The sequence below is a fragment of the Camellia sinensis genome, chromosome 13 (genome assembly GCF_055761805.1).
Source record: "Camellia sinensis isolate YWXY chromosome 13, ASM5576180v1, whole genome shotgun sequence".
Classification (NCBI taxonomy): Eukaryota; Viridiplantae; Streptophyta; class Magnoliopsida; order Ericales; family Theaceae; genus Camellia; species Camellia sinensis.
Genome location: NC_138973.1, coordinates 70440408 through 70512496, shown reverse-complemented (window position 1 = coordinate 70512496; position 72089 = coordinate 70440408). Strand labels below are relative to the sequence as shown.

Sequence of the window (72089 nt, the reverse complement as noted above, 5' to 3'; positions counted from 1 at the left end):
GAGTGGGATTCTAGTTTAGAGTTAACTTTACGCGCCAATTGTTGACCACTGCATGTGGGCTACCCCGACCTTCATTTTGCCTCTTCTTTTTGGGTCTGGACTCCTCTCGTCGAGATCTTCCTCCTAATATGCTCAAAAGTGAATTTCGAGCAACTTAATTTCTGACAGTTTCGGAAAAACAAAGTATTCGAGCCTCTGTTTTACCTTCTTGTTCACCCTGAGCTCTGATACCACTTGTTAGGATTAGGCACACTCAGAAATCAATCACACACACAGAAAAGGAGACATAAAAGATTTACATGGTTTGACAATAGCCTATGTCCACAAAGAGATATTTCTCACTATAGAATTATCCCGGAGGGAGATTACAACTCACACCTCATAACCTTCTATAGAATTCACTCTCTTACACACAGATTATACACTTTGTGTTTGTTGCTCACACACTCTCTGTGTTGTCTTTTTCTTCTCTTCCTCTCAGCATCTATATATACATGGGGAGAGGGAAACAAAGTCAAGTAAAAGGAGTTATTGGGTCTGCCACCTGCCCTCTTCCCTCCTACTTCTTGATTTGGAGCCAGCCTTCATTATTCCTCTATGTGGGCTAGAGCTAACACCACCAATGACAAACCCCACCATCTTAGGATAGATGCCCGAACTTTCCAAACAACACGACATTCAATTAGGGGATGGTTTGACGTTTCAGGCTTATCATTACCACATAACCAGAATTTGAAGCTACAGAGACTCTAATCCTTAGGAGCCATTATGAGGTTTTAACTTTTCAAAGCCAAGCTGGCCATCCAAAACATTGAACTTTAAAGAGGAAAACACTTGACCACCATTCAATTCAGCTAGGGAATAGAGAGAGTGAACATAAAATTTTCTTGAGGGTTCTACCATCCAGCGCATCAAGTCCTTTTTTTTTATTATCGGTTGAGAAGTTGGATACAAGGCTATAAAAGACACCATCTTTTTCTTTTTTATGCGAGGTCAAAGACACCATTTTTTGGGGGGTCTTAAGTTAACAACACAATAACAGTTTAATTGAAAATGGCTCAGAAGAAGATGTTAGATTCAACTAATGTGTACTTGTCTTTGTAAAGTAATTAGCTATATATAATTTGTATAGCATTATTCAACTACTAATCTTGAGATTGACTATAGGATGGAGATAATGTTATCCCTACAGTGGATGTGTATATGTGTAAATAAATGTATAAATAAAATAAAGGGCAAATTACAAACACTGCCCTCGAGGTTTGATAAAAATACAGATTTCCCCCTGAGGTTTGAGAAATTACAAATTGCCCCCCGAGGGTCAAATTTTCATGACAAATTAGGAGAAATTATGGGGGAATCTGTATGAAAATAAAAACCTCAGGGGCAATTTGTTATGGAAATATAAACCTCAGGGGGTGGGATGTAATTTCTCAAACCTCAAGGGAGAATCTGTATTTTCACCAAACCTCGAGGGGGGTGTTTATAATTTGCCCTAAAATAAACAACAAAATAAAAAAATAATTAATTCAAAAAATAATTATATAAATTAAATTTCGAATCAATTGTTTACAAAAATTTCAAGTCGAGGCTTGTGTTGGACACAATCTCCTTAAAGTAGATTTCGCCCTCGCTCCGGTGCTTCGAGATTTATTGGCGTCTTACTTTCTAGGATGCAACAACTAACACTTGATTTGCAATACTACAAAATCAAGTCTGGCAAACCAAAACTTTGCTATGACTTTCTCTTTTTCTTCCTAAAAATAAATGCAGAACGGATGCAGAAACACGAGAACAAAAAGAGGAAGAAGAAATAAGAAATGCTCTCCAAAAATTCGATTGGAATGACATGTTAGAATGCAGGCTATTTATAGGAAACCTAGTGGCTTTCCAAAATAGGTACCAACAGGAAAAACCTGTCCAAAACAAGAACAGATTTGTTTGGGTGGAATTTGTACCTATTCGAGTGGACTTTATGAACCTGTTCGGATGTGTTTGGCGAAGAAAAAAAACTAGACCAATTTGTTTTGAATTTTGAACCCAAAATTAAAAATAAATAAATAAATTACAAATATTTTTGGCTCAAAACTATAAGTATTGGGCTAGACAAGCTCAACATAACCTCACACCTGCGCCCAGCCCAGCCCGATCGACTGACCGGATGGATGGAAGGCGGCGGCGTACGCATGTGGTTTTTGTTTTGGGTTCAATGGGTCTAGCCCACTTTACCCACAATCTCACCATTCCATAAACTTAGGTACCCCTTAGGGGTCATCCCAAGTATCCTAAGATAGAATATATATATATATAAATCCATATAAATCCTTAAGTTTTTCCAATGTAGGACAAGCACATTTCACAAATGTGCATGAAACCTACCTAAAGCCATATCCGCGAACCCAAAAATGTGCGTTGAATTATCATTCATCCAAAAATGGTTTTGAGCAACCAAATACACGATGTTATTCCCTACGCAACATTAAACATGAATCCAATGAGAAGCGTTAAAAATAACGCTTGGGTCCCACCTTAATTAATGCTCAAAGTTAGCAAAAAATAATGTTTTTCAAAGCCATTTTTCAACAATCCCCCACATGAATGGAATTCACGATAACGAACATGCAACAAGATGCAGACAAAGAAAGAGTACATTAAGAAGATACACCACATTGAGATAGGTAGCTTTTGGCTTTGGACCTCCTCTAGTGAAAGCCTATCGAACTTACTAGCTAATCAGTGGACGTGATGCCTTGAACTGTTCAACTATTTGTATAAGCCAAGACAATAGACTACACATAGTGTATCCACAGACACAGTTTGGTTCTTATGATAGTGTTCATTTTGGCCTTGAACAACACTTGGTAATTCATGAGTGCTCTAGAGAATTTAGCCTTCTCAATTCTCAAAGAACTGGCCCAGTTCACACTCATGTAAGTGACTTCTTATTTAAGAGTATCCTGTTATACCTTACTTGAATGTCCAAGCTATAAGAATCATTAAAAGCAAAGCTTGTCTTACTAACGCTGCAGGTATCACACTTCTTATCATAAAAATGAATAGGAGAAAACCTCCTTAGTGATACGTGAAGTCATCCATAATTCGATTGTCCCTTTGAACCTAGATCTTGGGATCTCCAGTCAACTAGGTTGGATTTCCATTATGGCGACTTTTAAGTAATTGGCTTTAATTGTATTCCCCTCGATAAATGATACACTTGCTCTCTCAATAGCCCTTTAGTCAATGGATCCACAATATTCTCTCTTGACTTTACATATTCTATGGAAATTACTCCATATGAGAGCAAATGCCTAACGGTATTATGTCTTCGACGAATGTGTCAAGACTTATCATTATACATACGATTATGTGCCCGTTCTATTGCTGCTTCACTATCACAGTGAATGCATATAGCTAGCACAGGTTTAGGCCACAGGAATGTCTTCTAAGAAATTACGAAGCTATTCTGCTTCTTCTCTTCTTTTATCTAATGTAATAAACTCATATTCCATTGTCGACCTTGCTATGCATGTCTACTTGGAGGATTTCCAAGAGAATGCAGCACCTCCCAGGGTAAAGACAGATCCACTAGTGGATTTTGAGTCTTTCATATCCAATATCCAATTTGCATCGATGTACCCCTCGAGTACTGCTGGATATTTGGTATACTGTGAGTCATAATTCTAGGTATGTCTTAGATACCTAAGTACCCTAATTATCGTTTTCCAATGATCGGATCTTGGATAACTAGTGTACCTACTCAATTTGTTTACAGCATAGGCTATATATGGCCTAGTGCAATTCATTAAGTACATCAAGCTTCTGATTATCTGAGAGTACTCTAATTGTGATATGCTTGCACCTGTATTTTTTGACAAATGAAGACTATTGTCAACAGATGTTTTAGTAGGATAGTCGTCATGCTTTCTAAACTTCTCTAGAATCTTCTCAACATAGTGAGACTGAGATAAAACATATCCTTCAGATGTTCTAGTAATTTTTATTTCTAAAATTACATTTGCTACTCCCAAATCTTTCATGTTAAACTTTTTGTTCAACATTTTCTTTGTGGATTTAATCATGTCATTATTGCTTCCAATAATGAGCATGTCATCCACATAAAGACAAACTATGACATAGCCTTTGTCTGTACTTCTATCATAGACGCATTTGTCACATTCGTTTATCTTAAAACCATCCGAAAGCATAGTGTGATCAAACTTTTCATAGCATTGTTTTGGAGCTTGTTTTAATCCATAAAGAGATTTGATAAGTTTACAAACCTTTTTCTCTTGGCCGGGAACTTGAAACCGTTCTGGTTGTTCCATATAGATTTCCTCATCCAACTCGCCATTCAAAAAGGCTATTTTAACATCCATTTGATGTATCTCCAGATTATACAATGCTACAATTGCAATTAGCATGCAAATAGATGTTATTCTTCTCACTGGTGAATAGGTGTCAAAAATAATCGAGGCCTTCCTTCTGTCTATATCCCTTAACAACAAGCCTAGCCTTGTATTTATCAATTGAACCATCTGCTTTTATCTGTCTCTTGAATATCCTTACATCCAAGAGGTTTACACCCTGGTAGAAGATCCACCAGTTCCCAAGTATGATTTTGCAGTATTGATTCAATTTCACTATTCACGGCCTCTTTCCATAATGGAGCTTCAGAACTTGGCATTGCTTCCTTAAAGTTTTGAGGCTCATTTTCTAACAAGTATGTCAGAAAATCTGGACCAAATGATTTAGAGATCCTAGCCCTTTTGCTACGTCTAGGTTCATCTGTTTCATTATCATTTTGGTCTTCACTGCCACCTATAGCAGCATCAAAAGTTCTTTTATTTAAACTTGTCTCTTCAATTTCATTGCAAGGAAAAATGTGCTCAAAAAATGATGCATTCCCTGACTAAATAATAGTGTTTACATCCATATTAGGATTTTCAAATCTATGAACTAAAAATTTATATGCACTACTATTATTTGCATAACCAATGAACACACAATCAATGGTTTTTGGTCTTATCTTAGTCATTTTGAGAGTAGGGACTACTATCTTGGCCAAACACTCCCATACTTTGAGGTAATTGTAGGTATGTCGTCCACCTTTCCATACTTCATAAGGTGTTTGATTAATTTTCTTGTGGGGTACCCTGTTAAGGACAAAGTTAGCAGACAAAATCGCCTTCCCCCGCAAGTTCTAAGGTAACCCTGAACTAATCAACATGCCATTCATCATCTCTTTATGAGTTCGATTCTTTATCTCAGCAACTCCATTTGACTGAGGAGAATAAGGTGCAGTGGTTTGGTGAATAATACCATGTTCAGAACAAAATTCCTCAAATGGTGCATCATACTCACCACCTCTGTCACTCTTCACTATCTTAATAGTTTTGCCAAGTTGATTTTCAACCTCAAGTTTATATTGCTTAAAAGCTTCTAAGGCTTCATCTTTACTTCTTAATAAGTAAACATAGCAATATCGAGTTCAATCGTCAATTAAAGTAATAAAATACTTTTTACCTCCTCTAGTTTGAACAAATTTTAAATCACAAATACTTGTATGAATTAAACTTAGAAGTTCAGTATTTCTTTCTACTTTATTAAATGATGTCTTAGTGAGTTTTACCTTGACACAAATCTCAAACTTATGATTAGGATCAAACTCTAAGTTTGGCAAGCATTCTAAAGAAATAAATCTATGCAAAGAATTAAAATTAACATGTCCTAATCTACCATGCCATAAAAAAGAAAACTCAGCAATATAAACAAAAGATGTGTTCTTATTATTAATAGCCAAATTTGGTACAACAGTTAATACATTGAGCTTAAAAAGCCCATCACTCAAGTAACCTCACCCCACATACATTCCACTCTTGGATAGTACAACCATATCAAATTCAAAGACTAATCTAAACGCATTCTTGATTAACAATGACCCAAAAATCAAATTCTTGCAAATCTCCGACACATGGAGTACATTGTTAAGAGTGAGTTCTTTTCCGGAGGTCATTTTCAGCACGATCATTCCTTGTCCTTCCACAGTTGAAGTGAAGGAGTTTCCCATAAAAAAAACTGTTCTCCACTTTCCACTACTTTGTAGGTTGTGAACATCTTCTTATCTGCACAAATATGGCGGGTTGCTCTAGTATCCACCCACCACTCCTTGGGATTGCCCACCAAATTTGCCTCAGAGACTACTGCAGCAAGATTGATGTCCGCCACTCCATTGGAAAGATAAAAATCCTCGGTTATGTTGGCTTGTGCTAGCTTTTTGCTTGAACTCTCTCCATCACTACGAACATGACAATCCTTAGGATGATGTCCATCTTTGCCGCACACAAAACACTTGCCATTGAACCTCTTGTTAAACCCGTTGTTGATCCCTTTATTGATCTTTACTAGTGGATCTTTGTTTTGGACCATTGCCATCATGCTTCCGTTTTTTGTTGTTAAACCTTGACCCTTATCCATGTTCCACAACATTTACTTTAGCCTGCATGACATCGTTTCTTGACTTCTTGTCGGAACCACAGTTGTCCTCCTCAATTCTGAGCTGCACTATTAGTTCCTCTAATTTCATCTCCATGCGCTTATGCTTCAGATAATTCTTGAATTCTTTCCAGGATGGTGGCAATTTTTCAATGATTGCTGCTACTTGGAAAGATTCATTGAGAACCATCCATTTCGCATAGATGTCATGGAGAATTAATTGGAGATCTTGAACCTGGCTAATAACCATCTTGGAATCTATCATTTTAAAATCCAGAAAGCTGCCGACAACAAATTTCTTTATACTGGCATCCTCTGTCTTATATTTATGATCTAGAGATTCTCATAGTTCTTTTGCAGTGCTTTTGACACTATACACATTGTACAGTGTATTGTCCAATTTATTAAAGATACAATTCCGACACAGAAAATCACCATGTTTCTATGCATAAACTGCGACAATCACTTGCCGGTCAGTTTCTCCCTCGTTTAGCGTTGGAGCTTTTTCATGAGTAAAGCGAGCCAAATTCAATGTTGTAAGATAAAACATCATTTTTTGTTTCCATCTTTTAAAATCATTTCCATTGAATTTTTCTAGCTTGTCCTCATGATCCGAAGTCATCACTGGCACAACGGGTGTGGGGGTTAAAGTAATAACAGTCTCAGTACTGTTAGTAGTCATATTCCTAACGAAATAAAAATGCACCAATCACAAATTTATACAAAATATAATTTACACATAAAATATACAAAATAATATTCTGTAACAAAATTCCAATGATAAACAGTATATGACTACTATGTTATCAAAGAAATTATTAAACAGTATATTACTACTATTTAAGAAATTAAACAGTATATGACTATTATTTAATTTCTCGAAACAAAATATTCGTCTGTTTACCACACAAATTTAAAAAAAAAAAGAAAAAAAAAAGAAAAGGAAATCTACTTTAAGATTATTATCCCCACAGTGGATGTGTGTATTTTTAAATAAATGTATAAATAAAATAAATGACAAAGTAAAAAAAATAATTAATTCAGAAAATAATTATATAAATTAAATTTCGAATCAATTGCTTACAGAAATTCTAAGTTGAGGCTTGTTGTACACAATCTCCTTAAAGTAGATTTCGCCCTCACTCCAATACTTCGAGATTTATTGCCGTCTACTTCCCAAGATGCAACGACTAACACTTGATTTGCAGCACTATAAAATCAAGTCTGGCGAACCAAAACTTTGTTGTGACTCTCTCTTTTTCTTCCTAAAAATAAATGTAGAACAAATGCAGAAACATGAGGACGAAAAGAAGAAGAAGAAAGAAGAAATGCTCTCCAAAAATTCGATTGGAATGAAATGTTGGAATGCAGGCTATTTATAGGAAACCTGGTGGCTTTCCAAAATAGGTACCAATAGGAAAAACGTGTTTGAAATAGGAACAAATCTATTTAGAACAGAAACAGATCTGTTCGGATGGAATTTGCACCTATTCGAGTGGACTTTATGAACCTGTTTGGATGTGTTTGGGTGAAGAAAAAAAATTGAACCAATTTATTTTGAATTTTGAAACCAAAATTAAAAATAAATAAATAAATTACAAATGTTTTTGGCCCAAAAAGATGAGTATTGGGTCAGACAAACCCAACCCAACCTTACACCTTGCACTATGCACTCACGCCCAACCCAGCCTACCCGACCGATTGACCAGACAGACGGCAACAACAGTACGCGCGTGTGGTTTTTGTTTTGGGTCCAATGGGTCTAGCTTACTTTACCCATAACCTTACCCTTCCACAAACTTGGGTATCCCTTGGGACCCATCTCAAGTATCCTAAGCTAGAATATATATACCCATATAAATCCTTAAGCTTTTCCAATGATGGGCAAGTACATTTCACAAATGTGTAGGAAATCCACATAAAGCCATATCCACGAACCTGAAAAGGCGTATTGAATTCTCATTCATCCGAAAATGATTTTGAGCAACCAAATACACGATGTTATTTACTACGCGGCATTAAACATGAACCCAATGAGAAGCGTTAAAAATAACGCTTGGGTCCCACCTTAATTATTGCTCAAAGTTAGCAAAAAATAAGGTTTTTCAAAGCCATTTTCCAACAGATAAAACTTGACACAAAATTCAACAGCCAAACAGGAGGGATGATACCTCCCCTTCTCCACCAGAGAGATAGTCCCAAGATTGTCTTTCTTGGCAGAGTGTTTTTTTGTGATCATTCATTTTCCTAGTGCATTAGTTTAGATGATTTTTATTAGAGGCATACAACTGCACTGTGGTTGCAGCCCTTAGATGAGTTGCTTGGGCTTTAGTGGTTGTAGCTACAGCTGTGTTTTCTACTGGTGCTTCAACTATGATTGTTGTGTTTTCATGACACTTGGACACACTTGGATACATAGACTTGATACTCTTATCAGTTTTGTTAATATAATTTTTTTTTTTGTAGCACTAATTAACAATTGCAGACACAAATGTAGGAGATCTTCACACAGGTTCTAGGGCTTGAGTGACCTGGTCATGTTTGAACATATGGATTAGATCCTTCTCTGACAAATGTCTTTGGAGGTGGATCTAGGCAATCATAAGAGCAGGCTCATCTCATCCAAACGCAAGTCCAAGGGCAACTTAACCAACATAAAGTACAAATGGAGATGCAAGTGAAGGAAATGATGATGTTATGTTCAGTTAGATGCAAGGCACAATCCAAGCTCAACAAGCATGAATAGAGTAGTTGGAGTCTCAAGGCCATGGGTGGGCCTGTTGTACTAGCTGCTACACATGTGCATTCACAACAACAATCCCATGCATACACTGCATCGTTTAATTGCCATCGTTCATCTGAGGACATAAGTAAATAGTTAATTATGAAATTTTTAATATGACATTTTATTTATATTATTTGTTCTTGTCAAATGTAGGTTCAAATATCAAAGAAAGGAAATAAGAAGAAAAAGCAGATAGGACAAACTCAAAGTTAGAGGGACTCTTTATTGTTGTAAGTTTGCTTATCTGTCTACTTGGCTATTTATGTACTAATATAGATACTAATATCTTTTGTATACTTGGGAGTTTGAATTTTAGTTTAAAAGTCAGAAAGTCACTAAAAATATCAAAGAGTTAACTATACAAAAAAAGCCAAATATTTTTCTTTTCTCTATACTTTGTGTAAGTTTTTCTCATAAAAGGCCAAAAAGTAATCCAAAACATACTAGTTTTTAGATAAATTACAAATGCAACCCTTGAGATTTGTCTAAAATACGGATTATCCCTATAGTTTGAAAAATTACAAATATCTCCCTAGTTAGAATGTTTTATTTAAAAAAATTAATAGAAAAATAAAATTATTAACTACTCTCCTATACAACAATAAAATTAACAATAAAATCATCTAAATTGTTAATTGAAATATGCTTCCGACATCATTAAATTTTTTTAATTGATTTGATGATTTATTAATAAAAAAAGGCATTTGTTATGCGATTATAACTTGAAGGGGCATGATATAATTTCTAAAACTATGGAGAAAAATCATATTTTAAATAAATCTCAAGGGATGTAATTGTAATTTACCCTAATTCTTTTGGGAAATTCTATTTCCACATACCAAATTATTTCTGTGTGCATCTTTTTTCAATTCACACATGTAGTAATTTGATTTTTATTTGTTTATCTCAGTCCACACACTTCACATCCCAAATATACTCTTACTTTCTCCGTCCACATCCTCTTCTTCCATCCTTTCCCCTTCCAAAAACCTTAACCCTAACTACACTAGCTACCGGCAACGACGGTAGCGATGACATCAACCACCGCCTCTTCCCAGCCTCTCAGCCACTCTCACACAGCCCCTCACGCTACCATCACCTCCATCGCGATCTTCTCCCCTAAAAATCCCAACTCTCTCTCTCTCTCTCACACACACAAGGTTCAGGTGTGATTAAGCTCATTGATTATTCGATTTTGTCTCATAGATACACACACACATATATATATATATATATATATATATATATAGATTTGGATTTGGATACTGTGTCTTAGGGGCTGAGAGTTAGAGTGAAGAAGACAAACAATAACCATGTCGCTTAGGCCTAGTGCGAGAACCAAGGTTCGCCGAAGATGTGTATAGAGAAATTGATCTTGAAGCGCAAAAGACTGGTATTACAACGGACTCTTTTATTTTTACTATTTCTGAGGTTAATTTATTTGGCCTTGACATAGAAGTTGTCTTCTTTCTTATGACTGCTACAAGTTTTTCTTTGTAGGCTATTCTGGATAATTGCATTATGCACTATTTATAACTTGATGATCTCTTTCATCTTGCAAAGAACACGATTCAACCACAGATTATAGATTTTGGAGAATTAATATTTAGGAAGGAAATGGATTTGAAAATTGGATTTTGATTGTCTCTTTTTCTTACCCTTTCTTGTTTTGCTAAAAATGGGATTCAATCATGAAAAATGAAAGAAGAAAGAAAAAAAAAAAAAAGGATTGACAGTTACATGTTGAAAATGTATCTTCTAGTAAATCTGACTAATAAATTATGGATGCATACAAGCATGATTCAATTTCATTTTTCTGGTGACCTTTTTCTTTTTTTTTTCTTTTTTTTCTTTTGGGTGATTGAATCCATTTTGATTTGTATTTTTGAAATTTTAATAAAACTTTTAACAATTTTGTTAATATTTTTAGATCTATTTAACAAAAAAAGATATTTCAAACTCTGTATTTGAGATGATGGTGGGTGAGATGTGTATGGAGAAATTGTGAGATATGTGGGTGAGATGGTAATTTTGTTAAAGGATAAAATTGTGATTTTGAAAAAATTCTTTAAGTGTGTGAAGTAAGAAAACTTGGTGTGTGTAAATAGAATTTCCCAATTCTTTTACCTCATAAAAACTAAAAGTTACTAAAATACGAGAATCCATTTATAATTTACCTTAATGTAAACCTAATCTTTTTCGAGATACAATCAAACGCACATGTCAAACTATCCAAAATGTTGAAAGTCTCTTGAAGCAATGAAGTACAGAGTTTTAGTAATAACAATCTTATAGATTATTACTAATAAATATAAAATATAAAAAAATTATAATTTTTTTATATATTTTTATATATTTTAAATATTTTAAATATAGGATAAAATATATTTATAGTTCTTAAAATATGTATTTCTTTTCATTTTAAACTTCTAAATTTAAATTTTGTCAATTTCGTTCTTAAATTTTTTAATTTAAGTCAATTTGGTCCAATTCTAAACAGACCGTCTAAATAGTTAATGAAATAATAATAAAATACACACATGATCCTTAAAATATGTATTTTGTGTCATTTTAGTTTCTAAATTTTTTATTTTGTCAATTTAGTCTTGAAACATTGATGGAGAAAGTAAAACATAACCTTACAATATTAAAGGACAAAATTGACAAAATTAATATTTTAGAGATCAAAATGATACAAAAAATATATGTTAAGGACCATGGTTGAAATTCATATTTTTTCCATCAACGATGTAAACAACTGTTTGAAATTGGACCAATTTAATTCAAATTGGCAATTTTGAGAACAAAATGAAAAAGGTAAAACTTAAGGCATCGTTTGGGAACATGCTATTTAGTATTTTTTTTTACTTTTTACGAAAACATATATAAAAAAATAAAGAAAGTGGTGTGACAATATATAATGATTTTTATGACTTTTTAATTAAAATTGAAGGTTACTAAATGGGGCCTTAGTATAAGCAAACTCTAAACAATTCCTAAATTTAAAAAAACTATTACTGAAAAATTTTATAATATTAATTCTTAATATTTATAATATTTTTTTTAATTCTTTTTAGGGTAGTGTCAGTGTAATTCAAAAAAAAAAAAAAAAAAAAAAAGTTAAACATGGAAAGTGGGAAACGAAGAGAGAGACATGAAAAGAAATACCAACCTTGTATTTGGTTAAAGAATTTGAAAAAGAATTTTAAAAAAAAAGAGAAAAAATATATGAAAATCAGTAAAATGTAAATATATTTTATTTATATTTTATCTATTTTAAAAAAAAATTAAAAAAAAATTTCTAACCAAATACAGCAGAAAAAAAAAAGAAAAGAAAAAAAAAAAGGTAGTCAGACGTTAACTGTGTAACCTCTGTTAAGATGAAATGTTTTGAGTGTGGTGGACCTCTGCTACGTGGCTGGTCTTTATAATTGGGACAACCCATCAACAGCACCAACAGCACTATCGTTGACTACAGCGAAACCAAACCCACCTAGGTATATTTCCTTATTAAAGAGTATTAATGGAATTTACTATCGAGTTTGGTTAGGAAGTCCAAATAATTTATTAATTTTTGGGTAAATTAAAAATTTATGTTTTAAGATTTGATTAAAATATGATCACTTTTTTTGGTTATGGAAATTACATTCTAACCTTTGAAGTTTCTAATTTCATATCAAATCATTTATTTTATTAATAAATCATCAAGTCAATTAACAGTTTTTAATAATGTTAGAAATGTGTTTCAATTAATAATTTAGGTAATTTTATTATTGTATAGAAGAGCAGTTATGAATTTTATTTTTTTTAATTGATTTTGTTAAATAAAAAATTCTAACAAAGGGATATTTGTAATTTTTCAAATCACAGTGGATAATATGTATTTTAAGCAAATCTCAGAGGGTGTATTTGTAATTTACCCTTAAATTTGCTATCAAACTTCTCATATAGGTATGGAACCTACACATATGTAGGTTTGTGTGAATCCTCCAAGAGGTTTGATAAAAAAATTGATAAATTATTTGAGATCCATAACATTTTCTTTTACTATTTAGTCATGAATTATTTCAATTGATGAGCATGGTAAATTTAAACTTGAACGACGTGAACATGGTAAATTTAGTTAGGCAGAAAGGAAATTGTTTAAAATAGATCATAGAATTGTTTTTAGTGTTCAATAATACATGAAAAGTAAATTAAAGGATAAAATATAATTGTACTCTCTAAAATATTCGTTCATTATCATTTTAGTCCTTTAATTTAATTTTATTTTTTATTTTTTATTTTTTTTGGGTCCTCAAAATTGTCAATTTAAATTAAATTAGTCCAATTTCAAACAGTTGTTTACATCGTTAATGGAAAAATTATAATTTCAACCATGTTCCTTAACATATATATATTTCTTATCATTTTGATCTCTAAAATATTAATTTTATCAATTTTGCCATTTAATATTTTATGGTTATGTTTTATTTTCCCCATCAATGTTTCAGGACCAAACTGATAAAATATAAGATTTAGGGACAAAAGTGATACAAAATACATATTTAAGGACCATATATATATTTTATTATCATTCCGTTAACTATTTAGACAATCTATTTAGAATTGAACCAAATTGACTCAAATTAAGAATTTTAAGAACGAAATTAACAAAATTTAAATTTAAAAGTTCAAAATGACAAGAAATACATATTTTAAGAAATATAAATATATTTTATCCTATATTTAAAATATATAATAAATTATAAATATTTTGATATTTTATATTTATTAATAATAATCCATAAGATTTTATATTTATATTAAGGTAAATATAGATTCTCGTATTTTAGTAACTTATAGTTTTGAGGGATTTACGTGTAGATTCTACCAAATGGACATAATAGGTCCTATAATAATTAATGATATTTTTTATCATACATTGTTAAAAAAATGTCACTAATTAATTTTCAGCAACAATTTAAAAAAATTTTCACAAAAAAATGTCACTAATTATAAGTTTTAGCGATAGTTTAAAAAAAGTCACTAATTGTAAAATCATGACAAAAAAAGTCACTAATTGTCAATTTTTAGAGACATATGTAAAAAAAAGCATCACAAAATTATTTTTAGCGACGATTCTACTAGGACTTTTTTTTAATGAGAATTAAATCTAACTATTAGAACTTATTGATAGTTTACCCTATAATTTTTGGCTAAAATGTAAGAAAATTAGGATAAATTACAATTACACCCCTAGAGATTTGTTTAAAATATAATTTTCTCCCGCAATTCTAGAAATTATATCACGTCTTTTGAAGTTTATAATCGCATAACAAATGACTCTTTTTATTAATAAATCATTTAAACTAAAAAAATTAGATTCTTTTTTTAAATTAAATCATTTTTTTTCAAATATTCAAGTCATATCTCATTCTCATGTTTTCTCAAATCATTAACAAATCATCTTATGTATACATTACTGACTCTAAAAAATGAACTTGTATATATATTTTTCTTTCAAGTAAAGTGAAGAACCTCCCTAGACATATTGCATATTAAATAGAGGTAATTACATCACAAATATGGCAAGGGAAAAACACAAATTTATGATTTTTTTTGTAATTTTAATTATTAATGTTTTCCAAGTTTTTAACTGGTTTGTAATTATTTTTTCTGAACCCACTTGTTTAATATTTCGCTTATTAAATAGAACCTAAACTTTATATTTTTAAAATCTGCTTTCATATTTTGATTAATAATCACCTTGTTTGTTTCCACTTTTTAAAAAATACTTTTTAGAAAATTTTACTTTCTTATTTTTCGTATTTTTTGTTTTTACTGAATTTGTTTAATATTTTAAGCAATTTTTTATTTTTATTTTTTAGACACACCTAATTAACATAAATACACCTAAAAAGTAAAAAAATTATAAAAAAAAACTTTTAAAAATTCACTAAATATCAAAAATATAAAAAAATACAAGAATTCAGTACGTTTTTTTGTATTTTTATATTTTTATTAATTTTTTAAAATATTTTTCATAAATTTTTTACTTTTTAGATACATCTAAGTAAGGTGCATCTAAAAAAATATTTAAAAAATGTTTAAAATTTAAAAAATATTTACTAAAAACAAAAAAATACAAAAATTAAAAAAAATCAATTTTCAAAAAATTTAATCCAAAAAATTCAAACTAGAATGTTCATCAAACCCAAGACAGCATTTCACCCACGACACTATTGCCCTATTCCACGTCTCACTCATTCGACATACGAAAAACATAGGACTGCCACTGCAAAAACATACACATCACCACCACTGCAAAAACATATATATAACCACCATTGCAAACTTGCCAGTTTTTTAATCAATTTCACATATTGCGATCAATACTAGTGCTCATGAATGCCATATTCTTCCTCTCCTATGATCTCTATCTCTTTTCATTTTCACACAACACATTATCCATTTAGTCTTTCAACCCCTGTTCTTCCTCCCAATCCCTTGTCCCTCTCAACGGTGTGTACTAAATTCCTTCCTCCCACATCCCTCGTCCCTCTCCTCCTCCTCCTTCTCCTTCCCACTTGCATTTCCTCTTCTCTTTTTCAGTGGCACTTCCTCCAGCTGAAATGTCTGAGCCATTATTTACAGAGGGTGAGCCGGAGTCTCTCTTCACTACATCGACGATGGTAGCCTTTAAATCAGCCACTTCTTAGTCAAAAATCAAGGTAAATCCTGAATTTTAATGGTGTTTTGTTTTCCCTTCAACCTCGCTATATGACATATTTGAATTGAATAGTTGAAGGGAATTCTCCGAAGAGAAAATGGATTACGGGAGTGGGTGACTTCAACTAATGATTGGTCCGTGCAGATATTTGCCTTTATCTATCTGCCACATTGGAATTAAGGGCTTGTTTGGTGTATGATTTTTTACTATTTTGTCTAAGCATGAAATACTCTATGTGGGCGCTTTCTATGCATATGTACTACAATTTCATTTCCATCTGCTTATGATGATCTATGCTGAAAATATGTCTGCTGCGGTTACAATGAAAGTAGATTTCAGGCCATGTTTGAAGTAGCTTATCTGCATCTATTTTGCAATTAGATTTACTTCCTATTATTTGTTATGTTTTCTTTCTGCACCATTTGAAATAAGGATTTTGAGCATATTTGTCTGGACACGGAAAAATTAGGGGAATGTCAGTGACAAAGTTGCACACTGCAAGATTAAACTTCATAGCTTCAAAAGTATATTGCTTGTAAAGTTATATAGCATGAAACATCTGTAGAACAACTTCCAAATAAATAGTGCAACTAATAGTTCTATGCCATCATGAACCAAAGAAAACACCATTAAAATTCAAGATTTACCTTGATTTTTGACCGAGAAGTAGCCGATCTGAATCCTATTGTCGTCGGTGGAGTGAAGAGAGACTCCGGCTCACCCTCTGTTAACAATGGCTCAAACATTTCAGCTGCGGAAAGGATGAGAGGAAGGAAGTGCAAGTGGGAAGGAGAAGGTGGAGGAGGAGGAAGAGGAGGAAAGGGACGAGGGATGTGGGAGGAAGGAATTTAGTGCACACAGTTGAGAGGGACGAGGGATTGGGAGGAAGAACAGAGGTTGACAGAATGAATGGGTAATGAGTTTGTGTGCAAATGAAAAGAGATAGAGATAATAAGGGAGGAAGAATGTGGCATTCATGAGAGCATGGGTATTTTGAAAAATATGAGAAACCTGTATCGATTACTTACTGGTATATGATTTCTTATATGATACTTTCGCATACATACACGAAACATGTACTCAAGTTTTTTCTACTTAATTTTTGACGTATTCAGACTTACCTAGTATATATCCAAACAGTACCATACTTCAGTTAAAATAATATTTTCTTCTACTATAGACATAAAACTCTTTCACTAGATTTCTTTTTTTATTTTTATTTTTATTTTTATAATTAGTATGATTTTAAAATTAAACTATAGTTTGTAAGTTATTTAATACATTGACATTTAATTTTGATTTATATATTTACTTTTGATATTAAATGTTAATTGTAGGTCGAACCTTAACAAATTAAACCATTTAATTATTTTTTTGCATTATTCCAAATTAAAAATAAATATTTTTTTACAAGCGTATGATCAGGCCGTATCCATACCTTTTTTTCTTTTAATTTTACCGTATTGACATATTTGTATCGTACCGGTACTAGTGTTCGTACCCGTGTCTGTGCTTCATAGATGAGCACTAGTATTGATCGCAATATGTGAAATTGATTCAAAAAATGGGAAGTTTGCAGTGGTGATGAATATGTTTTTTTAGTCGCGGTCCTATGTTTTTAGTATGTCTAATGAGAGATGTGGAATAAGCAATGGTGTGGTGAGTGAAATACTATCGTGGGTTTGAAGAGCAGTATTATTAATCAAAATATGAAAACTGATTCTAAAAATGGAAAGTTTGGGTTGTATTTAATAAGGGAAATATCAAATAAGTAAAAAAAATACAAATTAGTGAAAAACTTTTTAGACATTAATAATTAAAATTATAAAATTTTTATTTTTCCCCCTGCCATCATTGTGATGTAATTACTCTTATTTAATAGGGCAAATTCCAGAAATAGTCCCTATACTTTACCCCGTGTGTCATTTTGGTCCCTGACAATTCCAATTGCACGATTTAGCCCCTCAATTTAACAAAGTGTGTCAATTTTCACTACAAGAATTAACACTTTTGCCGACTAAAAATTTAGTCGTCAAAAGTTCATTTTTAGTCGGCAAAAGTCATCCGCGACTAATTTTTTTGGTCGCCACTTTGGTCGCCAATTGAGGGTCGCGGAAAGTAATTAGCGACTAAAAAGTTTTTTAGTCGCGAAAAAGTCATATTTGCCGACTAAATTTTTGGTCGCTAAATATATAATTACTGCGACTAATTCATTTAGTAGCTAAAACATTTTAGTCGCGAAAAGTCATATTTGCCGACTAAATTTTTGGTCGCTAAATATATAATTACTGCGACTAATCCATTTAGTAGCTAAAACATTTTAGTCGCGAAAAGTCATATTTGCCGACTAAATTTTTGGTCGCTAAATATATAATTACTCCGACTAATCCATTTAGTAGCTAAAACATTTTAGTCGCGAAAAGTCATATTTGCCGACTAAATTTTTGGTCGCTAAATATATAATTACTGCGACTAATCCATTTAGTAGCTAAAACATTTTAGTCGCGAAAAGTCATATTTTCCCGACCAAATATGTTAGTTGCCAATTCGCACATTTAACGACTAAATAGTTTGGTCGGCAACTAAGGCCCGTTTCCACAACCAAAAAATTTGGTTGCCAATTGTCACATTCCACGACTAACAAGTTTGGTCGGCAAATGGCACATTCCACAACCAAAAAAATTTGGTCGGCAATTGTCACATTCCACCACCAAATATGTTAGTCGCGAAAAAAAATGTTTGCGCAACTAAAACTTTAGTCGGCAATTGACCTATTAACGACAATTTCCGTTTTAGTCGCCAAAATTAATAATTTTAACGACTAATTATTTTGTCGGCAAAAGTATTAGTTATCTTTCCCAACTAATCAATTGATCGCCAAAACAAAAAAAACAAGATCAACATTTGGTCGCCAACATCCAACAAAATAAACATGTAATTCATAATAATTCATCCAATTCATTCAATATAATATGTAATTTGCAAGCTTCATTCAAATCAACTGAATCATGAACAATTGACAAAATATAAATCATCCAAGCCTAAACTTGTTTAATGAAAGTCATCAACTATTATAAACTTTCATCCACAAGTAATTTCAAAGATACATATTCCTCCAATTAAAAATCCACTTGTAATCTATATAATTATCCAAGTCACATCCATCTAGCATAACAATTTAAAACATAACAATTAGTTGTTGTTATGTTTTAAATTGTTATCCATGCTCAGCTATCAAAAAATATACACACTAGTAGTCTATCTAAATATTTTTCATACACATTCATCCAAAAAAAATAACTACTACTCCTCCCAAATATTTTCCATACACATCTATTCAAAAATATATATTCCTTCCAAAAATGCTTATAGTGCCCATTAGTCCTGTACAATTTAGCTTCGTGCACGAGATCATCCATCTGTACCAAAGAAAATGAAAAATAATGTCAGGTAACTTTTGGTTAAAAATATTTGCACATAACTTTATTGTAAAATTGGACAAAAAATATTTTTTCTACATGGAAAGTAAAGGAAACATTAACAAATTAAATGACAATCAATACCATTTTGTAAATTAAACATCATTCATATGTATATATCAATTATAACTATTGTTCCACAATATGCCAATATTGACCTATGCTTCAACAATGGAAACTAAGTTAAATGAAAGACTATATATACCTAAAAATTAATTGAGGCAAGGCCCGGACACCCAATAAAAAGTCTTTGCTAACACAAAGATACGTTATCATGTAGCTTTCACATTAACTTCTTGTTTTGGCATGATTCACATTGAAAATTACAAAGCATTAAATTGGGGGCCATATTAGAATTATTATTCTATGGAGAGATAAAGAGAAAAGAGATAGTACAAAACCTCCGAAGCCAGTCCAATCCTAATGAACAGAAAAATCCAGAAAATACACCAAATCCGCCTAAAAAGAGGGTCATTGTCCCAGTCCACACTTGGCCCAAGCCTGATATATGGATGGACCAAGACGGTTTATATAACTCAATCACACCACACAAATGGTGCTCATGACAAACAAAATAAAGCGACAATGCACTAAAGACACTTTCAATTAATAATCATGACAAAACTAGTAGAAATTTCAAAACTAAATGTTATAGGATTCTCTAAAGTTTCACAATTTAGATAACTAAACAACTAAGATCCTACTTGACCAAGCACTGAGATTTAGCTTATGATGAGTTTTCACATTTCACGGCATGAACATGCAAGCTACAACCCAATAAAGAGCTGTCTTTGTTTGAATGAATATTGATATCTTGATGATGATGATGATGATGATGATTTTGACACTGATGAAACTCTTAAAGGGCAATATCTTGCTTTGAAATTTTACAATGGCATGTTAGCTAATTTACGAAGATGATTCTGCATGCACTTAACTTCAATGAAATTAGAATTCATGCACTTAACTTCAATGAAATTAGAAGTCACTGAGGGAGCAAAGACTTCGTGTAGTTATCTAGGTCAAGTTTAGTCTTTATTGATACTTGGGACCGGTGGATAGGGTATGGACTTGATTTAACATAATTTGTTCAGAGTGGTTGTCTTTAGGTTCGCAAATTCACAACCTCAAAATTAATAAACAGTGTTTTAATCACAAAGTCAGCGATCTATGGATAGAACAAAAACATCTTGTCTGCAATTTAGCTTAATTTGTTTTAAGTAGTTAGTTGTCCCATATTCGAAATCACAACAACAAAATTAATAAGCCTAATCAGTGATTTATCTGTAAGTAGAAAATTTTATATGTAAATCTACCATGGAAAATGGCACTACTGATTATAAGAAGTTGAATTCCCACTAATATAACACTCCTAGAGGCTTCACAACTCAGTTTCTTCCCCATCCACGTAAATTGAAAGGCAATATACTAAATCACAAAAGGCATCCAGTGATTCTAAATCTCATCTTGAACCACCATACTAGATGCTCCGCTTTGACACACAGATAGAGTCTCTGCAGGAATCCAGGATAGCTCTGGTGACTCATTTTGATAGTATCCTCCCAAACCCTTCTCTCTATATGAGAGATACAGATTTCTAATGCTTTGTTGAAAAGCCGAATATCAGCAAATTGTGTTCCCAACGTGGAGGGAAAAACATTGACATTCCATATTTGATACAACCTTAAGCATAAAGGTATTCTGCATGAGTATCCATTCGAAAGAGTAACCCGTAAACCAAATTGGAAATACATAATTTAATGTGAATATGAGGTGAAAATAGATTTGCTTCTCAATTCTCATCCTTCAACCTACAGATGATGTACAGCCATTCTGTACACAAGGCAAATTAAATATATTAAATTATGGCTATTTCTCTCCTCTTATCTGAGTCCAAAATTGTTGTAGTAAAACTTCACACATTTTTACTGCATGCATGTTGCCTACAAAGTGATATACCTAAAGAGACTGATAACAAAGCAATTATCACCTTAATGACTTCAGTATAAGTTTCTTGATAGAAATGGGAGTACACTGAAAACATAAGAAAAAGAGTCCTTACCAAGTACATTCCCATGGAGTGATCCATAACGGACAAAGCGCAAACCACCGGCATTAGTTGAGACATTTCCACCAATTTGACAGCTTCCCTTTGCACCCAAGTCTAGTGGCATAATAAATCTGAATGGCAGAATAATTACTTACATATCTAAAAATTAAATTGTCAAATTACTCTGCAATATGATAAAAACTGAAAGCAGCAGTCACTGAAATATGAAAAGTCTAGACTGACCAAGAAACTTATGTGTGATGCAAAACATCAAAAACCAGAGCAGGCAATATCTCATACAATGAAACATACATTCAACCATATCATTTCTCAATTCTCATCTTCACACATACACATGTTTTACAAGTGTAAAAGGAGACAAATGAAAACAAAGAAAAACAACTAGAAGCCACAAGTCATCAACACCCCTTTTAAATCTCTAGTAATAAATCCTTAAGTTAAATGGGGATCTGTAAATGTGGGGATCCTATGTTTGGAGGCAATGTGCATGAACAATGGGGACATCACTGATGGTGCCTTGTATTAAGGAGACAAAAGAGCAAGCTTGTGTGCATATGGGTACGCATGTCTATGTATTTTCCTAATCTCTTCACATATACACAATCTTTTTCATAGTCAATCAAGCAAAATGATAGCTAACCACATCACAGCCTTCCAGTAATAAGTTCATCTGGGTTAATAGCGGATGTATTAAGCTATTACACTCTCTACTTGAGTTCAAACCTTACTAATCACATGTTGAAGGAAAAATATAGCAGTATGAGAGTTTCAGAACTGACTGGACCACCACAACACGCTGGTTAAGGAAAAGCTTGCCTGGTTCAGGCAGGTCAAACCAGCTTCCATCCCACAAGCACATCAACTGTACAACCAGCTTGGCTTAGGCCTGCTGACACTACATTACCAGTTCAACTCGATGAAGAGCATTCTATTGTGTATCCTATGCACGATAAATTAATATCATAAACTTTCATGTGTGTATACTAGTGTCAACTTGGTAGGCACCCTAAAATTTTGAAACTCTAAATGCAAGCACATATGCACTGCAACTTAAAATAATAATAACAAAGACAATAATCATGAAATTTTATGCATGACATAAATTTTCCATTTGTGTGTATGTATGTGTGATTATGTGTGACTGCTTGTGCAGATCACATGCCCCAAACTGTTCAACTTAAATGGCAAGCATTCACCAGAAAACCTTCATGTTTCTAACGTCCTCCTTATCTTCTTCTGTAAGCTGTTTGCATAAATGAGTTTGACTATAACTTTAAAAATACCACCTAAGATTGAAAATTTGAAATTAGAAAAAAAAAGCATATCATTGATGATCACATTAAGCATCAAAACATTGCATCAAAAAATACAATGACAAAATAAATGGGATTAGAGCCTCCTTTCTTTAAAAGGAACAAGGGAGATGGCGACACACAGCCACGCAGGATTTAAAAGTTTCATAATAGTTGTAATTTATTAAAATGTAATCCTGTTATTTTCATAGAATTCTAGATCTTATATGCCAGTCAAATAAGAAAAGAAAATCTGAGAAAGAATCATATAAATCCTTGGGATATATCCAAATGAGGGGTATTGCCCAAAATCAAACCAGTTTAAGAAATCAACACGAAATTATTTAGTATAAATCATATAAAACCCTATAGCAAGAGTTGATAGTTGGGGAAATAGAGGAAGGGAGAGAGAGAGAGAGAGAAGAGAGCGAGATAGAGAGGGGAACCGACACAGAGGGGGAGAGAGAGAACCTGTGATCTGCGGCGGTGGCGGTGGTGATTTGCGGCTGCGGCGGTGCCGATGTGCAATGTACGGTGAGCGACGGTGGTAAGGGACTGTGCTGAGATGAGGTGGGGTGAGGTTTGGTGGTGATGTGTGAGAGAAGAGGACTTTTGTGTTTGTTTAAACAGAGAATGTAGAAGAGGGCGCGAAATGAAAAAGTAATTTCCCCCTCAAATTTTAGACCTGTGGCGACTAAGGTGGTGTTTGGGAAGAATTTTACCTAGGTTTTTTCTCATTTTTTCCATTAAAAGACAAAAATGTTGCAAAATCAAAAAAAACACATCCAAACAAAATATCACATCCAACCCCATAATCATTTCACTTTTTTTCTCACAAATATCACATCCAATCACAAAAAAATCCAACTATCTTCCCAAACACAAAAAAAAAAAAAAAATGACATTTTAATATCTTACATCTAAAAAAACCTACATAAAAACTCACTTACCAAACATCATCTAAATTGGTTATTTGTTGGCAAATAACCCATATATAACGACTAAAACTTTTTGTACCTAGAACTTAAATAAGAGTGACATTTTAAAATATTTTAGTATTAAGTGAATTTGTTTTATTTTAGTATTCAGTGAATTTTTTAAATATTTTTTTTACAAATATTATACTTTTAAAGTGTATTTATGTTTGGTATATCGAAAAATTTTAAAAAACATTAGAATGAATTATACTTTTAAAATATTCGCCGCTCATCGCTCGCCTCCGTGTGTGTGAGAGAGAGAGAGAAAGAGTGTGTTGTTTCGAAACTTAGGACTCTGTAAACCTGAAAGGAAATGAAAAAATGGGGGGAAAGGCAGAGGGAAAAAACAAAAGGGGGAAATTAAGTTTGGGCGGGCGAGTTAGTGAAAAAAAAAAGAGAAATTTTGTTTCATTTTTATTTTAATGAATTTTTTTTTTATTTGGTAGAAGTAGGGGTAATATTTTAATGAAAAACATTTTTCGTTAAAATAAAATTAATTTTTTATGGTCAATGAAAAATATGATTTTTGTAGCCCATTTTTTTTGTGAAGGTGGTGGAGGAGAGAGAGCGACAGTAGTGGTGAAGGTGGTGGATAAGAGGTGATGGTGATGGTGGTGGTGGTGGTAGCGAAGGAGATTGGTGATGAAGTTGTGGTAGTGGTAGAGGAGATGGAGTGGCGGTGGTAAAGGAGAGGTAATAGTAGTAGTAGTGGTGGTAGTGGTAGTGAAGTGGTAACGATACTGGCAGTAATGGTAGTCGTAGAGATGGAGTGGCAACAATGGTAATAATGCTGGTAGTGGAATGACATTTGCAGTAGTAGTGAATGTGGTAGAGGAGATGGGTGGTGAGAGAGAGATGAGTGAAAGATAGATAGAGAAGAGAGATAAAGAGAGAGACAGAGACAGAGTAATGAGCGAGAGAGAGAGAGAGACAAAGTGGTCACTAAAAGTGTATTTTCTTCTAGTGAAGAGCTCAGTAAATAGAGAAGAGGGGAAGGAGAGAGTGAGCAAGGTGAACACAATGAGGGAGACAGACAGACACATTGAGAGAAAGAGAGAGAGAAGAGTGAGAGACAAACAGACAGGCATAGAGAGAGAAAAAGAGAGAGAAGAGGGATGAGTGAGAGAGAGATAGAGAAAGAGAGAGAGAGAGACAGAAAGAGAAAGAGATAGAGACAGAGACAGAGAAAAACAAGAGATGAGTAACAGATAGACAAAGAGAGAGAAAGAGAGCGAAAAGAGATGATCGAGAGAAAGACATAGAAAAAGAGAGAGATAGAGAGAGAAGAAAGATGAGCGAGAAATTGTTAAAATAATTTTTTTTTATAGTTAATGATTTTATTTTATTTTTAGTAATTAAAGTTGAAAATTTATTTGTTTCATTTTTATTTTAATGAATAAAAAATTATTCTTATTTTTTTACTTTGGTAGAAGTAGAGGTAATATTTTAATGAAAAATATTTTCCATAAATTTTATAAATTAGTTTTTGTTTATTTTTAGAAAAACATAAATTACAAACGCATTTGGTTTGAACAAAATGTTAAAAAAAAATTAAAATATAAACTAAAAAACATGTTTGTCTAGGCCTAAAATATTTATATTTTTTATTATTATTTATGACGATGGGATCATACACATTATAATTGAAAATAAATATTTGAAAAGAGATGAGAGAGATAGAGAAGAGAGATGAGTGAAAGAGAGAGAGAGAAAAGAATGAGCGAGAGACAGAGAGAGAGAATGAGAGAAAGAGAGACCCATTTCATTTTTTGACTTTTTCCTCTTTCAACAACAATGGGCTCAGAGAAAGAGATGAGTGTGATTGAAAGAAAAGAGAGATGAGTGAGAGACAGAGAGAAAGAAAAAAAACGAGAGATAGACACATACGCAGAGAGAGAGAGAGAGACAACAAAAAGAAATGAACAAGAGATAGAGAAAGAGACATAGAGAGAGAAGAGTGATGAGTGAAAGAGAGATAGACAGAGAGAGAGAGAGAGAGACAGAGAGAGAAAGACATAGAGACACAGACAGAGAGAAACAATAGATGAGTGAGAGATAGACAAAGAGAGAAAGAAAGAGAATGAAAAGAGATGATCGAGAGAAAGACATAGAAAAAAAGAGAGATAGAGAGAAATCCAGATGAGTAGGAAAGACATAGAGAGAGATAGAGAGAAGAGAGATGAATGAGAGAGAAATAGAGAAAGAAAAAAGATGAGAGAGATAGAGAGAAGAGAGATGAGCGAGAGACAAAGAGAAAAAGAGACAAAGACAGAGACAAAGACAAACAGACAGAGAAGAGTGACGAGTGAGGGAGAGAAAGCGAAAGAGACAAAGAGAGAAAGAGATAGAGAGTGAGAGTCAGAAAAAGAGACAGAGAGAGAAGAGATGAACGAGATAGACAGAGAGAGAGATAGAGAGAAGAGAGATGAGCTAGAGAGACATAGAGAGAAGAGAGATGAATGAGAGAGACAGAGAGCTCGGTAAATAGAAAAGATGGGAGAGAGAGAGTGGGCAAGATGAACACAATGGGGGAGAGAGACAGACAGACACACAGAGAGAAATAAAGAGAGAAGGGTGATGAGTGAGAGAGAGACAGACAGACACACAAAGAGAAAGAGAGAGAGAAGAGTAATGAGTGAGAGAGAGAAAGAGATATATATATATATATATAGAGAGAGAGAGGGGGAGAGAAAAAGAGATAGAGAGACAGACAGACAGACAGACAGACAGATGAGTGGGTGAGTGAGAGAGAGAGAGAGAGAAAAGTGAGAGACAGACATAGAGAGAGAAAGTGAGAAAGAAGAGTGATGAGTGAGAGAGAGATAGAGAGAGAAAGAGATAGAGACATAGACAGAAAGAAATAAGAAATGAGTTAGAGATAGACAAAGAGAGAGAGAAAGAGAACGAAAAGAGATAATCGAGAGAAAGACATAGAAAAAGAGAGAGATAGAAAGAGAAGAAAGATGAGCATAAGAGACAGAGAGAGAGAGAAGATAGACGAGTGAGAGAGATAGAGAAAGAAAAAAGATGAGAGAGATAAAGAGAAGAGACAAAGAGCGAGAGACAAAGAGAAAAAGAGACAGAGACAAAGACAGACAGACAGAGAAGAATGATGAGTGAGAGAGAGAAAAAGAAGAGAGAGAGAAAAAGAGAGAGACAAAGAGAAAAAGAGATAGAGAGTGAGAGACAAAAAAAGAGATAGAGAAAGAGGAGAGAGAGAGAGAAATAGACAAAGAGGGAAAGAGACAGAAAAAGAGACAGAGAGAGATGAGAGATGAATGAGAGAAATAGAGAGATGAACGAGAGAGACAGAGAGAGAGATAGAGAGAAGAGATATGAGCGAGAGAGACAGAGAGAGAGATAGAGAGAAAAGAGATGAACGAGAGAGACAAAGAGAGAAGAGAGATGAGACAGAGATGCGAGAGAGCTCAAGAATAAAGATGAACAAGATAGATAGAGATAAGAGAGATGAACGAAAGAGACAGAGAGAGAAGAGAGATAGAGAGAGAGAGAAAGAGACAAAGACAGAGGCAGAGACAGAGTAGGAAAGAGAAAGAGACAGAGAGAAACAAGAGATGAATAAGAGATAAACAAAGAGAGAGAAAGAGAGCGAAAAGAGATGATCGAGAGAAATACATAGAAAAAGAAAGAGGTAAAGAGAGAAGAAAGATGAGTAGGAAAGACAGAGAGTGAGATAGAAAAAAGATAGATGAATAAGAGAGATAGAGAAAGAAAAAAGATGAGAGAGATAGAGCGAAGAGAGATGAGCGATAGACAAAGAGAAAAAGAGACAAAGACAGAAAGATAGAGAAGAGTGATGAGTGAGAGAGAGAAAAAGAAGAGAGACAAAGAGAGAGAGATAAAGACAAAGAGAGAAAGAGATAAAGAGTGAGAGTCAGAAAAAGAGACAGAGAGAGAAGAGAGATGAACGAGATAGACAGAGAGAGATAGAGATAAGAGAGATGAGCGAGAGAGACATAGAGAGAAGAGAGATGAACGAGAGAGACAGAGAGAGAGAGATAGAAATAAGAGAGAGATGAACAATAGAGACAGAGAGAAAAGAGAGATGAGAGAGAGTGAGAGAAGAGAGATAAGCAAGAGAGATAGAGACAACAGAGATGAACGAAAGAGACAGAGAGAGATAGAGAAATGAGAAAAGAGATAAATGAGTGAGAGACACAGAGAGAGAGACAGACAGATAGACAGATAGGCAAACAGACAGAGAGAGAAAAGTGATGAGTAAGAGAGAGAAAGAGAATAGAGAGAGGAAGATAAAAAAAATAGGTGAAAAGAGACAGACAAAGAGAGAGAGAGAGAAAAAGAGTGAAAAAGATAAACGAGAGAGATACAGGGAGAGATGAGCGAGAGAGATAAAGAGAAGAGAGACAAAGAGAAACGAGAGATGAGAAAGATAGAGAAAAGAGAGATGAACGAGAGACACAGAGAGAGAGATAGAGAAGAGTGATGAGTGAGAGAGAAAAAAAGAAGAGAGACAGACAGACAGAGAAGAGTGATGAATGAGAGAGAGAAAGAGAAGAGAGACAGAGATAGAGACACAGAGAGAAAAAGAGAGACAGATAGATAGAAAGAGAGAGAAAGAGTGATGAGTGAAAGTAAATTTTTTATTTTTCTTTCAGCGACTAAAATATTTTAGTTGCCAAAACTATATATACCGCGACCAAACTAATTTTTAGTCGCTGAAATTAAGGTTTTGCCGACCAAACTTTTGGTCGCGAAAGATAAAAAATAATTTTTTATTTTTCTTTCAGCGACGAAAATATTTTAGTTGCGAAAACTATATATACCGCGACCAAAATAATTTTTAGTCGCTAAAATTAAAGTTTTGCCCACCAAACTTTTGGTCGCGAAAGATAAAAAATAATTTTTTACTTTTCTTTCAGCGACTAAAATATTTTCGTTGCCAAAACTATATATACCGCGACCAAACTAATTTTTCGTCGCTGAAATTAAGGTTTTGCCGACCAAACTTTTGGTCGCGAAAGATAAAAAATAATTTTTTATTTTTCTTTCAGCGACGAAAATATTTTAGTTGCGAAAACTATATATACCGCGACCAAAATAATTTTTAGTCGCTAAAATTAAAGTTTTGCCGACCAAACTTTTGGTCGCGAAAGATGAAAAATAATTTTTTATTTTTCTTTCAGCGACTAAAATATTTTAGTTGCCAAAACTATATATACCGCGACAAAACTAATTTTTAGTCGCTGAAATTAAGGTTTTGCCGACCAAACTTTTGGTCGCGAAAGATAAAAAATAATTTTTTATTTTTCTTTCAGCGACTAAAATATTTTAATTGCCAAAACTATATATACCGCGACCAAACTAATTTTTAGTCGCTGAAATTAAGGTTTTGCCGACCAAACTTTTGGTCGCGAAAGATAAAAAATAATTTTTTATTTTTCTTTCAGCGACTAAAATATTTTAGTTGCCAAAACTATATATACCGCGACCAAACTAATTTTTAGTCGCTGAAATTAAGGTTTTGCCGACCAAACTTTTGGTCGCGAAAGATAAAAAATAAATTTTTATTTTTCTTTCAGCGACTAAATTATTTTAGTTGCCAAAACTATATATACCGCGACCAAACTAATTTTTAGTCGCTGAAATTAAGGTTTTGCCGACCAAACTTTTGGTCGCAAAAGATAAAAAATAAATTTTTATTTTTCTTTCAGCGACTAAATTATTTTAGTTGCCAAAACTATATATACAGCAACAAAAATATTTTTTTAGTCGCCAATTGTAGCAAATTTAGCGACTAATTTTTTTTTAGTCGCCAATTGTGAGATTTTTAGCGACTAATTTTTTTTTTTAGTCGCCAAAAATTAATATACCCCGACTAAAAAAATTTAGTAGCTAAATATTGTACTTTTACCGACTAACATAATTTTTGGTCGCCAATTGCACAACTTTTGGCAACCAAAATATTTTTAGTCGGCAAAAGTGGTCGCCAATTGTGTATTTTCTTGTAGTGTTTGTCCAATAATTGATGCTCGTTTGAAATTTTGGGCGGAAAGCCAGCACCTGCCTCTCACGTGCTCCCTCTAGCAATTACTAAGGGGCACACTCGTCTTTTCACCTCAAACCCTAGTTGCATCCCGCCAAAACCATATATGTCATCTCTATCTCCATTATATACACATATAGACTCCAAAATTGATGGTAGACGAAGGACGGAAGAAGAGGATGGATCATGTACTATGCCGACGCATAATGGAAGCTCAGTTGAAGACTTCGTGGACAGAGAGCAACCCTGGACGAAGGTTTTTAGGCTGTCCTCAATATGGTGTAAGTGTAGATAGAAAAAAAATTGGGATGTCCTTTTTGTTATACTGTTTGTAAAGGAAACTGAGGTGTTTAAGAAAAAATATTGCAGAGCAGACATGCATGTGGATTCTTTCTATGGGTAGATCCTCCATTATGTCCTCGCGCTCGAGAGATCATACCTGGGTTGCTGAGAAGAACCACCATGCTTGAAGAGCAATTGAAGATGCATAGAGTAAGACAAAGGAAGTTGATTACTTTGATGGCATTGTTATGGCTCATTTTTTGGTGTTGAAACATGATTGAAGATGGTTCTGCAGCTGCTTCTCTTTCAAGCACTAAGAATGATGGAAATTGAAGCTTCTGGACTAGGAATGAAGTGGGTTTTTTTTTTTTTTTTTTAATTTTGTACATTTTTTTGTTTTGAAGCTTCTAGACTGGGAATGGAGTAGGAATGAAGGGTTTTTTTTTTTTTCTTCTTCTTCTTCTTCCTGTAATTGATGCTTATGGACTACTGGGAATGGATTTTAGGGTTTGATTTTGTTATGTCCAGACATGTTTTGAATGACACTATATCAATGTGGAATGAAGCTGTAGTAATGTTTTTTAACCAACATTTGTTTATCAACTTTTGAGTCAATGTTGAATTTTGAAATGAATGTTTAATGAACTGTTTTTGTTTATCATTTTTTTCAATCACACTATATCATGGGGCATTGGTTTGTTCACCTTTGCTGCATTGGTTTGTTTCACTTTTAGCAAACATGATGCAACCTATAACAAGACATAGAAATAAACATTGTAGACATGGTTGATACAAACAAAAAAAACATGGTCCAAACATGGTCTAAACATGTTCCAATACAAAAAACAAATACTTCAAATAACACAAAGAGGCCAATCAGTTGCCAAATCCAACAAAACATTACTTCAATTAACAAATACTTCAAACATGGTCCAAAATGGCAAATCCAACAAAACATTACCATGTTCTAACAAAACATAAAAAGCCCAAATACAACAAAACATAATGCATAAGATTCCACAAAAAAAAAAACTGTTGTCTATTATTAGGTAACTACTCCTTCAACATTTAATTGCTTCTATGTTTTGATAGTGAAGACAAGGTCACAAACTTTTGCCCCTTTGACACATATGTTGTTGAACTCCCATATGGACTTGCAGATGTGTTTGGCTCAATGAATGTGCTTGTTCTAATGAAACCTGGTGGAGGTCCCCTAATGTTCACCCCTTCCAATGCTACTCTGAAGTTGAAGCTTGGTTGACTACCACTTGCTTTAGGCCTTACTAAAATGCTTACCCTACTGCCTTGTTGACCAGTGGCTTTAGTGGTTGCTTGGTCTCTTGGTTGACTATTGGGTTAAGTAGGTGGCTGACTGCTTCTCTGGGTGCTTGACTGGTTGTTTGTCACTTGCAAATTGTCAGTAATTAATTGTATGAAGGACATATAATAAATGAATTGAATTTACGAAGAAGTAACAAATTGTGTAGGGTAACCTTCGGTGCAATAGATTGGCCTTTGCATTCTCTTTTGTTCTACCCAAGCTTACCACACAAGTTGCATATAGTTGTTGTGTTTCCTCTATGCATCTTATAAGGATTCTTTTTCTCAACTTTCTTGGCCTACCAGGTTGCTTCTTCACTTTTGGAGACAATAATCCAGGCAACACAGACTTTGGCCACATTTCAAAACCATTTATTGGGTATATCATTGGCTCATAGCTAGCCAAGTATGTCTCCTTCTTATACCAATGAGTCATATAATCTTCAGGTTGCTCATGTTTGTCATATATGGCTGAAATGGCATGACAACATGGTATGCCAGTTAGATCCCATTTTCGGCATGAACAGGTTAATCACCCAAATCAACTACAAATTGTTGGCCATTGAAGCAATTGATTTGGTACCTCAGACCTACTGCCTACATAGCAATACAATTGCTTGCATCTTCTTTCCTTTTCTTCAATGCTTGTTGTATGTTAGGACAAATAGATCCTGGGTAAGCCCTCATTACTTCCCTTCTCACTTGCAACCTCTTCATCAAGATACACCTTATGTCCTCTAGCAAAGGGATTATGGTTTTTCCTTTAGCTTCTAGGATCAAGCAATTAAAGCTTTCACACATGTTGTTGTCTAACATATCAAACTTAACTGTAGGTGTGAAATGAGATCTAGACCAGGTGCTTTGGGGTTTTTCAACTAACCAATTGAATGCATCTTCATCAGTTTCCTTCAACTCTTCCATATGAGCCTGAAATGCTTGTACATAAGAAGCCTTTGCAGCTTTGTACACAATGTCCTTCAGGTGCACCCCCTTGAAGCTATCTCTAAAATTGGTGTAAAGATGTCTGATGCAGAACCTATGCTCTGCCGTGGGTGCAACCTCTACAAGTGCTAGACACGATCCCTGCATTTGTAGGGAGGGAAAAAAAAGTTACACACATTAAATGAACTAAACAGTAAAAATAGATGCATGAAACTTCCAATAAGCATTTACCTTTTGCTTATCTGACATGAAGGTCACTTCTTGCTTGTTGAACCACCCAAGAGTGTCACACAATATTTCAAAAAACCATTTCCATGAACTCTTTGTTTCTCCTTCAACAACTGCAAATGCCAATGGATAGTTGTTGTTATTCCCATCCAAACCAACAGCTTGCAACAGTTGTGTGGCCCCTTCAAATGACAGGCATCAACCCCAATGAATGGCCTACATCCTGCCAGAAAACCTTGCTTACAACCTCCAAAGCATACAAAAATCCTTTGAAACCTAGGCTTGGCTTCATCTATTTCATGTTCTTCATTTTCTACATCTTCATCATCATCCTCTTTGACTCTGATAGTTGCCCTTGGATTAGTTCTTTTTATCTCTTCACAATAATCCCATAACTTAGCATAATGTTCCATGAGGCTTCCCTCTATCAATTCTTGTGCTTTTCTCTTTGTCCTATACACTTGGCTCCTAGATATCCCAACCTTGTGCTCCTTTTCCACAGCTTGCTTGAATGATTGCACTGGAATAGATGGATTGGACTTCAATGTCTCCAATACTTCTTAGATAGCCATGTTAGAATTCACTTGTCTGTTATAAAAAAATTATGCCACAATTGTGAGTGGGGACATATGTCTTTATCTAGAATAACGGTTGTCCTTGCGTCTTGGATACATAAAGCATTCACTCACATAGTGGCTTACAGGTGGCCCTAACCCTCATGTTATCATTTTTGACTAACTTAATAGCCTTTCCAGTCTTAATACCATGCTCCTTAACAGCAACTTTCAATATTTTGGCAGTGCCAAAAACCATGCGAACCTTGAACTTTGGGTCTACCATATCTGTGTTTGGATTAAACTCTGGGTATCTAGCCCTATTGCTTCTAGACTCTTCATCAGAAGATTCATTAATGCTCTTGAAGTCATCAAATGTAGCATCAGGCTCTAGGCAGTCAATATGAGGTACCTTAACTCTTTCATCAGTATGCTTCTGCCTCCCTAACCCACTCCATTCAACATTCCTATCAGCATTATCATCAAGGAGTATGTCATCCTCATTGAAATCATAGTCACTATCCTCAAAGTCCTCTAGATCTGTAGAATAGTTAAATGAATCATGACTTTGCCTTTCATCCTCATCCTCACCATCCACATTACTTGTGCCACTTCCAATTTCCTTAATGACAACCGATGCATGGTGAAAATGATTAAACTCTTCAAGCTCAAGCAACTGATCATCAGGGATGTGCTCTAAATACACATCAATTATCGTACTTACATGCACCTATTTCACCATATTCATTACATCATTATCATTCCTAAGTGGCCTTAATCCATAATTTAAGTCCCAACCAAGCACTCGATAATGGTATGAAATAAATTCAGTATAACCTAACTTCTGAGCCATGTCCCCTATCTCTGTCAACCTCATTTTGTCAACATCATAGTTGTCCCAAAATGATAATTTCCTCCCTACGTGAGCCCTATTTACTAAAGACTTAAAAACCCCACCATGATGCATTTTGATAGTGAAATAATCTCCATTTGGATCTGAAAAAGAAGATAACATATTTATTGTATGAACAATACAGGACAAGGGGGACCACAACACATTATCTATACATCAATTATAGATATTTATTTGTTTTTTTTTCTTTTGTCAATGTGCAGTTGTGTAGATGTGTCGACATGCGTGAATATATAAACATATATTCACCTCGTCACTTTCAAACAAAGCAAAGCAAAGCACAAGTAGATACTTTGACCCACCCAATGCTTCAACTTGCAAACAGATAAAATAAAGCAAAATACAAAACCAAAAAAAAAAAAAAAAAAAAAGAGGTAAAGAGTACTTTTTTGCTTACCATAATCTGGTATTTCATCACCAATCCTCACAATCTCCATGTTTGTCTTTTGACCTCGTCAATCGTTTTCTTCTCTATCCAAGCCAATTTCAGCAGATTTACAATCAAACAATTTTTTTGTAACTCAAAACCCTAGAAACGATTCGATTGTGTAGAGACAGAGAGAATGGACTTGTTGATTTGGAGAAGATGCAAGTATAGAGACGATGGAGGTAACTAGGGTTTGAGGTGAAAAGACGAGTATGCCCTTCAGTAATTACTAAAGGGAGCACGTGAGAGGCAGGTGCTGGCTTTCCGTCCAAAATTTCAAACGGGCGTCAATTATTGGACGAAATTGACACACTTGATTAAATTGAGGGGCTAAATCGCGCAATTGGAAATGTCAGAGACCAAAATGACACACGGGGTAAAGTACAGAGACTATTTTGTAATTTGCCCTATTTAATATGCAATATGTCTGGGGAGATTCTTCACTTTATTTGAAAAAAAAATATATATACAAATTCATTTTTTAGAGTTAATAATGTATAAATAAGATGATTTGGGAAAACATGAGAACAAGATATGACTTAAATATTTAAAAAAAGATTTAATTTTGAAAAATAATCTAATTTTTTGGTTTAAATAACATTACTTTTTGAAAATTATCAAAATCTAACTTGATAACAACATCAGTGAGGACCATTTTAATTTAAACGAAAAAAAAAGTACGAAAAAAAAGGGATAACCTAGCCCTACTACAATCAAATGCTTATTGATATACAAAATTTTCCATCAGAGATCATAGTGGGGAGAGAAAATATGGCATTGATGAGTAGTATTTGATAAAAAAAGAAAAAAAAAAGATCTAGAGACATTTAATTTATCGAAAAATTATTAGGTATTTTTGGAGTATTACGTATTGATACTTATTCACCAATCATTATTCACTATACCCACTCATGTTCCTCAATCACTTAATACAAAATCATAATATTCCACTTTATCCACTAATCATAATATCATGGAATATCACGTAACTATGTTTCACGAGTACCCAATAATAATTTTTCACCTAAAATCCACCCCTAATGATATATCTAATAAGTATTAAATTTTGATTTGTCAAATATTTTATCATATGAAATTTAACCTTAATATCACATCATTAGGAATAATTTAAGAGTAGTAAATTAAAGAGATGTAATATTGTCGTTGATCAAAAAGATGAGAAATTGATTTAAAAAATTGGAAAGTGATGTATATGCATCTAGTATGTCTAATAAGAGAGACGTGGAAGAGGCAATAGTGTGGTGGTTGCAAAGTGGAGTCAGCATCTGTTGCAGTGATTTTTTTTTTTTCTTCTTTTTTTTAGAGTAATTATAAAATGATAAGTTAGACTTTGAGAGATCAGAAGGTGAAATGATTATTGCATCTTCATTTCACCTTCAATTCTGGTAAAATTAAATCTTAATTATTCAAAAAATCAATCTATAAAATCCTCACTTGCAATAGTGTGGTGGGTTTGATGAGCAATATTATTAATCAAAATATAAAAATTGATTCAAAAAATGAGAAGTTTTGGATTTTTAAGTATGCAATAATTCTGGAGAGCATTCCCACTTTATCTGAAAAATTATCAAAATCCAATTTGGCTGCCATCTAACTGGCTCAAAATATTTACAACAAATTTATTAATTAAAAATAAAATTTCTCATGGCACATGTAAAAAGAAATTAAAAACAATACATGTGTAATGCATATTTTATAGAAAATTTACTTATAAATCCCATTTTGAGAAATGGTGATTCATTTAGTCTTAAGAATTTTTTTTATACACCAATTAGTCCTATTGATTTTGGAAAAGTAGATTTAATATATTATTTAAAATTTGAATTTACGGTTATACCCTTATTTCTATTATATATATATATATATATATTGTGCTAAAAAGGTAAGGTATACAATATATGAGAATCAAATTTGAGATGAATTTTTATGTGAGAATCTTTTTATTATTTGGAAAATATTTCAAGAGGAGTACAAAAATGACTTAAAATGTGATATTCTTTAGACATACCAAAAGGATGTGGAATTTTTTAAACATTTCAAAAGGAGTACAAAAATTTCGTAGTAAGTTTTGAACAAATGTATAATTTCAAACTATAACACTCCAATGTAACACTCAAAAAAAAAATATTTAGTGTATTTTTCTCAAACATAACACTCTAATATAACACTTCAAAAAGACTCGTTAGTGTAACACTCTAATGTAACATACAAAAAAAATCTCTTAGTGTACTTTTCCAAACGCAACATTCCAATATAACACTTAAAAAAAATTTCTTAGTGTTACACTTAACATACAAAAAAAAAATTCTTAGTGTATTTTTTCCAAACGTAACACTACAATATAACACTCTAAAAAATTTTCTTAGTGTAACACTCTAATGTAACACACAAAAAAAAATTTCTTAGTGTATTTTTCCCAAATGTAACACTCCAAAAACAAATTCTTAGTTTAACACTTTAATATAACACACAAAAAAAATTCTTAGTGTACTTTTTTCAAATGTAACACTCTAAAAAAAAGATGTAAGGTTCTTCAAATCATTCCAAAATGAATATAAAAATTCCTTAGTAAGCTTTGGGCAAACGTATTATTTCAAACTGTCAGTGTTACGTTTGGAAAAAGTACACTAAGGAGTTTTTAGTGTTTTTGTGTGTTACATTGGAGCATGTTACATTGGAGTGTTATATTTGAGATTAAATTGATTGGAGTGTTACGTTGATTGGAATATGTTACATTGGAGTGTTACATATGGAAAAAATACCCTAAATTTTTTTTTTTTAGTATTATGTTGTTATGTTTGGAAAAAATACATCAAGAAGTTTTTTAGTGTGTTACATTGGATTATTATGTTTTTGTTTGTAATGTGGGATTGTTCCGAAATGAGAGAAAATCCAAAATTTTTATAGTGTAGATTGTTCAAATATATAATTTTACATTTAGAGAAACCTACTTTTATTTCTAAAAAATTAAAATCAAATATGTAAGTGACTATCATTTTGTGTAATTTCCACTTTAATAGGACATTTCGGTTCATAAGAAAAAAAAAAGAAAAGAGACTAAACAGTTCATAAGATCACATTTTGAGATTTATTGGTATTTCACCCTTATGCCACATTCAAAAATTCAAGTGAAAATGAACCACTAATATAGGGCAATCAATTATTGTAATCAACATGTAGAACAATCAATTATTATAATCAATTCATTCAAATTTACACAAACATGAAATCCTACCTCTTGTGCCGCAAATAAGGAAAAAAAAAAGGGGAAAGATGGGGAAGAGAGAATAGGAAAAAAGATGAGGAATGATAATAACAATGAATTATGAAGAGAGAGAGAGAGGAGCGAAATGGGAAATGAAACGGTACCAGACTGTTTAGGGTTTTTAATATGAAATAAAGAAAATAGAATATGTTATTGACTTTTGTTTTGTATAGAAATATATTTTTCATGCTTTGAATTTTACATATTTTATAGTAAAGTTGAGAGGGTAAATTGTTTTATTCTCCAACAGCAATTAATGCTATGTAGTGACAATCAATTGGAGCTTTCCAACACATAAATTAATTTTGGGCAAATTATGACATTACTTTATTCTTTATGTCATTTTAATTTTTGTACTTTTAATTAGGTTAATTTTGACTTTCAAATTATAGTTTGTCTTAATTTGATCAAATTGATTACAATTCTCAGTATTTTTTTTAATGAAAAATGCGCATATAAATGTCACATGCTATATTTTTAAAGATAAAATTATAAACTTACTTTACTCAGTTAGTTAACCTCAATTAATTTAGTGATATTGTTTCTTAAAAAACACTAACAATATTATTACTTAGACCAAATTGAAACAAAATCTAAAATTAATGGTCAAAATTGAGCTAATTGAAAGTGTAGTGACCAAAATGACACAAATAATAAAATACAGAGATCACTGGTATAATTTATCCATTAATCTTTGCAGTGATGATTAATTGGAATCACATTACAATAAAGTTGAAAATATAAGTACCAAATTGTTTTAATTAAAATAACACTTCACTTAAATGATAAGAATTAATAGTATAATTTACGCTTTGATTCATCTGTAATTTCATAGGTAAGGCTCTATTTATTAGAAAAATTATAAATTAGTGGTACTTTTTCAAAGTAATTATATAATTATGTAAAATTTATAATTTTAATTATTAAAATTTATGAAATTTACCACTTATTTAATTTTTTTTAAACCTACACTGAATTATTATTTTTCCTTATTTATTTGATTAGCCTAATCACTACAAGAAATATAGGTTTTGGCGGCGTTTTTTTAACGACACTTTTTAAAACGTCGCTTTTCGTAATATTTAGCGGCGTTTTAAAAACGTCGCATATTTCAGTAAATAAAACGGTGCCGTTTTGTAATAGAAGGCGTTGAGACACGCCTCCAAATGCGTTAGACCTCACGCGCCTCTTTTGAATCTGCAAATAATTGTTAAAGCCTATGTAAACCCTTATTTTGAATACTCACGGCTTCAAATCTTGCCTCTCTCACAACCCTCTTTCTTCATCTCACGATGTTGCTCCAGAGTGGTGTCTCTCTCTCTCTCTCTAGATCGATCTCTCGCTGTTAACCCTCTAAGAGATTCATCTTTCATCTTTGAGATTCAGAGATTTAGATCGGTCTCAGTGATTTCATCTCAAAGCGATTTCAATTTCGAAGCCCCACAGCGGTGTTTCTCTTTCTCTCTCCCTAGATCTCTCTCTATCAACCCTCAGAGTTTCATCTATGAGATTCAGAGATTCAGTCGGTCTCAGTGATTTCGTCTCAGAGCGATTTCGATTTCGAAGCGCCAGAGCAGTCTCTCTCTCTCTGTCAACCCTCTCAGAGATTCGTCTTTGAGATTCAAAGATTCAGATCAGTCTCAGTGATTTCATCTCAAAGCGATTTCGATTTTGAAGTTCTCTCTCTTGATTTCGAAGCTCCAGCGAGGTATCGATTTCTCTCTCTCAAGCTCTTCCTTCCCGTCTCTCTCGATTTGGTATTTATTTTCTTGGAAAATCTATTCAATTTCTTCTTTTGTTTGCTTTGTCATTCTACCTTAATATGTTGTGTTTTTGTTTTGAGAAAATGCCAAATGTGCTTGTGATTATGACATTTGTTGGATTTGAGATCATTTTTGGACTTAGTTGATTATTTAGTTTTCTCAGATGGTGATCACAATGGCGGACGTTCTACTCATTCTGCTCATCTTGTTGAGGAAAAGTTGTCTGGCTCTTTCTCTATGAAGTATGGATTATTTCCCTCTCCGTAGTTATTTTATAATTTGGTTTCTTAATTTCTTCGAGTTTTCCTTGTGTAAATTAAGTTGCTAAAAGTACCTTGGAATGGCAGATAAACAAGCTAGTGGATATTGCTCGATCTGTAGCCAATGTAAACACTAACGACTACAGTGCCTTGGAGTATTTGCTTGACCGTCTAGAAAACCTAAAAAAAAAAAGGTCCTTCTCTCTGCTTTTATTTTCAGATTTTGTGGTTTACCATCCTGTCATCCTGTAATAGTTTTGAGTGCAAAATATTTGTTAAGATTGCATTTTGTACCTCTTCATATCTTCTGCGTTGGTTTTATACTATTGAAACTAACAACGAGATTTTTTGGGATGTAATATGCAGTAATTTAGTTGCCAATAACTTCACAATAGAAAGTTCGAACAACAGGTGATTCTCTCGTTGCTGTATTTTTTTGATCTTGTTCAGTAGCCTTTGAACACTCAATGTTGCTAAAGGAAATTTCAGTCATTTTCCATTATATTGTTTAGTGTTTAACACCATAAGCTGGTTTGAGTTAAATTTGAACAATTTCATTTCCATCTGGTGCCAAAACTTACATAATTTTGTTATTTTGGCTGATGTTTCTTTTTTACATTTTTATAAATTTGGTTTTCAGAAGGACTGAATAGAATTGAAGGACTAAAAGTGGATGAAAATATTATACATAAATTTATAGGTTGTTTTCTTATGAAAATATTATGTCACACATTATTACTCCGATATTATTGATATGATGAAATTAGCATTTGCTATTTGACTTTTATCAGGCAGTAATTCATATCCCTCTGTTTTTTTAAAACCAAAACCATGTTGCTTCTATCTGAAATGATGGGTAATAAAAAGGTGAATGGGCGAATGGTTCACATGTTTCTTCAGTTAAAAATCATTTACTTGCTTCTGGTTCATTTTTTTGTACTCGCCTTCCATTGGATTCCAATCAATAACTAATCTGGTGGACGATTACTCTAGCTATCTGATGAAAGTTTTTCATCTTTCATTTTCCTATCTCTATCTATGATCTAAAGTTAATACAATATCTTTTCTGCACACTTCATTGACAGTAAGTTCCATTTTTCTTTTCATGCTCAGTTAAGCTTCTTGACTGGGGGGAAGAGAGCCACAGGACAGAGGCAGAAATAGCGTCACTCAGAGCAGCTTTTACGCAAGAAGTTGCTGTGTGGCACAAGCTCGATCACCCTAATGTAACAAAGGTACCATTTTTATCTAAACTTCTTTATCTTATTTTTATATTGTTCATTCTTCTTTGGAGCTGTAGCAGACTCAAGAGAGTATAGACTAAACCAAAATATTATTGAATTCATATTTCAATAACATTTTCACTAAATTTTGTTAATCGTCGTCGGAGTAAGAAACATTATATCCAATATGACTTGGTGAATCGTCGTAACATTGAAAATTTGAAACTTGGCAAAAAATGTAAAGTGAAAGGAAGAATGATGTATGCCATGGCTCGTTTCCACTTTGTCAAGAACTCAAGTTTTAAGAATACAAGTTATTATAAGGCTTGATGGTGGGTTTTATTTTTTATTTTTTATAAAGTTCGTGGTTAGTGATGTTGGTGTTGATTGATCTAGGTTTTATCACTTAGCGGGTATAGTCTAATAATTTTTCTTGAAGGTTGTAATTTAAGGTAGAATCATAGTTTTGGGTTTTACCATCCAACTATGAATGAAACTACCAGAAGGTGATGCATGAGGGTTATTGGAACTTATCTGCTATTCCATGTGGGATATTCATGAAAGATCTATATTCATGAACTTATCTCTACTTCATGTTGAGAATTGAAACAATAGTTGTTTGGTACTCCCACTGTCCCACTTTGTGTCTGTCTTAATGATTTTTGGAAGTCTTGTTGTTTATGTGTCTTGGTTTGGAAAGAAAAAAAAATGATTTTAACATTACCTTATATTATCTCTTCTTTACATTTATGTTTAAACACATGCACAATCCCAAAAGATTTATTCAAATGAGCAAGGATATTTTTTTTTTTTTTGTAAATTTATGGTTCAAAGATTCTGTCTTTAAAATTTTGTGCATTGTCAAGTAGCACACAAAATGGGACGGAGGGAGCAGTGATGTAGGAAGTCACTGCTGCAGCATGTGTTTCCTAGACTATAAACAATTGGTATTTAGTTCTCAAGGTCAAACCTTAACTCCATCTGTATCTTATTTTGTATTTCAAATTGTTGAAACCAAATTCATTTTTCACAAGTTTTGTGGAGTTTGGCATTCCTAAGATGATTTGCAACTTGTGCTTTACTGAAGGTACTCTTTTTCCTCTCAATGTTTTACAGGTTGAGCAATCTTCATTCCAAGAAGATTGTCCACAGAGATGTGAAGACAGAGAATATGCTTTTGGACAAGACTCGTACAGTTAAAATAGCTGACTTTGGTGTTGCTCGTGTTGAGGCTTCAAATCCTAACATCGTGTCAATGAAAAGTATTGACATCAGCTGTTGACATCAGCTGTTGACCTTGTGTTGCTCGTGTTGACATCAGCTGTTGTCCGCCAGGTACAGAAAAATGTTTGAAATGTGCATTTGCATATGTTGACCTTGTTTTTGCTTCTACAAAGATATGAAACATTGAACTTTACTGATTCTTTCATTTTTTCTCTCTACTTTTTTTGCCTATTCATTTGAATGTTTAGGAAAAAGAAGTCTTGTCTTGTCTTTTTTGGGGGGTTGGCGTTTTGATATTTATGTGGATTTTGTTCTTTAGGGTTTTCAATCTCTGTGAGAAGATAAGCATCATAATTTTGAATAAAGAGGTACCCTCTCTCTCTCTCTCTCTCTCCCTCTCTCTTGTCCATGATCATCAGTGTTTTGTATGTATTTTGTTTGTGCATGTGAAATTTGTGTGTATATGTCAAGGATTGGATACATTTTTTTCTGCTGTATGTTTGATTTAGTGAACATTCAATATTTGAAGACGTCAATATTATTCATCAAAAATGAGTTCTTTATTTATGTGGTATTTTGTTTTATTTGTCGTTCTGGCTTTATAGTTTGTAAGTTAGTTTATTCAAGGGTTTTAACATTGGCTAATCAACTTGCTTTGGTGTAATGATTCTGAATGAATTACTATAACTGAGTGAGTTTATCTTTAGTTTGTTCTTTGGAAGCTTCTTTAGTTTTAGTGTGACGCTTGTGGGAAAAGCTCATTCATTGTTTGCTTGACTTATCAATTTGCTTGAGTATACATGAGTAGTTGCTATACATGAAGACATTGTTGTAATGCTTGATTATTTATCAGGTTCAACTGTTATTAATAGAATTGGTCTATGATATCTAATGAGAAAAACAGAAGAAACTGTTCTAGGATATTGATTAATGTGGTAGATGTTCATTTTACATGTAGATGTTCAATTTGAATTTTGTTACACTAACTTTGATTTATTATTTATTTATTTGGGTTTAAACAATGAAAAGGGATGTGATGCATCAATCCTACTAGATGGGAGCAACAGCGAGAAAACTGCATTTCCTAATCTAAGTGTAAGGGGCTTTCACATTATTGATGCAGCAAAAGCTGCTGTTGAGGCAGTGTGTCCTGGAGTAGTTTCATGTGCTGATATCATTGTTATGGCTGCCAGAGATGTAGTGTCTTTGGTGAGTAATGTGTCCCCTCTCTCTCTCTCTCTCTCTCTCTGCTATTAATCAACATATAATGATGTGATAACTTACAATGGTGGTTTATATTGGGTTGGGTACATGTAGGCTGGAGGAAATAGATACGCGGTGCAAACAGGGTGAAGAGACGGTCTTGTATCTCTAGCTCAAAATGTGGATCTCCCAGCTCCTTTTATATCCGTGTCTGATTCCATCAATGTATTTGCCAATAAAGGACTTGATGTCATCGACATGGTTTATCTTCTTGGTAATTTACCTTCGCCGCCTTTATTTCTCATCTAGTAATGCTAAACAGTAAAATTTCACAGCAAAATGCTTCGAATAAGTCTAAGAGTTTCCTAAAGGTAACTTAATTATGCTATAATAATTTAGAAAAATCTGGGTATGTAATCTAAGCATCAATTTACTTTAAAATCTTATTGGATTCAAATCAGTGGCGACTCCAGGTTTTTATAAGGATGGGGTTCACTCCAAAAACTTAAGTTCCCCAATTTTTATGAGAAAAAAAAATTAAACTAATTAAAATTTAAACTTCTTCAACTTCAAGTAAAATAAACTTTTAATAAAATACTAGTGTCTTAACAAATCAAAAAAATATGTAAACTTCTACAATTGCATTCAATGAGGTGCCATTTTTTGAAATTTTTGCATGATAAATTCATTGTCAATAGTGTCAAACACATCATTTTCTATATATATTATCAAGCAATCATTCAACCACTGATTTGTTGGGGTCAATTGATTATTAAGTAAAAAATTTACCATTAAAAAAAAAAAATCAAAAGCTTTTGGCAAGCTGATGGGGAGATGGCTCCCCATCAGTTGCTTGGTAGAGTCGGCCATGATTCAAATTGTTTGATTATTCTTTGAGTATTTATTTTCTATTGTGACTATACAAAATGCTTTAATTACAGAACTTGCACTTGCTTGTCCTGTCCTTATACTGAAAATTGGGTAAGCATTGAATCTTGTTGCGCATCCTACTACAGTATTCTTCCATATTTTTTTTCTTCATGAATTGCTAGTGGCATTCAAGTTTTTGAGACATTTATTTATGTACAACGAGTGATGGGCATGCTTACTCTTCTATACCAATGCTGTAGATTTTCCATTTGTACCCAATGTTTATTCATGCAGAGGCATAAGGGCTTTGTTTGCTCAGAAACTATTGTTGGGTGATTTTAATCTATAGAGGAATTTGAAACCTTGTAAACCATTCTCCAACCAAATTTTAATGTCTCATCAAATTCTACATGTTCAAGCATCTCTTGGAAGAAAAAAAGAAGGAAAAATTAGTTGGGAAAGTAGAAGGGTTATGTGGATTCACATTAAGATTTTCTCAAGTATATTCCTTGTTTTGTTGGTCCAAACCATCTGCCTGTACTTGTGGTTGAAGTGATATTGGTGTGTTTAATGCTTGTAATTTTATCATCTCAGTGTTGATTCCTCTTTTTTTTTTTTTCCCCATAAAAATGGAGTCAAAAACAAAAGGAACCCACCTCCTCACAAAAGGGAAGTAGAATTTGGAGAAAACAAAGAAAAATTGAACATTTGGAGTTTCAAATTTATTTTAGTGCTTTTAGATGGCTACATGATTTTGTTAGACTGATATTGGACATGTTTCAATTGATGCCGGAACCTGTATCATAGCTAGATAGGGGCACTTTAAATTTTACATATATATGTGTGTGTGTGTGTGTTTATGTATTTCATAGGTAACATAGACTTAATAAGGCTAATTCTTTTATGTGTATTTCATAGGTAACAGAGACCACATGGTGGGTTGGGTTAAGTCACAGTTCCGCAGCCTTCTTGTTAAGGTTAGTGTCTTGATCTCATTTTAGATTATTAACTTTTTGTTGATAACTACTGTGATTGTTTAGGCAACTACATTTGTATTCTCTGTACTTACTGGTTGTGTGGTAAATTTGTCCTTGTTAACACCTATTTTGGTGAATGCTTGGTAGGTGACAGCACAAGATGTGTCGACCATGCTGAGATGTGAACAAAGGACCATCATCTTCCTTATAGAACCCGGGAATTTTTGTTTCTTAGTAGATGCTTTCATAGTACTTGTATGTATAATTTGTTTGAATTGCATCTTTTGTGCCGATTTGTTTTGTAATAACTTTCAACTTACCACTAGGTACTAAGTTAACTTTATTTCATCTTGGAATTGAAATATTTTTGCGTATTGAGAAGCATGAATTGATATAGTATTATGTTTACCTAAATTTAGTCAATATATTGTATATTTTTCATCTTTATAAAAGGGATTTTTTTTGGGTTAAATCTCACAGAATTAGCACAATTTATTATTTTTTTTTAAAAAAATAAATAAAGTTATAACGGCGTTTTTAAACGCCACTGTAGAATACTAACGGTTATATTTTTAAAATAAAAATGATCTATCACGGCGTTTTTAAAACGTCGCTAAAAGTGGAGTGACGTCATTGTATCATTATGCAGCACATTTAGCGGCGTTTTTTAAAACGTCGCCTATACTGATGTAGCGACGCTTTTAAAGCGTCATAAAGTTACAGCGACGGCCGCATCTTCGGCGTTTGGTATTAAACGTCACAAAAACAATTAGCGGCGTTTTTGATAGCTATAGCGGCGTTTTTTAAACGCCACTAAAAGCTTAATTTCCAGCAGTGAATGTAGCACCAAAATGTCGTTTATATTAACCTATAATTTCATAGGCAGGGCACTGGCCTAAGCCTCATCCTAAAGCAAAGGGTATAAATTTAAGCCTCACTTGAGAATTGATTTTTGTATTTTAATTTTTACTGTGGGTGTTTTGGCTTTTTTATAAAATAAAAAAATTAGGAGAAATTACTTGCAGGTGGTAGTTACAGAAAATTATTACATATTTGTGGAAAATTTTATAATTTTAATTATTAATATTGATAAAGTTTATCATTAATTTAAAATTTTATCAACAAATTATGTGTTTGAAAATAAATTTGAAATTGTATTGAAAATCATAAATTACTTAGGGATATTTAGTCTGACGTCCCTTTCTAATTTTTGGTATCAAAAGAGATTCACAATATTTATTTATTTTAACTTAAGGTCCCTCACCCATTTTTGTACCACTGACCCACTCAACTCTCTATCTCTTTGCCTCGTTGACTCTTTCTTTTCCTCTTCATGAATCAATTTCTCACTCTACTAATCCTCATCGCAACATCCTCCTCATCCAATTCCACCTTTATCGATCTATTCCCGACTCCAAGTTTCTAGACGAATCCCCAATTTCTCTCTGGTTTTTTCTCTTTCTCTCTCTCTCTCTACATATATAGTTTAATTCTTTGTTGTGTTGAGCTTGGTGTTGTATTCAAGACCGCCAAGTGTGACGACCCCACTGTATATAATAATTAACATTTAATTAATTAAGGAGATTTGAATTTTAATTCCCTATTTTTCTAATTTAATTTGGGATTTATAAAAAGTGTGGAGACTTATTCGTATGTGATTCTATTGAGAATTTATTTTAGAATTAGAAATTGAAAGTCTAAATAGCTCAAGAGATTATAATTAGTAAATTGAATTATTTTAATTCGAGTATCAGACCATATGAGAATTTAATTAACTATTTGATTCAGATTTGTAAAATTGAGATTTGATTAATTGGGTCTGAATTAAAGTTAATTAAGTTATAAGGATTGGGAATTAAGATTATTATGAATTAAATTTATTTATGAGGTATTCAATTGAGTACGTAATTTATTGACGAAGATTTTGAGCTTGATCTAAAATTGGAGGTTTTAATGATGTGAGAAACCAAAATTGAGGATGAAAATAGGTTTAATTTGATATTTGGAGTCTTTCGGGAGTTTGATTAAAAATCTGAATTAGATTGATAAGTTTAAATATAATTAATTGAGCCTTAATTGAAGTAGGGGTGAGCAGCGGATATACCAATTCGTCCAAACCGACCGAACCAAATCAATCCGCCGCATTTTGGACGGATGCGTGATGACGAGCGAACGATTGCGAATTGATTTTTCCAAATCTGCCTAGTTTTAGACGGACGGTGGATTTAAAGTTCCTTTGGCCGCAACCGAACAGCCAAACCTCAACCACCCCTAGTAATTTGTAAAACTTTGTGTTTTCAATTTGTTTAGATATTCTATTTGTGCTTTCAATTGAAAAAGAGTTTAAATATTCTGTTGAAAAAGAGTTTAAATATTTTGCTGAAAAAGAGTTTTCAACTTGAATATATTTTTTGAATTGAAAAAAATAAATGTATTATTTATCTATATTTTTTGGTTTTAAATCTAACTCTAAAAATAATAAATAAAAAAGATGATATATGCTAGCTGGTTTTGTTTTAAAAAATAGATATAGATGTAACAATACAAACGCATACAATCTCTACTGCTGTTGTGTTCATAATTTTGATGGTTTGAATTGTTTTTATATTTTAAGAATCACAGATTGTAATACTTTATGTGGATAAGGTATGCTGTGATTATAATATACGGATGAACGTGCAATGATTGTAATATTCTAAAATTTCAAACTTTTTTTTTCTTTGGATGAGGTATGTAGTGATTGTAATACTTTTTTTAAGTCATTGACAGTAATATATATATATTTGAGGAAGTGCACAAGTTGAATTATGTTGAAAATTTATAAAATTTTAAACTGTCAAACTGATTCGCATCCATCCGTCAATCCGCTTAATTGACATTTGTAATGCCCCAAAAATAAATACACAAATCCATCTCATAAACAAAAATATAATTGAATTAACATGCTTTCATTCATCAAAGTTTAATATATGTGAGAGACAAATACAAGAAAGAATAAAAGCTACGTAGATCATCATTCGCCCTAATGGCTTACATCTTTCTAAGTTATTGCTTGGTAACAACAAAAGTGAGCCTAGCTCAACACAATTTAAAGCCCTTGGCTGTACAAAAATGGATACAACAAAAATAGAAGCTCTTGCTCCAAACCCCTCCAAACTACTGCCTTGGTGGAGGCATGTCACCAACACTTGAAAATGGTTTTTCTGAAACAGGGTGAGCCAAAGCCCAGTAGAAACAATCTATCATAATATATGAGTCTTAATGAAGGCATAAGTACAATGTGCATATACAATGCCTGTGACAAATCATTCATATCCCGCAAGATCATGAAGTACCAAATTTTATATCTCAATACATTATTCTTCAATTCATTTTAAGTCAATTCTTTTCATCTCAATTCATGAACCAATTTCATTATTTTCTAGACAACCCAATTGAGACTATAACTCAATGGTTCTCCAATCAACACAATAATTGCACAAACACTTCAATTTGCCATTTTATGAAAATTTCGTCTGCGGGAATCGGCACCCATATATACGCGCAGTTTTGGCATTTTCACCTTGGACACACAGGCCAACTTAATTCAATAGAGTCCATCCCATTTATCCTCTCAAACATGGAGTACATCCCCTTTTTCTTCCCAAACATTATACATATGGAATGTATTGAAAACACAGTCATATTCAATGACGACCAACAAGAGATTAGTTTCAATTTACCTAATCCTCATGTAGTTTCTATAATAATCATAGTTATCCTCTGCTGATAGCCTAATACAGACATTTCTAAAAAAATATTCAATCTCAAGACAGATAATTTATTTAAAATTTCATAGGTGAGTGATAATACTATTCTCCTCTACCATTTATGTCATCATCTATTCAATTTCACATTTTTAATCCCAATTCCATTTATTCATACAAAATAAATATTTGAAACATTTTAGGGCAAACTCCCTTTTTCCCAAATCTCGAATCAAATGCCAAAATCAACTATTTTGTCAAAATATAACCTCATATTTGACCCTATAACCGTTTATCACTCATTCATTTAGAAACCCCTCTTTTGGTTTAAAAACCAAACCCTAGGTTTGTTTCCACCATTTATACATAGCAACTCATAACTCAGTTAAAGTCATATGAAAGTGTAGAAAATCCCTACCTCGAGTTGGAAGACCAAAGGAAGAGATGAAGAAACTTCGAAAATGCCGAAAGCAACTTCTATTCGGATGAAAACGTAGCTTTTGGAATGCCCAAGCTTCTTCTCAAAGACACTAGGGTAAAAAACTCAATGGATCTAGGTTAAAATGTAGAGAGAAGGTAGGTTTTAGAGAGAGAGAGGGAGTCTCAACTTTAGGGTTTAAGAAGAAAAGATCTGAAAAAGTGATGTAAAAAGTCACTTTCATGAACTAATATATGCACAGTCCACTCGAGCGCAAGAGTTGACGCTTGAGCTTCGGACACAATAAGTTGTTCCGCTCGAGTGCAAGAAGTGATGCTCAAGCACAGAATACACACTTCCAGTAGTTTTGCAGAGAACAGACTATCGCTCGAGTGCAAGGAAGGCTGCTCGAGCGTAGAAAATGCCGCTCGAGCATAGAAATCACTCTTCTAGAAGTTTTGCAAGCCTGCAAAAGTGCTGAGAGTTTACAAATCCTGTTCGAGCGCAGGAAGTGCCGCTCGAGTGGGGGACCAAAAACCTGGGCAACAAAAGTTTGGAAACTAAGCAACCAACCAGTCCCGAACACAACCACAACAACCCAAAGCCAAACCCAAGGGACAATGAGGGAAGTAAGAGATGAACAACAACATTAAATCTTGAAACACGAGTCCGGAATGTAACAAAAGGTCGGGTCAAAATTGGAATCGCTATAATCTCCCCCCTTAAGGAATTTTGTCCCCGAAATTACAAATCAAGTTCAAAAGCATTTTTAAACTATTCACAAACCTGATAATCTACCAAGTTCAACATCATAATTTATCCTTTGGTCATTCATCCTCACTAATTTAATACACTAGTTCCGACACTGAAGTCTAGTTCATATATTCCCAAATCATCTACAATGTTTATGATAAAACCATGTTCCCAAAATTTACACAACATATACAATGTTTCTAAAAGTAATACAACATGTACAATATTCCATATTCTCAAAACATATACAATGCTTATCTTGAGTCTCTGTTTCTAAAACATCCACAACATATACAATGTTTTCGTAATTTTTTTTTTTAAACATTTACAATGCTTTTACATTTTATTAACATAATCAAAATCTCAACGTGTGTTCAAACATCAACAAATAAGTCCGAATATTTCTCTTGAACTTCCAATTCACGCTCCCAAGTTGCTTCCTCAGTCCCGTGATGTTTCCACAATACCTTAACCAAGGGGATTGTCTTGCCTCGCAAGACTTGGTCCCGGGTATCCAAGATTCTCACCGGTCTCTCCTCATATGAGGCATCCCTCATCTACCTCTAAGTCGATCCAATCTAGCACATGTGATGGATCCAGCTCATACTTCTGAAGCATGCTAATATGAAACATATCATGAACCCCGAAAAACTGTAGCGGTAACGCCAAATGGTAAGCAACCTCTCCAATCCGTTCAAGGATCTCAAATGGCCCAACGAACCGAGGGGACAACTTCCCACTCTTACCAAATCTCATCAAATCCCGTCTAGGTGATATCTTCAAAAAGACATGATCTCCCACCTCAAAAGACAAATGTCTCCTCCTACGACCGGCATAACTTTTCGGGCGACTCTGAGCTGTAACCAACCTCTTACGGATAAGTGCCACTTTTTCCGTCATTTCCTGAACCAACTTTGGACCCAACAAAGGCGAATCACCCACCTCGGCCCAACACACCAGAGACCTACACAGTCGGCCAAACAAGGCTTCAAATGGTGCCATACCGATACTCGACTGGAAGCTGTTGTTATAGGAAAACTCCACTAAGGGCAAGTGCCTCTCCCACAAACCTTTGAAGTTAAGGACACAACTTCGAAGCATATCCTCAAGGATCTGAATAGTATACTTGGACTTCCTGTCAGTTTGAAAGTGATACGCGGTACTAAAAGTCAATCTAGTGCCCAAGGCACTCTGCAAGCTCCGCCATAATCAAGCTGTGAAACGTGGATCTCTATCCGAAATAATCATCACTAGGACCCCGTGCGATCTCACTATGTCCCGAATGTATAGGTTGACAAGATAATCTACCGAGTCACTCACGTGCATAAGAATAAAGTGAGCCGACTTGGTGAACTGGTCAACTACCACTCAAATGGCATCACTACCCCGTTGAGTCCTCAGAAGGCCCACAACAAAATCCATTGTGAGATGTTCCCATTTCTACTCCGTGATAGGCAAGGGTTGCTGGCCTCTGATACTCGGCCTTCACTTGTTGACAAGTAAGACACTTAGACACAAACACAGCCACATCCATCTTCATACCTCTCCACCAAAACTGGCGATTAAGGTCGTGATACATCTTTGTGCCTCTCAGATGCACCGCAAGGCGTGAATGGTGAAACTTTCAAAGTATTTCCTCTTGGTAAGACTCCAGCACAAACAAATAATCACAATATCTCATACTCTGGTTGAGATACACATTCAATCCCCTCTCTACCTTTCCATTAGAGATCTTCTCATAGAAAGATTCCACTTCAAGGTCACTCCTCTGTGCTTCTAACACTCGGCTCACAAGTGTAGGTTGCACAACTACCGAAAACATGGCTGCAGATTCAACAGACTCGCTAAGATGCAAGTCAAATTCTCCGAAAGCACTCAATATCTCCCATTCTCGGATGGCAATATGAGCTACACTATTAACTGATTTCTTACTCAAGGCATAGGCCATAACATTGGCCTTCCACGGATGATAATGTAACTCCAAATCATAGTCCTCTATGAACTCCATCCACCTCCTCTGCCTCAGATTCAAGTCTTTCTGTGTAAACAGGTATTTCAGACTCTTATGATTAGAAAACACCTCGAACTTCTCATCGTACAGGTAATGCCTCCAAATCTTCAAAGCAAAGATCATCGCTGCTAACTCTAGGTCATGAGTAGAGTAGTTCCTCTCGTGTGTTTTCAAATGTCGCGAGCCATAGGCTACTACCTTCCCCTTTTGCATCAAAATAGAACCCAAACCTTCCCGTGAGGCATCACAATACACCGAGTAGCCCAAACCCCTCTCTAGAATAATCAATACTGGAGCGATGGTAAGTCTAACCTTAAGCTCCTAAAAAGACTTCTTACAAGTCTCATCCCATACAAACTTAACTCCCCTCCTCGTCAATCTAGTCAACGGTAAGGCTATCTTAGAGAAATCCTTCACGAATTGACGGTAACACCCGGCCAACCCAAAGAAACTACGAATCTCAAGAGCATTCTTAGGTTGTTCCCAATCCTGCACTGCCTTTATCTTGGATGAATCTATAGTCGCCCCTTTTCCAGATACCATATGGTCTATGAACTTAACTTCTCTTAGCCAGAATTCACATTTCCCAAACTTAGCATACAGTTTGTGTGTTCTAAGCAACTCAAGTACTACTCGCAAATGTTTCTTGTGCTCTTCCTCAGAGGGTGAATAAATCAAAATTTCGTCCACAAAAAAGACCACAAAATGGTCTAAGAACTCACAAAAGATTCGATTCATCAAATCCATAAACACAGTTGGTGCATTGGTTAGCCCAAAGGGCATCACTAGAAACTCATAATGGCCATACCGCGTACGGAATGTCATTTTCGGGGTATCCTCCTCCCTTACCCTCAACTAGTGATAACCCCGATCTTAGGTCTATCTTAGAAAAGCAACAAGACCCCTTGCAACTAGTCAAACAAATCATCTATACGAGGCATTGGGTACTTGTTCTTAACAGTTACCCAGTTCAACTTCTGGTAATCGATACAAAGTCGCAATGCTCCATCTTTCATTTTAGCAAAGAGAGCTAGTGCTCCCCATGGTGAAGTATGAGGGTGAATGAAACCCTTATCTAACAATTCTTGGAGTTAGATCTTCAACTCACTCAATTCAACAGGTGCAAATCTATATGGTGCCATAGAGATTGGTGCCGTGCCAAGCACTAAATCAATAGAGAACTAGATCTCTCGGTGGGGTGGTAAACTAGTAAGATCCTTAGGAAAAACATTGGGGTATTCACAAACCACCCTTGGTAGCTCAACTCGAACTTCATCACACTCACCACTCAAGAAGCTTGCCTGAAGGTAACTAAGTTCACTCCACCCACGCAGATCATATACCGGTGCTAAGACTCTATCCATTCGGTCCCCCAAGAAATAAAAACATTCCTCGCTCAGGGTACATACAGTAACCCTCTGGCGGTAGCAATCTATAATAGCCCGATAGGATGACAACCAATCCATGCCCAAAATAACATCAAAACTAGACATATCCATCAACACAAAAGCAAAAGAAAGTTGACGACCGCCAACCTCTATATCACAACCCCGACACCCCTGCTTGAAAATAACCTCACCATCAATAGGTGACTCTACACAAATAGGAGATGCTAACTGTGCCAACTCCCACCCCAAAATTGATGCAAATGTAGACGAGATAAATGAATGCGATGCACCCGTATCAATCAACACATTAGCAACTAAATTGCAAAACAAGAAGGTACCTCTCACTATCGAAGGTGCTGGTACTAGATCCAGCGCAGTAACAACATACACACACTCGTAGGTCTCTGCTCAACCTGCTCACGCTTTAGAGCATAAGCCTGATATACTGACTGAGCCGAAAAGGCTCCCCGATTGGTCCTCGAAGCCTGAGCTAACTATGCCGGCTGGTGGCTCTGTGTATGTCTCGAACCAAACACACCGGGTGTGCCACCCAAATGTGGACAAAATCTCTTCAAATGCCCTACATGTCCACACTAATAACAAGTGAGCGGCTACCCTCTTCCCTGACTCTGGCCCTGTGAACGAGCTGAAAACGATGCAGACTATTGCCTTCCTCCTCTCTGCGGGCAAACTGAGGACTTGTGGCCTAACTGACCACACTTGTAACAAGTAAAATCTCCCTGACCACCTCTTCCAGAACCTGAACTCGGCACCAGAAAGGTAGACCTTGACTGTGCTCACTAGGACTGCTATGAAGTAGGACCCCTCTGCCTCTTGCTGTGTCCCTACACATCCTGACTCCTCTTGGAGCCCCTCATCCTCTCCTCCTCCATCTGCATAATGGGTCACAAGGCGCCCATAATCTCTAATCATGGATCCGACCACTTTGAACATGGGTCGGTCATCAATCTCTTCTCAAACTCCAAGCAATGGCGCTTCTCGGTCGCTACAAGCTTAGGTGCAAACCTAGACAAGCTAGTCAAGGCGGCCTCAAACTCGGCCACTGGTGTGTTCAACTGTACTAACTTAGAGAACTGGTCTCTCAACTTCTCCTTAATTGTAGGAGGCAAAAACTTGCCTTGGAAGGTGTTGACGAATCCCTCCCAATTCACCCTAATGCGCCCACGTGCATACTTCCACCACTGACCTACATCCCGCTTCAATTGGAAAGACACCAAGGTCACCCTCAGCTGGTCGTCCTCGATGCCAAGCATCTCGAATGCCTTTACTATCTGCCCTAGCCACTCATCCACCTTTGTTAGCTCTTTGGGATCACTCAAAAACTCATCCAGCTTCGACCGAAAGAACTCTCTCTTTAAGAAAGATGGCCCTGTTTCATCGACCTGGGCCTAGACTTGATTATCAGCACTGAGAATGTCCATGGATTCTCTCAATGCTCTGGCTATTTCGCGGGCTAAGGTGCCCATACCCTGTTGACCAACTGGTTTGGCCATATTGGCCTGACTAGTCCCTTTTTCTTGTGCCGAAATTTCATTCGGTAATGGCACTTCATGCCTCCTAGGCCTACCACACCTACCACTACCGCGTCCACGTCCTGACATCCTAATAAAGGCAACAAAGAGATTAGCACATTTACAAATGTGCCGAAGCCAACTCAGTCTCGTCTTAATGTGGTGGGCAACATTAACTCACTCCATGTAAACACGTAAACACATATGAATTTCGTTCCCGGATAATGACCGTCCTGCGGCATTGCTAGAGTTCCAATTAGAAACAGCAGTGATCAAGTGCTCTTCTAATGGGACGTTGCCAGAGTTCCAACTCGAAACAGCAGTGATCAAGTGCTTTTCTAATGGGACTTCTAGAAACCCGTAGACTTAATCAATATCCTAGAAACTAAATCCCATACCCATATAACCACATAAGCATGTTATCATGTAAGCATGCTATCATGTAAGCACGCATTGTTGATACCAAGGTCTCTATCAAGCGAGACGAACCCATTGTGGTAATAACCACTTCCCACGTACCCAAAGTATTCAAACCCGGTACGCTCTGATACCAAGTTGTAATGCCCCAAAAAATAAATACACAAATTCATCTCATAAGCGGAAATATAATTGAATTAAAATGCTTTCATTTATCAGAGTTTAATATACGTGAGAGACAGATACAAGAAAGAATGAAAGCTACGTAGATCATCATTTGCCCTAATGCCTTACATCTTTTCAAGTCGTTGCGTGGTAACAACAAAAGTGAGCCTAGCTCAACATAATTTAAACCTTGGCTATATAAAAACAGATATAACAAAAATAGAAGCTCTTGCTCCAAATCCCTCCAAGCTACTGCCTTGGCGGAGGCATGTCATCAAACACCTGAAAATGGTTTTTTCCAAATAGGGTGAGCCAAAGCCAGCAGAAACAATCTATCACAATATATGAGTCTTAAAGAAGGAATAAGTACAATGTGCATATACAATGCCTGCGACAAATCATTCATATCCTGCAAGATCATGAAGCACCAAATTTTATATCTCAATGCATTATTCTTCAATTCATTTCAAGTCAATTCTTTTCATCTCAATTCATGAGCCAATTTCATTATTTTCCAAATAACCCAACTGAGATTACAACTCAATGGTTTTCCAATCAACACAACAATTGCACAAATACTTCAATTTGCCATTTTATGAAATATTGGTTTGCGGGAATTAGCACCCACATATACACGCAGTTTCGGGACTTTTAGTCTGGACACACAGGCCAATTTAATTCAATAGAGTCCATCCCCTTTCTCCTCCCAAACATGGAGTACATCCCTTTTCTCCTCCCAAATATCATACATATACAATGTATTTAAAAGACAATCATATTTGTGGGAGCCGAATACTGGCAAAATCAAAAGGCGCGTACCTACTGATATTAATCGGCTGTATCCTACGAGAATGGGAAGCCGAATACAATATATGTGACGAATAAGTGTAGATCCTTAGAGCCGAATAAGAGAAAGGACAATGATTAAAAAGTAGGCCCTGGCCCTGAGGATCAAAAGGAACATGTTTAAATACAGGAACAATGGATTGAGAAAGGTATGTAAGAATCACTTCACTTAACTTAGTAAAGAAGCTATCCTGAGTGTCTGAACTGACTTGTCCGTCGGAGTGCTAATTCTGGCACCCCCGACCGGAGTGTTTGTATCTTTTCAGGTGAGTAGCTGAGGATCACTAGCGTCTCCCAGGATCTGAAGAGTATTTCCAAACCACTTCCCCACAATTGGCGCCGTCTGTGGGAATACTCAAATACATCCATGGCAGGCGTGACTGAAGATCCTCCGATAGCCACTGACGAGACCGCACAGGGAGATGACCTCACTCCAGCAAATATGCTCGGAAAGGAAACCATCGCTGCAAGACGCGCCTTGAACTTCGACTCACCAACGACTTCAGCGCAAGAGACAATGCGAGCGATCATGGAACAAGCAAAGCAGAATGAACAAAGGCTGGAGAACATGATCGCTGAAAATGAACGTCTCCGTCAAGATTTGGCCCTAGAAGTAGCAAAATCCAAAGAAGCCGTATGCCAAGATCCCGAACGACCTCCGAGGGCAGGTGGACAACGACCTTGAGCCCGACCAAAGGAGACCGATAGCGACTCCAACTCATCACCCACGAAGCTCAACAAGAAGGGACGATCCGAAACTTCCAGTTCCTCCGAAAAGAGTCTATATACAAGGAACAAACGCAAAAGAAGCAATTCAGACGAAGAAGACCAGCACAATTCTTTTGTCCGACAGATCGCAAGGGCGGCCCTGCCCAAGAAGTTCAAAGCTCCGTCATTCACTCTTTAAGACAGAAAATCAGACCCCACTGATCATATCCGTCACTACAAGCAGGCCATGACATTGCATGCAGACAACGAAGCCCTCATGTGCCGAATATTCCCCAGCAGCCTGGGGCCATTAGCTGTCAGGTGGTATTATAAGCTGGAGCCAGCTTCGATCAAAAGCTTCTATCAATTAAAAAAATCCTTCAGGGCCAAGTTCATCACCAACGAGGTACAGCCGAAATAGGCCGACTCTCTCTAGGCTATGCAGATCCAGTCAGGAGAAACGCTTAGAGCGTATTCGGCGTGCTATTGGGAGTGCTTCAACCTCGTCGACGACACTTGCAACGACTCCATGGCCATCACCGCCTTCAAAATGGGACTACATCCCGACAGTGCTCTTCATAGTTCCTTGACCAGAAGACCCCCCAAAACAGTCTGGGCGTTGATGAAGAAAGTTAAAGAGTATTGCAAAGTGAAAGATGATGCCTTGAGAATAAAAGCCGGACAAATGTCCAACAAAATGGCCCCCCTTGAAATTGCTCAACCAATTAGTTCCATGCCACCTCCGAGCCCTGAGCTACGGCAACGTGCTAAACAAGACAAAAGGCGGGACTCTCACCGATCAAGCGATCAATGCTCCCACAAGACGAATGAACAACTGCAAGTCGACTGCAGGCGCTCAAGGCGTGCCGACAAGAAGTACACAGAGTTGTCAGAACCAATCACTGCAATAATGACCAAAGTCCAACACCTCCCATTCTTCAAATGGCCGTCAAAGATGGTAGGGCCACCCGACATGCGAAAAAGGGATAGGCGGTGCGAGTATCACAAAGATCACGGTCATGAAACCGAGAGCTGTTACGCATTAAAGGATCACCTGGAAGAACTGGTGCAAGACGGCCGACTGCAACAGTACGTGAGAAAGGGAAAGCCAATCCAAGCATTAGCCTTGAGGCAGGACTCACCTCCACTTGGCGTGATCCATATAATCTACTTCCTGCCTGTGTCCCCAACCGTGCACACAATTCAATCGCATCCAATCCCCCAAAAGCAACGTATTCCGACCGAATGGCCCAGAGCAGCTTCGACAATTACTTTCAATGACTCCGATCTTAGCGGCACAACAGCCTCCCACATCGATCCGTTGGTCATCAAATTATGCGTAAATCGGTTCACCATTGAACGCATTCTCATAGACCCAGGGAGTACTTCAGAGGTTATGTATTATAAAACTTTCATCAAACTTGGCCTCAACGAGTCAGATTTGTCTCCAGCACCTCACCCATTGTTCGACTTTAATACGAATCCCGAGTACCCATTAGGGAAGATCATACTACCTGTTCAAGCGGGCTCCAAAATGGTCGAAGTAGAATTCCTGGTCGTAAAGCTCCCTTCACCGTATAATGTCATCATGGAGCAGACCTGGCTACATATTATGAAGGCCGTTCCAAGTACTTATCATCAGCTTGTACGCTTCCCGACAGCCCATGGCATTGAAGAAATCCGTGGCTCCCCGCAATCGGCACAAGCAAAGATTCTATTAGAACCCTATCACTGACCCGACCTGTGGGCTTTGATACTTGTATAAATATCACTTCTGCAATGCAAACCATTTTTCTTCGTCGATCAATTCATTTCTCGAAGCCCTCCCTTTGGTGCATGACACCTTAGGGCCGATTAAGTCTCCGGATTCGTAGCGCCCTTCGTGGATATCACGATTGTCCAAACTAAGTCTCTGGATTCGGAGCCCCTTTTGGTGCACGACACCTTAGGGCCGATTAAGTCTCTGGATTTGGAGTGCCCTTCGTGGATATCACGATTGGCCAAACTAAGTCTCTAGATTCGGAGCCCCCTTTGGTGCATGACACCTTAGGATCGATTAAAGTCTCCGGATTCGAAGCCCCCTTTGGTGCATGACACCTTAGGCCCGATTAAGTCTTCGGATTCGGAGCGCCCTTCGTGGATATCACGATTGGCCAAACTAAGTCTCCGGATTCGGAGCCCCCTTCTGGTGTATGACACCTTAGGGCTGACTAAGTCTCTAGATTCGGAGCGCCCTTCATGGATATCACGATTGGCTAAACTAAGTCTCCGGATTCGGAGCCCCCTTTGGTGCATGACACCTTAGGGCCGATTAAAGTCTCCGGATTCGGAACCCCCTTTGGTGCATGACACCTCAGGGCCGATTAAGTCTCCGGATTCGGAGCCCCCTTTGGTGCATGACACCTCAAGGCCAATTAAGTCTTCGGATTCGGAGCCCCCTTTGGTGCATGACACCCTAGGGCCGGTTAAGTCTCCGGATTCAGAGCGCCCTTCGTGGATATCACGATTGGCCAAACTAAGTCTCCGGATTCAGAGCCCCCTTCTGGTGCATGGCACCTTAGGGCCGACTAAGACTCCAAATTCGGAGCGCCCTTCGTGGATATCACGATTGGCCAAACTAAGTCTCTAGAGTCGGAGCCCCCCTTTGGTGCATGACACCTTAGGGCCGATTAAAGTCTCCGGATTCGGAGCCCCCTTTGGTGCATGACACTTTAGGGCCGATTAAAGTCTCTGGATTCGGAGCCCCCTTTGGTGCATGACACCTTAGGGCCGATTAAGTCTTCGGATTCAGAGCCCTCTTTTGGTGCATTACACCTTAGGGCCGATTAATGTCTCCGCATCAAAACGCCGGTTACAGAGCCCCATCGGCGCAAGATGTCTTTGGGCTGATTAAGACTTTGAATTCGCAGCACCTCTGATGTGTAACACCCTAGGGCAGATCATACCTCCGAATTCGAAGCACCCTTCGGCACGAACAAAACGAAACAAAACATGCCAACATTCGAAATAAGGTGTTTAGCAAAGCATATAAAAATATATATATATATATATATATCCAGAGTAAGACGCAAATGTTTGAAATAAAACTTTTTATTTGATCAAACAGTTGTTACATAAACGCAATCCGCGTTCGAACATTACAATATCCATCTTTAACTTCTAAGGAGAAAAGGGGAATTAATCACGTTGATACAGCGGAGGCCCTGAATCAATGCACGTCGTTTGGAAGGCCTCTGCGGCTCAAAATGCCTTGATCCAACCGTGCTTGAATTAGCTTATCTCTAGACCTCCCTCTGACACCATCGACAATGTCAAGGCCAAGATCCGAGACAAGGAAGGTTAAGGGCAACGGTCGTTGTGTCTCCTTTCGGGGCGATCTGCGTCGACGACTTGGAGGCTGACGCGCCTCCCATTTCTTTTTTAAACAACCTACCTCCCACACTAGAGAATTCTCCGCTGCGATCCATTGCGGCATCAAGCTGGACCAAAGTTCGAGTTTGGCTGATTAAAGAAACTCTGTTTTACATCCACAATATTATATAACCCCACGCAACAAATGGCGTTATATTAATGAGGTCACTGGCACAAAGAGTCCATTCCATTTATTTTTAAATGTTGGCAGTGATCCCGAGGCAATTTCATTAACGCCAAAACCCCAAAAGACGAACGTCGGTTGACATTCACCACGGCCTAGGTATCCGAACGGCTTTTTGGAACACATGCACTGACTGGGACATGGGCAGCGTTATCAATCCAACCGGCCAAGCATTTAGACCCCGCGCCGACTGGAATTTGCCACAGCCACTCCACGTACTGGCTTTTGGCCTCTTGAAATTGTAGTGGCCACATTCAAGAATAAACGGCCATTACGATTGGGCCTACCCCACCTATAAGCTGGCGTATCACTATGCGATCAATGTTTGTACATTTATTCAAACATCCATGTAATAAAACGAAACACGTATATGCCGAATACGAACTACGACGAAACATTTATAATAGAACGTTTTTAATCAACCCAACAATAAATTACATAGTTTTTATTGCGTTTCAACCTTAGAATGCGTATTCTTATACGACGTCACCCTCATCCTCATTTTTCTCGACTTCAAAAGCGGAAAACGGAAAATGTTTATGTGGTAGAGTGGCGATGCCGAATCAATGCCCGACGCTCGAAGAGCTTCCGCGGCTTGAGATACCTTGATCCAACCATGCCTAAATCCACGATTCTCACATCGGCAAACCTCTTCGGCAAGCTTCTTCTTGGTCTTTTCGATTCCAACTTTTCGCCCTTCATAAAAACCTTTTTCATAGGCCCTCCCCTTCGCGGACTCCATTGCAAACATACTTGTCGTCTCACGATTAGCGAGCGCGGTACTGATGAGCCGACTGGTAACCCTTTCCTCCATGATTGGGTTTCCCTACCCGGCGGGTTGTGCCTGAGCCACCCTGGTCTTCCTTAACTCACGCTCAGCCGCCTCCGTGCGAGCCTCCAAACTTCGAATACATTCTTTCTTCTTGAGACTTGAGTACCCCAGCCGACTCATGAATCGACTTCAAAATTCTTAAGGTCGTCTCATCTGGCGCCCAAATGATCATGAACCGCTTGGGGCAAGGGCAGATTCATTAATCTATTCGGCTCAAGTACCCCAGCCGGCTCATGAATCGACTTCAAAATTCTTAAGGTCGTCTCATCCGGCGCCCGAATGACCATGCACCGCCTGGGGCAAGGGCAGATTCATCAATCTATTCGGCTCAGATACCCCAGCCGACTCATGAATCGACTTTAAAATTCTTAAGGTTGTCTCATCCGGCGCCCGAATGATCATGCACTGCCTGGGGCAAAGGCAGATTCATCAATCTATTCGGTTCAAGTACCCCAGCCGGCTCCTGAATCAACTTCAAAATTCTTAAGTTCGTCTCATCCAGCAGCCAAATGACCATGCACCGCCTGCGGCAAGGGCAGATTCATCAATCTATTCGGCTCAACTACCCCAGCCGGCTCATGAATCGACTTCAAAATTCTTAAGGTCGTCTCATCCGGCTCTCGAATGACCATGCACCGCCTGGGGCAAGGGCAAATTCATCAATCTATTCGGTTCAAGTATCCCAGCCGGCTCATGAATCGACTTCAAAATTCTTAAGGTCGTCTCATCCGGCGCCCGAATGATCAGGCACTGCCTGGGGCAAGGGCAGATTTATCAATCTATTCGGCTCAAGTACCCCAACCGACTCATGAATCGACTTCAAAATTCTTAAGGCCGTCTCATCCGGTGCCTGAACGATCATGCACCGCCTGGGGCAAGGGCAGATTCATCAATCTATTTGGCTCAAGTACCCCAACCAGCTCATGAATCGACTTCAAAATTCTTAAGGTTGTCTCATCCGGCATCCAAACGATCATGAACCACCTAGGGCCAGGGCAATTTCACCAACCTATTCGGCTTGAATGCCCACAATACTCGACATATGTGTGATAAGTCAATATTGTCATAAGATATTCAATCTCTGAAAGCTCAAACACAGCAATGATTTTATCCAAAGTAGTTAAAGGAAAAACATTCTTCATTAACATAACTTCACAAACTATGTACAAGTGGTGGTGAAATAACAAGGAAATTTTCATTAATAAATTGAGCGCAAATAATAACCAATTTATACATGAAAACTATCCTGAACCAACAAAAAAAGTACCGAACAAAAACTTACATCGGAATTAAAAATACTTAATAAAATCGAAATGTCTCCCAGATCAATCCTTGGGGTCAGATTCAAGTGGCTCAACGCCCACTTGCTCGTAGGGAATTGGCAAGGCCAATGTAACTCCAGCGCCAGCAAGGGCTTTGAGCCACCCATGTTTGAACCCCAGATTCTCGAATTTTGGGACTTCATCTACATATTCCGTCTAGGCGGCACTTTTTCCTGCCTCAAATGCCGCAGAAGCCTCAGAATCAGCTTTTTCCTTGGCCGCCTTGAGCTCCTCTAACTGAGCCTCCACCTCGGCAAGCACCTCCCTGGCTAACTTGAACGATTCTTCGCTCGCATTTGCCCTACTCTCAGCGTCAGAGCAGAGCTATTCAGCTGACCGAGCCCTCTCCTCCTCTGCTTCAGCTCGCGTACTCTCCATTGCGGCACTCATCACTTCGAACTCGGCCCTACTCTTTTGACCGTCCGCCTCCGTTTGCAAACGATCAATCCTGCCAAGGGCATCATGCAGGCGGCGGCCTAGGTCCACAATCCTGCCAACCGTCTGCAAAACAAGTTGGGATTGTCAGATACCTTAATGAAAACAAATTCAAGAGAATTTGAGATGGTCACTTACCAGGAGCGCCGACTGCACGGATAGGGCTACGACCATAGCATCCGGCACGACGCAAAAGGCTGCGGTGTCAGCCGGCAAGGAAATTGAAGCCGCCAAGCTCAACGCCACAGCTGGATCCTCAATGGCTGAAGCGTCAGAAGAGATCGGTGTATCTTTGATCTTTGGCCGAACAATAAAAGGAGCAACCACGTCTGACTCTTCTAAACATGGCCGTTTGGAAGCAGGGCTAATCTCTGACCCAGCCTCTCCCTCGCCACAACGCTTTTTGCCCCGCTCCTCCGAAATCAGTCATTCGTCAATGACCTGTTCAACCTATTTCCCCGCTTCGACCGCAGCAACCTGGGTCGTCTCTTCAATAATGGATATGAAAGTTTTAATCATGGTGGGCTCAGAATGGGCGGCCTCGGCCTTCTTTCGAGTGGCCATTTGCTCGGCATTTTTCTTTCGCGCCATCTGCGTAAGGCTTTCCCCAGCTATACCTTCGGAAAAATCACCGGGTAGGTCTCCCAAATTCGTAAAAATATCTCTAGAAGAAAACTCTACTCGACCCGAGGTGGACGGTGAAGGCTGGTTAAGTCCGGCGGCCTCGAACGTCGAGCGTATCACCTCGTTGACCTCTACGGCCTCCTCAGCGACCTCTCTGGTTGGTTCAGCAACTACCTCTACCACCGGCTCCCCGTCTTCCCCCGAATCCGAATCTTCGAGGCCAATTTGCCTAAGGCTCTGGAAGCTGGGGAAGAGAAGAGCCGAAAGGTGTTGATCGCTAGATGGAATTGGAATGTCATCCGCGGCCGAGAATGTAGTATAAGTAGGTTCGTATCGGAGGAGTATGTGAGCAGCTCTCCCTTGTTTTTGTACGTTTGGATGGCCGAAGTATCTGAGTGCAAACTTAATTTCCTCAAGGACTGCGTCGTCGATTGAGGGAAGAATCTTCTTCAATCTGTTACTTGCAAAGAACAAGGGGTGATTAAAGGAAAAAAGCCGAATAAAAGGCAGATCAACAAACACGAGGCGTTACATGGCAACCTGGATCACCCTTTCGTCTGGGAATAGGGTCTAGGCGGTCTTCGCCTTCACCGAACTACCAATTACCTCGAACATTGACCATTACGTCGTCAACTCTCTTACCAGAACTGGCAAGCATGGTTATCAAGTGATGGTTAGTGTCCTTGGCCCTGAGAAAGTATCGCCCCAGCTGACTGGAAGATTTGGCCAAAGCGTAGTAGTGCCGAATCGCCGGAATACCAAGGTTGATCCTAAGGCGTCGATTCAACTGTATCACCCCCATAATGATTCGAAAGAAATTTACGTTGGGTTGAGAAGAAATCAAACTCCAATAGTGAAGGACGGCCCAAAGCAATGGATGTAGGGGAAAATGGACTCCGCCCTCCGCTATGGATAAGAGAGGGAAGACGATCACATTTTGATCCTCCCTCTCCATATCAAGAGTATTGTCCGTTACAAGAGATAAGTGGACATCGTTGGGAATGGAAAAGTGTCGCCGGAATCCGGAAAAATGACCCTCAGAAAGGAGGTCTTTCAAGTGTTTAGCCATTTTCGCGGGGATTCAAGGTTCCGCCGAAATCAAAATAACAAACAGAAAATAGGGTTACAAAGAAGAGAGAAGAAGACTTACGAGTAGACGGGGCAAGGATAGACAGAGAAGAATTGCAAAAAACGCGAGTCAGAGAAGGGATGCCCGCTGGCGGTCCAAGAGTCTCGAACACTCGACAAAATGTGCACTCGAAAGGACTGAAATTTCAAATCGCAATAAATGCGAGACGTACGAATGAGGCGGGAAAGTGTAATGATGACCGAAAAGGTGTGCGCATTCTGACATTAGTATTGGAGCACGCGAAGCCGCCTAACCTATTTTGACTTTTCCAATTCAAGACCAAACACGCCGATTAACTACCGTCAATGGGGAGTTTGGGGGGGAATTGTGGGAGCCGAATACTGGCAAAATCAGAAGGCGCGTACCTTAGAAGACTAATATTAATCAGCTGTATCCTACGAGAATGGGAAGCCGAATACAATATATGTGCCGGATAAGTGTAGATCCTTAGAGCCGAATAAGAGAAAGGACAATGATTAAAATGTAGGCCCTGGCCCCGAGGATCAAAAGGAACAGGTATAAATACAGGAACAATGGATTGAGAAAGGTATGTAAGAATCACTTTACTTAACTTAGTAAAGAAGCTATCCTGAGTGTCTAAACTGACTTGTCCGTTGGAGTGCTAATTCTGGCACCCCCGACCGGAGTGTTTGTATCTTTTCAGGTGACTAGCTGAGGATCACTAGCGTCTCCCAGGATTTGAAGAGTGTTTCCAAACCACTTCCCCACAATATTCAATGACAACTAACAAGAGATTAGTTTCAATTTACCTAATCCTCATGTAGTTTCCACAACAATCATAGCTATTCTCCGCCGATAGCCTAATACAGACATTTCTAAATAGATATTCAATCTCAAGACATATAATTTATTCAAAATTTCATAAGTGAGCGATAATACATATTCTTCTCCACCATTCATGTCATCATCTATTCAATTTCAAAGTTTTAATCGCAATTCCATTTATTTATGCAAAATAAACATTTGAAACATTTTAAGGCAAACTCCCTCTTTCCCAAATCTCGAATCAAATGCCAAAATCAACTATTTTGTCACAATATAACCTCATATTTGACCCTATAACCGTTTATAACTCATTCACTTAGAAACCCCTCTTTTCTTTTAAAATCCAAACCCTAGGTTTGTTCATAGTACACCCAAATTTCACCATTTATACATAACAGCTCAAAACTAAGCTAAAAGTCATATGAACGTATAGAAAATCCATTGCTCGTGTTGGAAGACCAAAAGAAGAGATGAAGAAACTTCGAAAATGCTGAAACCAACTATTATTCGGAAAACATAGCTTTTGGAATGCTCAAGCTTCTTCTCATAAACACCTGAGTAGAAAACCCAATGGATCTAGGTTAAAATGTAGAGAGAATGTAAGTTTTAGAGAGAGAGTCTTAACTTTAGGGTTTAGGAAGAAAAGCTCTGAAAAAGTGATGTTAAAAGTCACTTTCACGAACTGATATACGCACAGTCTGCTCGAGCGTCAACAGCACAAGAGTTGACGCTCGAGCGTCAGACACAATAAGTTGTTTTGCTCGAGCACAAGAAGTGACGCTCGAGTGCAGAATACACACTTCCAGTAGTTTTGCAGAGAATAGACTATCGCTCGAGCACAAGGAAGGGCGCTTGAGCGCCCACCCGCTTGAGCGTAGAAAATGTCGCTAGAGCGTAGAAATCACTATTCCAGTAGTTTTGCAGGCTTGCAAAAGGACTGAGAGTTTGCAAATCCTGCTTGAGCGCAAGAAGTGCCGCTCGAGCAAAGGACCAAAAACCTGGGCAACAAAAGTTTGGAAACTAAACAACAAACCTGTCTCGAACACAACCATAACAACCCAAACCTAAAGCCAAACCCAAGGGACAACAAGGGAAGTAAGAGATGAACAACAACATTAAACCTTGAAACCCGAGTCCGGAATGCAACAAAAGGTTGGGTCAAAACCGGAATTACTATAACATCCGTCGGATTGGCGGATGGATGCAGATTGATTTTCTCCAATCTGCTAATCTGGCGGACGGATGGCGGATTGGAGGTTTTGTGGCCGGAACTAACCTGTGCCCACCCCTAAATTGAAGTCAATTAGACTAATTAAATTATGTGAGACTTGTGATTAGTTATGATTAATTAAATTATGATCAAGATTAATTAAGATTAAGGAGTGATTAATTAAGCTAATGATAATTAATGACTAATCTAATTCTACTAAATTAATTTACATTAGTGGTGTATATTAAAGAGTGTTCTAAAGAGTTTGAGAGAAGTGAATGAGTTCATTTATGTGTATAGTTAGAGTGTTTGTGCTGGAGCCTATTCATTCATTTGTTGCCAAAGGCTCTAAAGATAGAGAGAGAGAACCGAGAGAGAGAGAGAGAGAGCTCAATTCTTTTGTTGAAAAAGAACTCTTGTTGTTGGAAATTTTAAAGCAAGCTCAAGAGAAGAACTAAAGGAAAAAACAGAGGAAGTTAGAGAAAGTTAAAAATTGAGAAGAAGGCTCAAGAATTCAACAACATTAGGTTAATGTTTATCTTAATTCTTGTAGATAATTTAGTTAAAAGATGAAATTAAGAAAGTTATGGAATCATTCTCAAGAATTTTGTAAGAAATTGGGTTTTGAGTAAGAAATTAAGTTAGGTTCACGATTGTAGAAATTAATTTGGAAATTAATTATTTTGGGCTTGATTTTGAATATCTTGCATGAATTTGATTCTCATTTTTACATGCATGTAAGTTGGAGAAACAAAAGAATTAATTCATGGACATGGTTAAGGTTAATAAATATGGAAATAATTGTAAGAATTTTTCAAATTGAGCCTGGGTTTGGAAACCTTGATATATATAAGATGTATATTTACATGCACCATGAGTTTGGAAGTGTAACGCCCCCAAATTAATTACACAATTCAACTCCAAACTTCTAATACAAAGTGATATAAGTGAAAGAAGAAGCTTTTATTAATTGGAATTAATATACAAAAGGTGACACATGCAATGTACATTCATAAATAGTTCATCGTAAATCTACAGCTTGTGTTACAAGTAGTAATAAAGAATGAAAGCTGGACAGGTATTTATATGCCCTAAAGGCTTACATCTTTCCAAGGCTTTGCTTGGAAACAACAAAATGAGTCAAAAGCTCAATACACACAAAGCCCTAGGCTTGAAAAGAAAGTAAATACAGAATGAACAAAAGTGAGCTTCAGCTCCACAGTCCTCCCAAGCTAAGTCCTTTGCGGAGGCATATCACCAGCACCTAAAAATAGTTTTTCCCAAGTAGGGTGAGCCAAAGCCCAGTAGAGACAATCTGACATAATATATGAATCTTAATAAAGATATAAACACGAAGTGTATATACAATGCCTGTGACAAATTCATTTACAACTCTTTCGCAAACCATGCCATGCCAAGTTTTACATCACAATCCATGTTATCTTAATCCCTTTTTTAATTCAATTCATTTTATCTCAATTCATGAGTTATCTCCATTTATTTCAAACAACCAAACTGAGGATACAACTGAAAGGTTCTCAGATCAATCTAGTCATCACACAAACACTTATATTTGTCATTTTATGGAAACATCGTCTGTGGGGAATCTGCACCCATGTGTACTCAATGTTTTCGGGACTTTCACCTTGGAAGCACATGCCAACTTAATTTAATAGAGTCCATCTCATTTCTTCTCCCAAACATGGAGTACATCCCATTTCTCCTTCCAAACATCATACATATACAATATATTAAAACATAGTCATATTCAATGACAATCAATAAGAGAGTGGTTTCAATTCACCTAATCCTCATCCAATTTCTATAACAATTATGGCTATCCTCTACCGATAGCCTAGAACAGATATTTCTAAACAGATATACAATCTCTAAAATAGATAAATTATCCAAATTTCCAAAGGTGATAGGTTATACATATCAAAGTCCACCATTCATATAAACATTCATCCAATTTCATGTTTCCCATACCAATTTCATTATTTATGCAAAATAATTGTTTAAGAAGTTTTAGGGCAAAACCTCATTTTTGTCCAAAATTCCTCTCAAGTACCCAAACCACTAAAATTCTCACAACACACTCCATCTTTATTCCCATAATCATCCTTTTTGTATTTACATTACAAAACCCCTCATTTGATTTTACAACTAGGTTTGCTTAACATCATTCCAAATTGTAATGTTTCTTACACAACAACGAATAGCTAAGTTAAAACTCATAGAAGAGTGTAGAAAGTCTCTACTTCAAGTTTAGAATCCGAGAGAGAAAAAGGGGACACTTCAAACATGTCGTAACCCAACTCTATTCGAATGAGAATGTAGCCCTCGAGATGCTTTATCTTTTTATCAAAGTGGGAAGGTTGGACAAACAAAGAGAGAGTGAGTTTTAGAGAGAGGAGCTCTAGATCTAGGGTTTTGAGGGAGAAAGTTATGAAAAAGTGATGCAAAATGGTGCTATTGTGAACTAATATACGTACAGTCCGCTCAAGCGCAAGAGTTGACGCTTGAGTATCAGACACAATAAGTTGTTCCGCTCGAGCGCAAGAAGTGACGCTCGAGCACAGAATGCACACCTCCAGTAGTTTTGCAGACAATAGACCAACACTCGAGCACAAGAAAGACTGCTCGAGCTGAGCCCGCTCAAGCGTAGAATGGACTGCTCGAGCGTAGATTACATTCTTCCAGTAGTTTTGCAGACCTGCAAAAGTACTGAGAGTTTGCAAAGCCCGCTTGAACGCAATAAGTGTTGTTCGACTGCATGAGTAAAATTCTAGGCAACAAGAGCTTGGAAACTAAGCAACCAACCTGTCCCAAACGCAACCACATCGATCCCAAAGCCAAACTCAAGTAAGAATAAGAGGGAAACGGCAATGAACAACATTCAAAAACCATAAAACCCGAGTTCAAAATATCAAACGAGTTGAGTCAAAATCGAAATCGCTATAACCTCCCCATCTTAAAGAATTTTGTCCCCGAAATTTCAAATCAAGTTTTACAGTTATGTTTAAACCAAACACAATAACGATAGATAATCAATTACAATACCATGAACCATTATCCGGTCATTCATTGACTTGATACACATGTTCCAATATTGAAAGTAAAATCCACATTTCCCAAAACATTTACAATGTTTATATTAAATTCACATTTTCAAAACATACACAACATATACAATGTTCTCATTTATCTAAAACATATACAGTGTTTTCATATTTCATTAATATAACAAAATTTCATTACATGCTCAAACATCAACCAATAAGTCCGGATATTTCTCACGGACTTCCAACTCGGGTTCCCAAGTTGCTTCCTCAACCCCGTGATGTTTCCACAATACCTTAACCAAGAGGATTGTCTTGCCTTGCAAGACTCGGTCCCGAGTATCCAAGACTCTCACCGGTCTCTCCTCATAAGAGGCATCCTCATCTACCTCTAAGTTGGTCCAATCCAACATGTGCGATGAATCTAGCTCATACTCTCGAAGGATCTCAAAAGGACCAATGAATCGAGGGGACAACTTCCTACTCTTTCCAAACCTCATAAAACCTCTCCTAGGTGATATCTTCAAGAATAGATGGCCACCCACCTCAAAAGACAAACGTCTCCTACGGTCGGCATAATTCTTCTGGCGACTCTAGGCCGTAACCAACCTCTTATGGATAAATGCAACTTTCTCCGTCATTTTCCGGACTAATTCTGGACCCAACATAGGTGCATCATTCACCTCGGCCATGCCAATACTCGATTGGAAACTATTATTATAAGCAAATTCCACTAAGGGAAAATGCCTCACCCATGAACCCTTAAAGTCAAGGACACATCCTCGAAGCATATCCTCTAAAATCTGAATAGTGCGCTCTGACTACCAGTCAGTCTAAGGATGATACGTAGTGCTAAAGGTCAATCTCGTGCCCAAGGCACCCTGTAGGCTTTGCCACAATTGAGCTGTGAAACATGGATCTCTATCTGAAACAATTGTCACTGGGACCCTGTGCAACCTCACTATGTCCCTAATGTAATGGTCGACAAGATGATCTACCGAGTCATTTACACGTATAGGTATAAAGTGCACTGACTTAGTCAACCAGTCAACTACCACCCAAATGGCATCACTACCCCGTTGAGTCCTCGGAAGGCCCACGACAAAATCCGTCGTGACATGCTCTCACTTCCACTCGGCTATAGACAAGGGTTGTAACAAACCCATTGGCCTCTGATGCTTAGCCTTCACTTGTTGACAAGTAAGGCATTTTGATATAAACATGGTCACATCCTTCTTCATTCCCCTCCACCAAAACTGGTGACAAAGGTCGTGATACATCTTTGTTCCTCCCGGATGCACCGCAAGGCGTAAATAGTGAAACTCTCGGAGTACTTCCTCTCGGCAAGACTCCAGCACGAATAGAAGATCATGGTATCTAATACTTGAAACAGGATACACATTTAAGCCTTTCTCTACCTTCCCACTGGAGATCTTCTCCTAGAGGGTTTCTACCTCAAGATCACCCCGCTGTGCTTCCATCACTCGGTTCACAAGTATTGGTTGTGCAACTACTGAAAATAAGGCTGAAGACTCAACGGACTCTCTAAGATACAAATCGAACTCCCCAACAGTACCCAATATCTCTCATTCCCAGATGGCGGTACAAGCCACACTGCTAATAGTCTTCCTACTAAAAGCGTTAGCCACTACATTAGCCTTCCCCAGATGATAATATAACTCAAAGTCATAATCCTCTATGAACTCCATCCACCTCCTCTGCCTCAAATTCAAGTCTTTCTATGTAAACAAATATTTCAGACTTTTATGGTCAGAAAACACTTCGAACTTCTTACCATACAGATA

At 36.4% G+C, this 72089-nt stretch overlaps 1 protein-coding gene and 1 long non-coding RNA gene across 2 annotated transcripts; one reads left to right on the top strand and one right to left on the bottom strand.

Moving 5' to 3' along the window:
* Positions 1–18992: 18992 nt before the first annotated feature.
* On the bottom strand, positions 18993–23816 carry LOC145806207 (uncharacterized). The gene is made up of 3 exons (XR_014348971.1): positions 23303–23816; positions 21531–21649; positions 18993–19408 (listed from the first exon to the last, which is right to left on the bottom strand). It is a non-coding gene; the product is annotated as an uncharacterized LOC145806207 (long non-coding RNA).
* Positions 23817–40660: 16844 nt separating this feature from the next.
* On the top strand, positions 40661–42313 carry LOC114281535 (serine/threonine-protein kinase 52-like). The gene is made up of 4 exons (XM_082900610.1): positions 40661–40664; positions 40922–41043; positions 41428–41483; positions 42148–42313. The coding sequence occupies exons 1-4, from the start codon at positions 40661–40663 to the stop codon at positions 42311–42313; spliced, it is 348 nt and encodes a 115-aa protein (XP_082756736.1).
* The last annotated feature ends 29776 nt before the right edge of the window (positions 42314–72089 follow it).

Bases quoted from the DNA above. Each gene is read 5' to 3' on its own strand.
- LOC114281535 (XM_082900610.1), top strand. The intron at 41,044-41,427 runs GTACCATTTTTA...TGATTGATCTAG, and splicing joins ATCACCCTAATGTAACAAAG to GTTTTATCACTTAGCGGGTA. The intron at 41,484-42,147 runs GTAGAATCATAG...AATGTTTTACAG, and splicing joins CTTGAAGGTTGTAATTTAAG to GTTGAGCAATCTTCATTCCA.